General features: G+C 50.7%; 2 protein-coding genes across 3 annotated transcripts; one reads left to right on the plus strand and one right to left on the minus strand.

The window, feature by feature from the left end:
- Positions 1-668: 668 nt before the first annotated feature.
- On the plus strand, positions 669-26,271 carry LOC141174561 (protein RD3-like). 2 transcript variants are annotated; one of them, XM_073659499.1, is made up of 3 exons: positions 669-775; positions 23,174-23,487; positions 25,116-26,271. In XM_073659499.1, the coding sequence occupies exons 2-3, from the start codon at positions 23,183-23,185 to the stop codon at positions 25,423-25,425; spliced, it is 615 nt and encodes a 204-aa protein (XP_073515600.1). In that variant the 5' UTR covers positions 669-775; positions 23,174-23,182; the 3' UTR covers positions 25,426-26,271. The 2 variants fall into 2 exon arrangements, with proteins under 2 accessions (XP_073515600.1, XP_073515601.1); XM_073659500.1 differs by lacking the exon at positions 669-775 and adding an exon at positions 20,640-20,847.
- A 3,407-nt stretch (positions 26,272-29,678) lies between these two features.
- Positions 29,679-46,040, minus strand: STX5 (syntaxin 5). The gene is made up of 11 exons (XM_073658482.1): positions 45,900-46,040; positions 37,628-37,842; positions 37,399-37,469; positions 36,421-36,476; positions 34,176-34,246; positions 33,958-34,074; positions 32,335-32,391; positions 32,110-32,191; positions 31,857-31,957; positions 30,489-30,610; positions 29,679-30,393 (listed from the first exon to the last, which is right to left on the minus strand). Exons 2-11 carry the CDS (start codon positions 37,826-37,828, stop codon positions 30,234-30,236), a joined length of 1,038 nt encoding a protein of 345 aa, XP_073514583.1. The 5' UTR covers positions 37,829-37,842; positions 45,900-46,040; the 3' UTR covers positions 29,679-30,233.
- Positions 46,041-71,130: the final 25,090 nt, after the last annotated feature.

Consider the following 71,130-nt stretch of genomic DNA (forward strand, 5'->3'; position numbering starts at 1 on the left):
GAAGAAGGTGGAAGCAATCAAGAGTTGTCCGCAACTGGCCTCCAGAAAACAGGTTTGAGCGTTTCTAGGACTGGTGGGATACTATTGGTGGTTTATCCTGAATTTCGCCATGTTAGCCGCACCCCCTAACCGACCTGCTTAAAGGGACGAAGACAGCAATGGCCAAATGGTCTGAGGAAGTGGAGGGAGTGTTCCAAGAATTGAAACTCTCCCTATGTAAGCAGCTGCTCTTGATTGCTCCTGACTTCAATAAGGAGCTTGTGGTCCAGACGGATGCCTCGGAGGTCGGGTTAGGAGCCGTGTTGTCGCAAGAAGTGAACAGGGAGGAACATCCCATTTTGCATTTGAGCAGAAAACTCTCTGTCTGTGAGAAAAACTACGCCACTGTAGAAAAAGAGTGCCTGGCCGTCAAGTGGGCAGTTGACACACTGAGGTATTACCTTTTTAGGCCGAAAGTTTAGGTTAGTGTCAGACCATGCACCCCTTAGATGGATGAGGGAAAAGATGGAGAAGAACGCCTGAGTTACTAGGTGGTTTCTAGCGCTCCAGGACTTTAGTTTTCATGTAGAGCACAGGCCCAGGAAGCTACATGGTAATGCAGATGTCCTGTCCAGACTTTCCTGTTTAGCAAGTGAAGGTGCCAAAACCCTCAGCTTTGGGCAGAGAGGGGTGATATGTGACAAAGTCACTGGCAGAATACTGGAGGGAAGATATGTTTCACTGAAGCTATTAGCTTCAGTGATGTGAAACATGGAAGTCTTCTCCTGCATAGTAGGTAAAGAGAGGGTTAAGCAGCTATATTTAAAAGGGCATGTTTTATAGGTGTATGACCAGAAGTGCAGGCGGGAGGTCATTCACCATATCTCCGCCCCATGGTGTGGTCTGGGGGCTTTAAATAGCCACCCTTTTCACTCAGGTGGGGGTCAGTATCTGGAGGCTAGCTCCAGAGAGAGGAGCTTGTGTTTGTTTCTGCTAACCTGAACTGTGGGGTTTTTGCTAATCCTGAGTGACCGGACCCCGGCCGGTGGAAGGACTTTGCTGGACATTTTCTTATTTTGTTTTGCTGTTATGCCAAATGGGTTGTGTTTATTTTCATGAACTCTACATTGGTTTATGCCGCTTAATAAACCAACTGAAAATTTAAAGAGACAGTGTTCCGTGTTTACCTCCATGTACAGCCGAGTGAGTAGATCTGCCACAATATATATATATATATATATATATATATATATATATATATATATATATATATATATAAGCAGCACAGAGTCAGGCCTCAACCACGTCTACATTGGGTAATATCCCAAAATGACAGCGCTCCTACAATAAGTGAAAAAATAAGGTGTCTTTGTTAGTGCATAGCCTATTGCAATGTGATCATTTCCTCCAAGGTTTCAGGAAGAATTGAAATGTTGCTATTGGATATGCACTAATAGACACCTTATTTTTTCACTTATTGGAGGAGTGCTGTAGTTTTTCGATATTACATTTGTATAAAGTGGCATGTAAAAGTTTAGGCACCCCTGGTCAAAATTACTGTTATTGTGAACAGTTAAGCAAGTTGAAGATGAAATGATCTCTAAAAGGCCTAAAGTTAAAGATGACACATTTCCTTTGTATTTTAGGCAAAAAATATATATATTGTTTCATCGTTTACATTTTAAAAATTACAAAAAGGAAAATGGGCCTATGCAAAAGTTTGGGCACCCTGCATAGTTAGTACCTAGTAGCACCCGCTTTTGAAAGTATTACAGCTTGTAAACGCTTTATGTAGCCAGACAAGAGTCTTTCAGTTCTTGTTTGAGGGATTTTCATCCATTCTTCCTTGGAAAATTCTTCCAGTTCTGTGATATTCCTGGGTCATCTTGCATGCACTGCTATTTTGATGTCTAGCCACAGATTTTCAATGATGTTCAGATCAGGGGACTGTGAGGGCCATTGTAAAACCTTTTGAGGTCGTCTATTGTGGATTTTGACGTGTGTTTAGGATCATTATCCATTTGTAGAAGTCATTCTATTTTCAACTTCAGCTTTTTTACAGATGCTGTTATGTTTTCATCAAGAATTTGTTGAAATTTCATTGAATCCATTTTTCCCTCTACCCAGGAAATGTTCCCCGTGCTATTGGCTTTGTGACAATCTGAGATAGTGGGTTTTAATAATCACCTAGGCAGGTTAACAATGCAACAATATTTTATTTGTTACATCCATGGTAATACAGCAATTCCAGGTAAATGTCCAAAATACAATTGTCTTAGTCCACAGGATCCCCTCCCCGGGGTGGTAGTTCCATTGACTTTGTGCCAGGCGATACTCACTATCCCCCAACTTTTGGTTGGCCCACAAATTTCGTATCTCCAGCCAGTATAGTCTGTAGTCACAGTCCACAATCCTTCATATGACAGATAAAACGATAGAAGCAAAAGTATCCAGTAGCAACAGTCCTTTTAAGAAAGTTTATCAAATCCAGATGACAGATCTCACTACTGTAGCACTTTTATCCAGCCCAGTCAGCAGCCGATCTGTACTCCATAAACCATTGATCCATCCATGGTCCAGGTCCTTAAACTAGATCCTATCCCTTCGATGACATTCCACCAACTCCCCCTAAACATGTGCCTTTTCTCCTTCACTGGGATCAGCCCCTTGAATCAGCAGAACTGCTGTCACCCTCCCCCCCAAAGCTAAGTGTGTATTAGTGGAAGTATTTTTCTCAGGTCAAACCCATCACCTGGGTCTGCATGTGAGACTTCCTGTGGTGACGGCTCCGCCGGATCTACTTTCAACACACAATGGTCCTAGTTGCTGTTTGAACAATGGTTAATGGCTCCTGAGATACTAATGAAATTACTAGAATGCTGGACACTTAACAAGTGAAATTAGTGCACATACTGACGAGCAAGCAGAACAATAAAACACAGCAAGAAATAACTAATAAAACTCAACAATAAGATCGATGGCAGCGGTCCTCCGTGCTGGAAAAATTCTGGTAGTCTTTACAACAAGGCCAGATCCTCCCAAACTTCAACACAACCCCAAAGCATGATTGATCCACCCCCATGCTTAATGGTTGGCGAGATGTTCTTTTCCTGAAATTCTGTGCTCTTTTTTTTTCTCCACACATACCTTTGATCATTGTGGCCAAAGAGTTCTATTTTAACCTCATCGGTCCACAGGACTTGTTTACAAAATGCATCAGGCTTGTTTAGATGTTGTTTTGTGTACTACTGATGCTGAATTTTATGGTGAGGACACAGGAGAGGTTTTCTTCTGATGACTGTTCCATGAAGGCCATATTTGTGCAGGTGTCTCTGAACAGTAGAACAATGTACCACAACTCCAGAGTCTGCTAAATCTTTCTGAAGGTCTTTTGCAGTCAAGCGGGGGTTCTGATTTGCCTCTCTAGCAATCCTACGAGCAGCTCTCACTGAATTTTTGCTTGGTCTTCCAGACCTTATCTTGACCTCTACTGTTCCTGTTAACTTTTGTGAAAAAAAGAAAATAAACAAACAAAAAAAAATAAAAAAATATATATATATATAGACTGATCAAAAAAATATAGGGAACACATAAACAACAGAATATAACTCCAAGTAAATCAAACTTCTGTGAAATCAAACTGTCCACTTAGGAAGCAACACTGATTCACAATCAATTTCACATGCTGTTGTGCAAATGGAATAGACAATAGATGGAAATTATTGGCAATTATCAAGACTCACTCAATAAAGGAGTGGTTCTGCAGGTGGGGACCACAGACCACATCTCAGTACCAATGCTTTCTGGCTGATGTTTTGGTCACTTTTGAATGTTGGTTGTGCTTTCACACTCGTGGTAGCATGAGACGGACTCTACAACCCACAGAAGTTGCTCAGGTAGTGCAGCTCATCCAGGATGGCACATCAATGCGAGCTTTGGCAAGAAGGTTTGCTGTGTCTGTCAGCGTAGTGTCCAGAGGCTGGAGGCGCTACCAGGAGACAGGCCAGTACACCAGGAGAAGTGGAGGGGGTCGTAGGAGGGCAACAACCAAGCAGCAGGACAGCTACATCCACCTTTGTGCAAGGAAGAACAGGAGGAGCACTGCCAGAGCCCTGCAAAATGACCTCCAGCTGGCCACAAATGTGCATGTGTCTGCACAAACAGTTAGAAACCGACTCCATGAGGGTGGTATGAGGGCCCGACGTCCACAGATGGGGGTTGTGCTCACAGCCCAACACCGTGCAGGACGCTTGGCATTTGCCACAGAACACCAGGATTGGCAAAGCCGCCACTGGCGCCCTGTGCTCTTCACAGATGAAAGCAGGTTCACACTGAGCACATGTGACAGACATGACAGAGTCTGGAGACGCCGTGGAGAGCGATCTGCTGCCTGCAACATCCTTCAGCATGACCAGTTTGGCAGTGGGTCAGTAATAGTGTGGGGTGGTATTTCTTTAGAGGGCCGCACATCCCTCCATGTGCTCTCCAGAGGTAGCCTGACTGCCATTAGGTACCAAGATGAGATCCTCAGACTCCTTCTGAGACCATGTGCTGGTGCGGTTGGCCCTGGGTTCCTCCTAATGCAGGACAATGCCAGACCTCATGTGGCTGGAGTGTGTCAGCAGTTCCTGCAAGGTGAAGGCATTGAAGCTATGGACTGGCCCGCCCGTTCCCCAGACCTGAATCCGATTGAGCACATCTGGGACATCATGTCTCGCTCCATCCACCAACGTCACGTTGCACCACAGACTGTCCAGGAGTTGGCGGATGCTTTACTCCAGGTCTGGGAGGAGATCCCAAAGGAGACCATACGCAACGTCATCAGGAGCATGCCCAGGCATTGTAGGGAGGTCATACAGGCACGTGGAGGCCACACACTATACTGAGCCTCATTTTAACTTGTTTTAAGGACATTACATCAAAGTTGGATCAGCCTGTAGTGTGTTTTTCCACTTTAATTTTGGGGGTGACTCCAAATCCAGGCCTCCATTGGTTAATAAATGTGATTTCCATTGATGATTTTTGTGTGATTTTGTTGTCAGCACATTCAACTTTGTACAGAACGAAGTATTCAATGAGAATATTTCATTCATTCAGATCTAGGATGGGTTATTTGAGTGTTCCCTTTATTTTTTTGAGCGGTGTATATAAATAAGGCAGCAGCACTCCATATGGCCAAGTTACGTCTTAATGAAAATATTAGATCTAAACTGTTTTGCTCAGCAACAAGAACTTACAAAAAATGAAGGTTTTTAGCGCATAAATTGGCCAATTCATGTGTGCCCATCAACCATGACAAGGTAACCTCCCCCTGATGGGTAACTACTCTGCCCTCCATGCCACTTCTGGGCTACAAGCCTTCAGCTAAACGGACAAACATGTCTTCTTCTGGGATAAAAACACCTACATTTAAAGGGCAAGTAGAGCAGTTTATGCATCACCTGCTAGTTAATGGGGGAGTGCAGAATCAGGCAAGAGGTAGTTACACCCCCTTATAGCAATATAAACCAGAAAAACCTGACCAGCACCTCCTAGTGTGAACTGGTGCCAGCTGCCGTAACTATAAAATATATATATGATTCTGTACTCCTCCCATTAACTAGCAAGTAATAAAACATTCTCTCTCTCTCATTATTCTGGCATTTGTCAAATGTTAAAAATTATGATAATCCCAATTGACCTAAAACAGGAAAGGTTTATCCTGATTTCATGTCAGATATTGAGAAAAACATGCATATGTGTCTTTTTATATAGTGTATGTAAACTTCTGGTTTCAATTGTGTGTATACAGTACAGACCAAAAGTTTGGACACACCTTCTCATTTAAAGATTTTTCTGTATTTTCATGACTATGAAAATTGTACATTCACACTGAAGGCATCAAAACTATGAATTAACACATGTGGAATTATATACTTAACAAAAAAGTGTGAAACAACTGAAAATATGTCTTATATTCTAGGTTCTTCAAAGTAGCCACCTTTTGCTTTGATTACTGCTTTGCACACACTTGGCATTCTCTTGATGAGCTTCAAGAGGTAGTCACCGGAAATGGTTTTCACTTCACAGGTGTGCCCTGTCAGGTTTAATAAGTGGGATTTCTTTCCTTATAAATGGGGTTGGGACCATCAGTTGTGTTGTGCAGAAGTCTGGTGGATACACAGCTGATAGTCCTACTGAACAGAATGTTAGAATTTGTATTATGGCAAGAAAAAAGCAGCTAAGTAAAGAAAAACGAGTGGCCATCATTACTTTAAGAAATGAAGGTCAGTCAGTGTGAAAAATTGGGAAAACTTTGAAAGTGTCCCCAAGTGCAGTCGCAAAAACCATCAAGCGCTACAAAGAAACTGGCTCACATGAGGACCGCCCCAGGAAAGGAAGACCAAGAGTCACCTCTGCTTCTGAGGATAAGTTTATCCGAGTCACCAGCCTCAGAAATCGCAGGTTAACAGCAGCTCAGATTAGAGACCAGGTCAATGCCACACAGATTTCTAGCAGCAGACACATCTCTACAACAACTGTTAAGAGGAGACTTTGTGCAGCAGGCCTTCATGGTAAAATAGCTGCTAGGAAACCACAGCTAAGGACAGGCAACAAGCAGAAGAGACTTGTTTGGGCTAAAGAACACAAGGAATGAACATTAGACCAGTGGAAATCTGTGCTTTGGTCTGATGAGTCCAAATTTGAGATCTTTGGTTCCAACCACCGTGTCTTTGTGCGACGCAGAAAAGGTGAACGGATGGACTCTACATGCCTGGTTCCCACCGTGAAGCATGGAGGAGGAGGTGTGATGGTGTGGGGGTGCTTTGCTGGTGACACTGTTGGGGATTTATTCAAAATTGAAGGCATACTGAACCAGCATGACTACCACAGCATCTTGCAGCGGCATGCTATTCCATCCGGTTTGCGCTTAGTTGGGCCATCATTTATTTTTCAACAGGACAATGACCCCAAACACACCTCCAGGCTGTGTAAGGGCTATTTCACCAAGAGGGAGAGTGATGGGGTGCTACGCCAGATGACCTGGCCTCCAAAGTCACCAGACCTGAACCCAATCGTGATGGTTTGGGGTGAGCTGGACCGCAGAGTGAAGGCAAAAGGGCCAACAAGTGCTAAGCATCTCTGGGAACTCCTTCAAGATTGTTGGAAGACCATTTCCGGTGACTACCTCTTGAAGCTCATCAAGAGAATGCCAAGAGTGTGAAAAGCAGTCATCAAAGCAAAACGTGGCTACTTTGAAGAACCTAGAATATAAGACATATTTTCAGTTGTTTCACACTTTTTTGTTAAGTATATAATTCCACATGTGTTAATTCATAGTTTTGATGCCTTCAGTGTGAATGTACAATTTTCATAGTCATGAAAATACAGAAAAATCTTTAAGTGAGAAGGTGTGTCCAAACTTTTGGTCTGTACTGTATATATATATATATATATATATATATATATATATATATATATATGAAGTACACAGTATAGGGGGCTGGACCACCACAGCGCCATATACTGTGTAGTGGCCATTCTTGATTACTGCGGCTCAGCTCCCATTAACTTTAATGGGAGCTGGACAACCCCTTTTACTAAGCGCCTTCATAAAATATTTACATTCACTCCAAATCACATAGGTTAGGAAGGTTAATTATGGGAGACAAATCTAATTACGTGCATATCCCTGATGCTTGGCTTCTACTCCTAGTGTTCATTTCATTTCCTGTATAATAGGATGAGGAGCTGCCCTCCTTCTCACTGGAGCTGCTCACCAGAACGGATTAGACTCCTTAATCGTCATGATAATAGAAAATCCTTGTCTTCGATCACTTCATTAGCAGATTAATGCGGTTCTCAATAGGTCCCTAAGGTCAAGTTAAGTAAACAATCCAGAGTAAGATCTCCTTCCGTTCACCTTATTTGCTATTTATTTTACCAGTGAGTATGTCACTGTATTCACTAATAGAACAATCCTCTTTTTATGTAACTTAATGCTGTTCATAAGACGACTATCCTTTATACATTTTATAAGGCTGCATTTATTTCTTGTTTTTGCAGACTTTGCTCCTGTAGCTGGGTAAACAATGATGTCTGATGTGCTCCCCTATACAGTTGTGCTCAAAAGTTTACATACCCCAGCAGAATTTTTCCTTTCTTGGCCTTTTTTTCAGAGAATATGAATGATAACAAAAAAAAAACTTTTTCTCCACTCATGGTTATTGGTTGGGTGAAGACATTTATTGTCAAACTACTGTGTTTTCTCTTTTTAAATCTTAATGACAACCAAAAACATCCAAATAACCCTGATCAAAAGTTCACATACCCTGGTGATTTTGGCCTGATAACATGCACAGAATTTGACACAAATGGGTTTGAATGGCTACTAAAGGTAACATCCTCACTTGTGACCAGTTTGCTTGTAATCAGTGTGTGTGCATGAAAGCTGAGTGAGTTTCTGGGATTCAGACAGACTCTTGCATCCTTCATCCAGCCACAGACGTTTCTGGATTGTGAGTCATGGGGAAAGCAAAAGAATTGTCACCGGATTTACGGGAAAAGGTAGTTGAACTGTATAACACGGGAAAGGGATACAAAAAGATATCCAAGAAATTGATAATGCCAGTCAGCAGCGTTCAAACTGTGATTAACAAATGGAAAATCAGGGACTCTGTAAAAACCAAACCATGGTCAGGTAGACCAACAAAAATTTCGGCCACAACTGCCAGGAAAATTGTTTGCGATGCAAAGAAAAACCCACAAATAACATCAGTTGAAATTCAAGACTCTCTGAAAACTAGCGGTGTGGCTGTTTCAAGATGCACAATAAGGAGGCACTTGAAGAAAAATGGGCTGCATGGTCGAGTCACCAGAAGAAAGCCATTACTGCGCAAATGCCACAAAGTGTCTCGCCTACAATACACCAAACAGCAGAGACAAACCTCAAAACTTCTGGAACAAGGTAATTTGTGATGAGGCGAAAATTGAACTTTTTGGCCACAACCATAAACGTTACATTTGGAGAGAGGTCCACAAGGCCTATGATGAAAGGAACATCATTCCTACAGTAAAGCACGGAGGAGGATCGCAGATGTTTTTGGGGATGTGTGAGCTACAAAGGCACAGGAAACTTGGTAAAAGTTGAAGGAAAGATGAATATAGCACGTTATCAGCAAATACTGGAGGCAAATTTGCACTCATCAGCGCATGGGACGTACTTGGACGTTCCAACATGACAACGATCCAAAACACAAGGCCAAGTCGACTTGTCATTGGCTACAGCAGAACAAAGGTAAGGTTCTGGAGTGGCCATCTCAGTCTCCTGACCTCAATATCATTGAGCCACTCTGGGGAGATCTCAAGTGCGCAGTTCATGTTAGACAGCCCAGGAATTTACAGGAACTGGAGGCTTTTTTGCAAAGAAGAATGGGCAGCTTTACCATCTGAGAAAATAAAGAACCTCATTCACAACTACCACAAAAGACTTCAAGCTGTCATTGATGTTAGAGGGGGCAATACACGGTATTAAGAACTGGGGTATGTGAACTTTTGATCAGGGTCATTTGGATGTTTTTGGTTGTCATTAAAATTTAAAAAGAGGAGAAAACACAGTAGTTTGACAATAAATGGCTTCACCCAACCAATAACCATGAGTGGAGAAAAAGTTTTTTTGTTATCATTCATATTCTCTGAAACAAGGCCAAGAAAGGAAAAATTATTCAGATTTTCTGCACCTATTATGTAAATTAGGTTATTTGCATTTTTTTAACAAGCGCTTTTATTACATTTTTTACACTACAGTCTCTGTCTTTTGTTGGTGTGTCATCTTTTACATAAAGCTGCTTTGTTTTTGACACTTCCTGGTATGTGGCTTTGACAAAAGTTTATTGCTACGTTCATGTGTGGATTTTTAGTGTGCTTCCACAGTGGAAATGGACCAAGAACGCATAAGTGTTTTTTTACCTGTGGATTTTCAGCACCTAATGGAAGTCTATGGGGAAAATCCATAGATAAAACTCAACGTTCCGGAAGGGAAATTGACATGTATAGCAAAGCTTTTTTTTGCTGTTCTTTCTCATCCGAGAAAAATTAATGAAGCTTGGACCAAACTCTGATAGTAAAAACCGACCAAACTCTGATGGTAAAATGCTACCAAACTCTGATGGTAAAATGCTACCAAACTCTGATGGTAAAATGTTACCAAACTCTGATGGTAAAATGTTACCAAACTCTGATGGTAAAATGTTACCAAACTCTGATGGTAAAATGCTACCAAACTCTGATGGTAAAATGTTACCAAACTCTGATGGTAAAATGTTACCAAACTCTGATGGTAAAATCCGACCACACTCTGATGGTAAAATGCGACCACACTCTGATGAAATGCTGATCAAAAACACTAATTAAATTCAGAATTTTTTTCTCATACGTTAAAATCACTGACACTGGCCCAAGGATTTAGGGCTCAGGCAGACTTCTGATCTCGGATCGTAATGCGCGGACTGGCAGTGGCTCTCCCAACCGGAGCATCACAGCATCATATATTTCTATGGATCTGCCATGCTCGGGTCGGTAGAACCACGGCCAGTCTGTGCACTGTAGTCCGAGATCCACGGATGTGCATCCAAAAACCACATCCAATTAAGTTGCTTATTAAACTATTTTCCGGGGGATCAACTGTTTGACCAGCAAATCTGCTTGGCCATTGCATTCGGTCACATTGTTTTCTGCATGAAACAGCTGCTTGTCTCCAAAGTTTGTTCAACAATCACAAATTTGGCTTTGACTTGGGCGCTCCGTTGGGTTTTTGCTAACAATAATTAATAATATTTACCAATAAACAATTCCTTTAATTTATTTTATATTTATTATTATTCAAAATTAGTTAACAATTAATAATTCCTTTAAATTAATTTCCTACAATCTAATTGACGGCTGCTGTGACTGTCAGCACATGGGCACGTGGCTGATCCTTATGCCAATACTCTGTGTGAATATTGTTGGAGGCAATCTATTGATACAAATCGTCTACATCAGCGTTTTATATAACCAGTGGCGCAGGTAACACATGTTCCTCTCAGGTGTTCTGCATGAGGCTCCCGAGCTCTTGGCAGCTGCTGGTATGATTGTGCACCAATGACACCGGGGATTACATGACTGATCCATATGACTGTCAGTCAATAGACACATGGCGAGGTATATCACTGCTACTTGGCCTGCGAGACGGGGTCATGTAACAGTCACTTGGCTTAGCAGTCAGGACTGTGGACTTTGAAATAATACAATATCACTGTCATTTGTTATATTTCACACTGATATTTTCAATCTGGTTGATCAGTTAGTAACTGGTGGTGTTACAGCCGTATCTAAAAACCCCAACAGCTACTTCTTGCTACCAGTTATAGTTTTTTACTACCCTGGTCTGTTTCTTTGTCAGTCCCTTGTATCATGTTTCTCCTGGTATAGTCTTATGTCTTTCAGTTTAAGGCCAGGTTCAGACTGCCGTATTAAACAGTCCGTTCACAGACCGCAGTTAGTTTTTGGATTAATTGCTGGACTCCTGATCCAAATTTATGGTATCATAAGCACATATGAGTCTCCAAATTCATGGTGACTATTGAAGCAATGGACGTAGAGCAGAGTCCAAGGCTCTAAAGGATTCAGACTTTTTCCAGCACGGAGCACTGGTTCTGTCGATCTTATTGCTGTGTTTTATTAGACATTCGCTTGCTCGTTAGTTCAGCCTTAGGAATCAATGTTTCCATTCAGTGACAGTAAGCAGAGGAAGACGTGCAGGCTGGATCTTATGCATACATAAGGCCACACAAGAGATTGCTAAAGGAAAATGTAAAGCAATCAATCCATTACCAGTATCTCAGGAGCCTCAAGCCATTGTTCTCCCTGCCACTAGACCCATTGTGTGGATGGGGATAGTAGACCCAGGGGAGCCATCACCCCAGAGGGTCTCACATGCAGTTGCAGGTGATGGGCTTCTGGAATAGTCTTCATTCTTTGAGCTAAAAGTAAATGTTTAAAGGGGTAGGGCGTGAACACTTCTGCCCTTTCAGGGGGATTATCCCAGGGTTGGAGGAAGAAATCAAATGTTTTAGTCAGGGAGTGGCGAGAGTGACGTCGAAGGGAGAGGATCTAGGCTGAGGTCCTGGAGGCATGGATGGATGGCCTATGGAATTTGGAGATGAGTTGCTGGTGGGGCTGGACACATGTGCTACAATTGTGGGATCTGTCGTCTGGAGTTGATGAAGTTCTTAAGGACTATTGCTGCTCGATATATATGGGCTTCAGTCATGTTATCTGTTGTTTGAAGGAGCGTGGACTTTGGCTACAGACTATACAGGCTGGAGATACAAAATCTGTGGGCCAACAAAAAGTTCGGAGACAGTGAGTATCACCTGGTACAGGGGAAGTGGAACTACGGATCCCAGGTTGGGAAATTGTATTTTAGTCATTGTACCTGAAATTGTTGTAAAACCATGGATGTAAGGAATAAAATATTGTTGCATTGTTAACCTGCCGAAGTGATTATTACAACCCACAACCTCAGATCTTCACAGGTTTTTACTACCCTGGTCTGTTTCTTTGTCGTTCCCTTGTATACTGTACTGTATCTCCTGGTATAGTCTGATGTCTTTTAGTTTAAAGCCAGGTTCAGACTGACATATTAAACAGTCCATTCACGGACCGCAGTGCTTGGATTAATTGCCTGTCTCTTGATCCAAACTAACGGTATCATAAGCACATACAGTATGAGGATGCAAATTCATGGTGGTGCATTGTGGTCCGTATGCACAGAAGTATTACATTGTATTTTACCCACGACCCATTTTGCTTCCAAGAAAACTGGATAACGACTTGATGGTAAAAATAGACAAAAAAAAAAATGGAAAAAAATTCCCCCCAAAAAAGGCTAAATCCTGCAACAACAAAAAAAACAACAAAACAAGCTCTTAGCCTCTTACACAACAAAAAAAAAAAAAAGAAAAGTCATGGCTTTAAGAATATGGTAACAACCAAAAATTGTTTTTTTTTTGTTTAAAATGGGTTTTATGGTGCAATGTATGGTGTGGGTCTCAAGTGGGCACAAGATGTTGGGCATTTGAAATGGCATATCTGTGAATAAATTGTAATCTTCACTTTGCACCACGTCTGGGCATTAAATTATGGGAAACCGCTGTGGAGTCAAAGTGATTTATGCCTTGAGGGATGTAGTTTACAAAATGGGGTCACTTTTTATTCATTATTTTTTTCCCCCAATGCGGTGTAAGGTGGAATTTCCATCATGAGCATTTGGTATGTTTTTGATACTACAGATTTACTGCACTAATTAACTATTTAACATTAATTGCATCTTTTATTGTGTTTTTAGTGATTTTTTTAAACTTGTTTTTATTGCTTTTTTTTTTCCTGCATGTGTTTTTACGCATATATATTTTCTTGATCTGCGGATTTTCTGCATCTCATTAAACTCAGTGGGAGAAATCTGCAAATAAGAAATTGACATAAAGCAGGTTTCAAAATTGCACAGTTTTGACAGTACAAAAAAAATGCACAATGGACATGAGATTTAACGTATTTTTCGGACTATAAGATGCACCGGACCATAAGACGCACCTAGGTTTTAGAGGAGGAAAATAGGAAAAAAAATATTTAAGCAAAAAATGTGGTCATGATGCCCTGTTATAGGGGAAGGGGTCTGCTGCTGACACTGGTATTGGGGTAATGTCCCCCAATTCTGTTAATATTCTCCATCCTGGTATGTATGGCCCCTCCTTCCTGGTATACGTGGCCCCCATCCCCATCCTGGAATGCATGGCACCCCTTGATCCCCCATCCTGGTATGCATGGCACCTCTTGATCCCCCATTCTGGTATGTATGGCACCCCTTGAGCCCCCATCCAGGTATGCATGGCACCCCTTGAGCCCCCATCCAGGTATGCATGGCACCCCTTGATCACACATCCTTGTATGTATGGCTCCCCTCATCCCCATCCTGGTATGCATGGCACCCCTTGATTCCCCCATCCTGGTATGCATGGCACCCCTTGATACCCCATCATGGTATGTGTAGCACCTCGAGGACTCGGCTGCTACAGGGGTATTGCACCTCGAACCAGAGGTGTGGTATTCCACTCCCGGGTAAGGATGAAGTGTGGGACTGAGCTCAGATAGCTGCATGCACTACACTCATCCCATTTCCGGGGGACAGAACTACGGTACTCCCACCAGTTAGATGTGCAGGTACGACAGCGTCTGTCCCTGGCTGGAGTGGGAGGGGGGGAGGAACATCCCAGTAGTGTAGGGGCAGATAGGGGAGGGACTCTGGGCATAGAGGTAGGAGCCCATTGGGTGCTAGTCACCTGGGCTCACACATAGAGGGAGTATATAAGGTGGGCACAATCTAGGAACAGGGTCAGTTCAGGGAGTGAGTTCAGAGAGGAGCTCAGCCAGAGAGGGCTGACAGGGAGCTGTGGCTCCGGCTGGGCCCAGCTCCAGGGCCAGGCCTGTAGTGAAGAGACGGAGGAAGAGAGGCCCAGGGACACAAGACAAGAGGGAACCCTGAGATCCCAGAAGTAAACCAGAAGGGTGAAGGGTTGGCAGAAAAGGGTACCGGATCCCAAACTGGCAGAGGCAAAATATCCTTAGCCAGGAACCGGAGGTCGTGGTCAAGTTTTGGGCACGACCCTCACCACATCCACCAGGAAGGCATACCACGAATAGGGTCAGGAAAGCCAGGAAAGGTTTTGCCACCAAGAGGCCCGAGGGAGCCGGACAAAGGTGGGTCCCTGGTGGGGACGGCCAGTAGGAAGAAAGAGAGGGGAGCTCAGGACCACGCTCTGGAACTGCCCGGGAGTTGACCGAGTCCCGCACCTGGTGGACGCAGCACGGCCCGGGTGGTCACCCTTGGCCGAAGTGACCGGAGCAACACCTGTGAGTAAAAACCCTGAAACTGCATCACACGTCTCTGAGCTTCCTTGCCGCACCATCACTACCACCATCATTTACGTCTGCTGCCCTGAGGCCATACCCCTCCCGTTGGGGGTTATACCATCTACGCTGCACAACCATATCACCGGCCTCAACGGACTGTCCTGCAGCGGCAGCTCCATAGCTGCATTCAACGGGTGGCGTAGTCGTCCAACATCTACCGTTCAAAACACTGCCGTCCAGCTTGACTCCCTGGGCACGGACCGGGTCACCGCCACGAGACTACTACTCCCATCGGATCCGGCTCCGGGTAAGCCCCCGTGCGCGCGATGCCGCGCGACGAAGGCCCAGGGGCGCGTCAACTTTGGCGTAGTCGGCAGGATTTCGTGCCCGCAACTACCGGGTACTGCGTGCCTGAAGAAAAGTTTATATGTACCGTAAGAAGAAGTCTCCCGCCAATTCCAGAGGGTCCCCGCCATCGGACGCCATCTCGGGTCGTTTCCTGCCGTTTGCCTGCCATCTGCAGCCTTTTCCCGCCATCCACGGAGTTTCCTGCCATTGGGAGACGATTCCCGCCATCTGAGACGATTTCCCGCCCTGGCAGAGCGGACGCCATTATGGGCGTGCCAGAGGGTGGCAAGAGACCACCTCCCATCGTGGGCCTGGTCCCAGAAGAGCGCCAAAAGCGGAGACCGCCCCCACCAGCAGAGACTGCAATGATAGAGATGTCCATCAGAGCGAGGGGTCTGCCCCTGGAACTGACAATCACCAAGTGGCCCCGGGACCACCCTCAGTATGGGCGGATCAAGAACAAAAGAGAGAGGATGGGTGCAGCCTGGAGGAGTCTGGAAAGATCGCACCCGGAGATGGAGGGAGAGTCAGGCAGCACCGACCCTCTGGTCAGGAGCCTGTTGCAGGCCGCCACCCCAGAAGGCCTGGTGGAGATCCTGGCACAGCTCCCCAAAGATCGGGAGCATGCACAGACCGCGCTGGAGGGCTTGGCTCAGAAGATGGCCCGAGTGCAGCAAGAAGTGCTGGCCGAGTGGAGCAGAGAAATGGCCCTGCAGGCTGGAACCCGCCAGCAAAGGACGCCACCCGGGACGAGGAGTCTGTCTGCCTCTGAGGATGGTGCAGGAGGGACGAAGGCCGGAGACGATGCCGTGGAAGGAGCTGAAGAGATGGAAGCAGGTAAAGGGGACGTCACCACCCCAGGCCTAGAAGCCGTGAGCCTGCCCCAGCTCCCCGTCGCAGAGCCCAAAATCCCCCTTACCGTGCCCGTTGCTGCACCGCCACCGCTCCAAACTAGGCCTCAAGCGGCAGGAGCCGCGGCCGCGCCCCCTGTGACGTCACGCGCCTCAATCCAGAGCGCGGCCAAGCAGGAAACGCCACCGGCCTGGTCGCAAGGCCGAGTACCCCCGGGCGCCGCCGTTTCCACAGTGCCCTTCACCTTCAGAGTGCCACCGGCCTGGTCGCAAGGCTTGGTGAATCCTGGCGCAGCTATCACCACCGCGCCCTCAACCTCCACCGTGCTGCCCTTAGGTGAAGACCTGTTCGCACAGCATACTTGCCCGGATGGGCAGCCCTTTGAGTAGCCACCGGAGTACCTCAGTCCCCGACTCCGGAAGGAAAGGCCCCTGTGTGAGCCCCTGATCCCGGCTCCGGCGCCCGCCAAGATCACCCCACTCCCGTTGGAGGAGGCGCAGTTCGCATGGGACCCCACCGGTGAAAACCTCATGGGGTTCACCCAAGAGACCCGGGCGGCCGCAGCCCAGCGTGCGGAGTGCTGCCGACAACAACTAGAGGTCTTCAACAAAGAACGGCGAGAGAGGCGGGTCCGCGAGGAGCGGCTGCAGGTCCAAAGTGCGGAGCAGAAAAGCCGGACCCGACGAAACCGCCGTGCGGCCCACGGTCCCCGCGCCACCGGGACTGTAATAAAATTTCAAATGGAGCACGGCTGGGGCTTTATCAGGGATCACAGAACCCCCGGCGACGTCTTTGTTACCCGCAGGGATGTCGAGTCCCACCTGCCAGAGGGACACCGTGGACGTGACCTTTACCTGGGTGACGAGGTCACCTTCACCCGGCATCAGTGTGCAAAAGGACCATACGCCCTTCATGTGCACCGGCTGACGGAGGAAGAGCTGCGGTATGAGGAGGAACAAGAGGACCCGGACGGGTCTGAAGATTACCCTCAGGAGGAGACAAGGAGAGGACACCGCTGCTGAAGGGAAGTAGCATAAACTGAAACTGTATATAGTTACCCGTAGGGGTACTTGTCATGCTGCCAATTTAAGTGTGTTCCCCGTTGGGACTAGTGTGAATTGTTCCCTGTGTGTCCCTATCCCTAACCAGGCTGAGGACTGTGAGCAGCCATTCCTTATCCCCACAGGCTGAGGACTGTGAGCAGCCATTCCTAATCCCCACTGGCCGAGGACTGAGAGCGGCTATACCCTGTAAATAGTTGCGCTTCCTAAAGCGCCCCCTTCTGGTTTTATAAGGAACTGTTTTTCTTCTAGTGACTGTGGCACTTTACCTGGTCACAAGTTGCACCGTGGCCAGAAGATCAAGAACATTTTATATGAAAAAGTTTTATATCAAAAGTTTATAATGCTAGAATAATATATAAGAAGTTACCTGTCATGTTATATCTGCTGATAATGTTTATGATGTCTTACCTGTTAGTGTATGTTTTAAAAAGTTTGTATGTTTTGGTATGTTTTACTCTTTTCCAGCCCGAGGACGTGCTGTGGTTTACCAGGGGGGAATGTAGCACCCCGAGGACTCGGCTGCTACAGGGGTATTGCACCTCGAACCAGAGGTGTGGTATTCCACTCCCGGGTAAGGATGGAGTGTGGGACTGAGCTCAGATAGCTGCATGCACTACACTCATCCCATTTCCGGGGGACAGAACTACGGTACTCCCACCAGTTAGATGTGCAGGTACGACAGCGTCTGTCCCTGGCTGGAGTGGGAGGGGGGGAGGAACATCCCAGTAGTGTAGGGGCAGATAGGGGAGGGACTCTGGGCATAGAGGTAGAAGCCCATTGGGTGCTAGTCACCTGGGCTCACACATAGAGGGAGTATATAAGGTGGGCACAATCTAGGAACAGGGTCAGTTCAGGGAGTGAGTTCAGAGAGGAGCTCAGCCAGAGAGGGCTGACAGGGAGCTGTGGCTCCGGCTGGGCCCAGCTCCAGGGCCAGGCCTGTAGTGAAGAGACGGAGGAAGAGAGGCCCAGGGACACAAGACAAGAGGGAACCCTGAGATCCCAGAAGTAAACCAGAAGGGTGAAGGGTTGGCAGAAAAGGGTACCGGATCCCAAACTGGCAGAGGCAAAATATCCTTAGCCAGGAACCGGAGGTCGTGGTCAAGTTTTGGGCACGACCCTCACCACATCCACCAGGAAGGCATACCACGAATAGGGTCAGGAAAGCCAGGAAAGGTTTTGCCACCAAGAGGCCCGAGGGAGCCGGACAAAGGTGGGTCCCTGGTGGGGACGGCCAGTAGGAAGAAAGAGAGGGGAGCTCAGGACCACGCTCTGGAACTGCCCGGGAGTTGACCGAGTCCCGCACCTGGTGGACGCAGCACGGCCCGGGTGGTCACCCTTGGCCGAAGTGACCGGAGCAACACCTGTGAGTAAAAACCCTGAAACTGCATCACACGTCTCTGAGCTTCCTTGCCGCACCATCACTACCACCATCATTTACGTCTGCTGCCCTGAGGCCATACCCCTCCCGTTGGGGGTTATACCATCTACGCTGCACAACCATATCACCGGCCTCAGCGGACTGTCCTGCAGCGGCAGCTCCATAGCTGCATTCAACGGGTGGCGTAGTCGTCCAACATCTACCGTTCAAAACACTGCCGTCCAGCTTGACTCCCTGGGCACGGACCGGGTCACCGCCACGAGACTACTACTCCCATCGGATCCGGCTCCGGGTAAGCCCCCGTGCGCGCGATGCCGCGCGACGAAGGCCCAGGGGCGCGTCATATGCATGGCACCCCCTTATCCCCATCCTGGTATGTATGGCACCCCTTGAGCTCCCATCCTGGTATGTATGGCACCCCTTGAGCTCCCATCCTGGTATGCATGGCACCCCTTCATCCCCCATCCTGGTATTCATGGCACCCCTTGAGCCCCCATCCTGGTATGCAATGCACCCCTTGATCACCCATCCTGGTATGCATGGCACCCCTTGAGCCCCCATCCTGGTATGCATGGCACCCCTTCATTCCCCATCCTGGTATGCATAGCACCCCTTGATCACCCATCCTGCTGCCCACAAAAAAAACTAAAACACTCATACTCACCTCCTCTCTCCTCCAGCGCTGTCCCGCTCTGCTGCTGACACTCTCACTGTGTGAGCCGCGCATGGCGTCCCTGCCATGCGCCCTCACACAGTGTGAGAGCGCGCACACTGTACCGCATCGCGATTCCTGCTGCCGGTCTGTGTGCCAGCTATTAAAGACCATGGATATTCACTACAACCCATGGAAGTGGGTTGTAGTGAATATTCATGAGCTTTAATAGTGGGCACACAGACCGCAGAGTGCAGCAGGAGCCACGCTGCGGTACAGTGTACCGGCTATTAGGGAAGTAGTCTTTAGTAGCGGGCATAGCGCAGGCTGCAGCAGTCGGCTGCTGCCTCCTGTGCCCCGCTGATCCCCCACTGCTGCTTGGAGGAAAAAAGTGCGTCTTATAGTCCGAAAAATACGGTATGTAAATCCCTTACACGTTGCTGGAACTGTAATACGCTGCATTTTTTTGTACCAGCGTGTGTAAAGAAAACAGGGAGGATGAGAACAAGTCATCCCTCTGCTAATTCTCTCTGTTCTCTCTGCCAGCAAAATGCAGAGATGAGTGACAGCGCTGTCAGACTATTTTGGATACAGGAGCCCCAATATTAAATTTAAAGGGAACTTACTTTCTCAAATGCTATAAATCTGCAGATACACGATCAAACTGAAGGATAATAGCATTACAATGCTGCTCGATCGCCTTACTGAAAGTGCAGCTACCAGGAGAAAATGATCTTCATTCCTCTCGGGAGCCACCGGCTTTCAGTCATAGAGGTGGGCCGGAAGTGGCTACAGTCACCACCAATCAGTACACAGTGCCCGCCCCGGCATCTTGATTGACAGCTTGTTCGGCAGCACATCTGTGCAGAGAGAACTGGGCTTACAACCGCCGCTCATAGTGCTGTGAGCGGTGACTGCAGCTGCACCTCTATGACTGAAAGCCGGCAGCTCACAGGAGCAATAAAGATCATACCCATGCTTTCAGTAAGGCAGACAGACAGAATTGGAACAATATTAATTTGCAGATTAGCCTTATATCTGAAGATTAATAGCTTTTGGGGACATGACAGGATCCCTGTAAGTTTTGCAGCAAATACATAGATATATTTATAATAAAAACATTGTTACAAACGTCATTAGGAAGGGGATACATCACTCCTACCACTTTATTGAAGTAAATCCTGTTGTCAGGTTCCCTTTAAATGTAACGATCATAAATGAAACATCATAAAGTCTCTATTTTTTTTTAGTTATAATGTCTCAAATTGTGCAAATATTTAGAGAGGTGGGCTACTATTGGGATATGTGCCCCAATGTGTATGGTTATATAAGACTTTCAGTGTCTCGCGGTGCGGATTATGCTGACTGGGTGGAATTCCCAGATTACAAAGTATTAAATGAAGCTTTAAAAGTAGAGCTGGTGAAAAGACCGTAGTGTGGGAGATAGAAGAGGAGGAGGGGGGACCAGAGATTACCGGGAACAGAAGACCTCTAACAGGAGACAGAGAAAATGGGAATGTAGAACACCTGAATCTACCAGGAATTTGGTAGAACCCGAAGATAAAAACTTAATAAGGAGCTGTAACACCTGAAGGAGAAAGAAGGCGCCAGAAGGAAGAGAACTTGGCTGTGGCACATTTCAGGTAGGGATCTGTATACACCTTGATTGTATAGTGTCAAGGTAAGGGTTCGTGCAGACGACTGTAAAAATTGGACGAGTGATTATCCGTTTTTAATCTACAAGGCCGGGCACATCTAAATTTGAAGACCATCTTAAGGAACTGAGAGCTGGTTGAAGACATCAGAGTTTTCTTAATTCATAGCATTGTCAAGCATTTAGCAAAAAAAGAAAAGTTCAAATAGTCTTTTATTTAGATTAATAACCTGGAATTATGAAAAGAACGAACACCGTCCATGCAATATTTAAAGTCAGGAAGGTTCATTGTAGAACAGTTTTTATGATGTTGTTCCAGAAAGTATATACAGGTGCATCTCACAAAATTAGAATATCAACAAAAAGTTAATTTATTTCAGTTCTTCAATACAAAAAGTGAAACTCATATATTATATAGAGTCATTACAAACAGAGTGATCTATTTCAAGTGTTTATTTCTGTTAATGTTGATGGTTATGGCTTACAGCCAATGACAACGCAAAAGTCATTATCTCAGTAAATTAAAATAATTAACAAAAAAAAAACACCTGCAAAGGCTTCCTAAGCGTTTTAAAACGTCCCTTAGTCTGTTTCAGTAGGCTCAACAATCATGGAGAAGTCTGCTGACTTGACAGATGTCCAGAAGGCAATCATTGACACTCTCCACAAGGTCCCAGAGTCAGGAGGAAGAATGGAGAGGCCACAATCCAAGCTGCTTGAGGTCTAGTGTGAAGTTCCCACAATCAGTGATGGTTTGGGGAGCCATGTCATCTGCTGGTGTAGGTCCACTGTGTTTTATCAAGACCAAAGTCAGCGCAGCCGTCTAACAGGAAATTTTAGACCACTTCATGCTTCCCTCTACCGACAAGCTTTCTCGAGATGGAAATTTCATTCTCCAGCAGGACTTGGCCCCTGTCCACACTGCCAAAAGTACGAATACCTGGTTTACACACAACAGTATCACTGTATTAGATTGGCCAGCAAACTCACCTGACCTTAACCCCATAGAGAATCTATAGAGTATTGTCAAGAGGAAGATGAGAGACACCAGACCCAACAATGCAGACGAGCTGAAGGCTGCTATCAAAGCAACTGGACTTCCACAACACCTCAGCAGTGCCACAGGCTGTTCGCCTCCATGCCACGCCACATTGATGCAGTAATTGATGCAAAAGGAGCCCCGACCAAGTATTGAGGACATTTACTGAATATACATTTCAGGAAGACAACATTTCAGATTTTAAAAACATTTTTCAAGCTGTTGTTATAAAGTATTCTAATTTACTGAGATAATGACTTTTGTGTTTTTATTGGCCGTAAGCCATAATGCCATAATCATCACCATTAACAGAAATAAACACTTGAAATAGATCACTCTGTTTGTAATGACTCTATATAATATACGAGTTTCACTTTTTGTATTGAAGAACTGAAATAAATTAACTTTTTGATGATATTCTAATTTAGTGAGATGCACCTGTATATAGAATATCGATTTGGTGTAGTATCTATATCTACTATTAAACCAAGTACAGTCCAGTAAGACATTCTCATGCACCATTGTAGCTCTGTGCTGACTCGGTACGACCCCCCCTCCCCCACACACAAGGTCCAAAGCAGTAGATAATCCAAAAATTCCAAGGCCCCAGAAAGCAATAGGGATAAGACATAGCCTAGACTTCATCCTGAAAATTGCATAATGAAATAAAAAAACGAGGTAGACGATGCAACGTTTCGGCACTAACGAGCCTTTTTCAGGCCAAAAATACAATAAAAATTACAACCATAAAGTATATCTGTAATTATTATTGTATTTCTGGCTTGAAAAAGGTCATTTAGGGCCGAAATGTTGCATCGTCTAAGGATGGAATAAAGGCTACGTCTTATCCTTATTACTCTCTGGTGCCTGGAATTTTTGGGTTATCTATTAAACCAAGTGCAGTCAGGTAAGTTTATGTTCATATTTATGTTTTTTATGTTTTTTTGGGTGTATTTTTTATAAATCAATCCCAAGATGAAAATATTTTTACACAATTTACTTTGATATTTTCATTAGTTGAGGACAAACAAATACTGCAAAAAAAAGAAAATGTGAACATAGCTTAACTTTGTATATGAGGCATTGAGAAGCGATGAGATCTGTTCTAGCTTGAGATTATTTTAGTCTTGGCTTTGCAGTTTGGGCAAGTGAAAATTTTATTAAAATTCAATCTGGCCTTTCTTTCCACCAACTGTGTAGACTTTGGGAGATGTCTGTCTCTGTTTTGAGGAAAATCATAAAAGTTATATAATTTTATTACATGTGGCTTTACCAGGTATCAAGAATGTTCCTGGCATCTCTTTTTGGCTGGAATGACCCAGATGGGTCTACGGTGAAGCTGGCTCCCAGGAGCAGCGCAGAGCTGGTTACAGAGACTCTAATGTTAGAGCTGGGATCCCACCTAAAACGAGCTGAAAAGCAGCAGCGAGAGCGCCTCATTGAATACCGACGAGTGAAGAATGGAGTAGACTACACATGGCTAGCATCTGTCCCACGCCAAGGTTACGAAGTCAGCCCAGGGGACCAGCTGGAGCTCAGAGACATTTGTTCCAAAATAAGTCCTTCTCAATGTGGCCCTGTCATTCTAAGGTAATGTACATATTGGGTTACTGAATAGTATAAGATGCACTCCCCATAGACCTCCATATAGTATAGTGCAACCCCATAGTATAATGTACTCCCCATAGTCCTCCATATAGTATAATGCACCCCAATAGTCCTCCACATAGTATAATGTACTTCCCATAGTCCTCCATATAGTATAATGCACCCCAATAGTCCTCCACATAGTATAATGTACTCCCCATAGTCCTCCATATAGTATAATGCACCCCAATAGTCCTCCACATCGTATAATGTACTCCCCATAGTCCTCCATATAGTATAGTGCGCCTCTATAGTCCTCCACATAGTAGAATGCACTCCATAGTCCTCCATATAGTATAATGCACTCCCCATAGTCCTCCACATAGTACAATGCACTCCCCATAGTCCTCCATATAGTATAGTGCGCCTCCATAGTCCTCTACATAGTAGAATGCACTCCATAGTCCTCCATATAGTATAATGCACTCCCCATAGTACTCCATATAGTATAATGCACTCCCCATAGTCCTCCACATAGTACAATGCACTCCCCATAGTCCTCCATATAGTATAGTGCACCCCCATAGTCCTCCACATAGAATAATGCACTCCCCATAGTCCTCCATATAGTATAGCGCAGTCCCCACATTCCTCCATATAGTATAATGCACTCCCCATAGTCCTCCATATAGTATAAGGAGTTTTTATGTTCTCCCCATGTTAACGCGGGTTTCCTCAGGGCTCTCCTGTTTCCTCCCACACTCGAAAGACATACGGATAGGGAATTTAGATTGTGAGCCCAATGGTGACAGTGATGATGTCTGTAAAGCGCTGCGGAATATGATGGTGCTAGATAAGCGAGTAAAATGTAGGGATTTTATGAAAATGGCTAAAAAAAAAACAAACAACTAAGTATAATACAGAACTAGAATTAGGATCCCTGATAATATTTCTGATGACCTTCGATTGGACAGTATAAATCTGGTCATAGATCCACTTCGATTTTTAGGTAAACGTTATAAAGAGTATTCCTTTAATATTGTGGCAGTAGGCTTCATCTCTTTACACTACACGGGGGGGAATAAACATTATCAAATATCTCTGGGGTCGATCAAGGACACGTGGCATTGGTGTTTATATCGTAGGTTGAAGAAACACCATTTTTAAAGAACTGCATCCAACTTTGACAATGTAGAAGTTGGGGAGGTATGGCCCAACACCCTAACATTAAATCATTTTGAGTTTGGCAAGAAGGGTCAATTGTATCCAGAAAGAAAGCATCTTTAACAATATTAAGAAAAGCGGATTTGTAAAGTATATGGAGAAAGTAGCTCACCAATGCCAAAACTTTTGGCTAACACAAAATACTTTTAAGAACACAAAAATGTACAAAACTATAAACAAATATGAACGAACTGAAATATTGTTTTTAAATAGTGACTCGGGTATATAAATAAAAAAAATAAAATAATAAAAATGTGGAATATTTGGAATTTATACTTTTTGAATCTTTAGTTTGTAGGATAGGGCTCAACAGCATTGGCCTTTACTTGTATTTTAGCCTGATCAGGTATTGTGTAAGTGATGGAAATGAATGCATCACGCATATAACAGTTTATCTTCCTGTCCAGGTTTCGTAGGCTGATGTTGGAGTTTGAGCCCGAGGGAACGGAGATCCTAAGGCTTTTTCGGTCAGTGCTTCAGGATTTTTTGACTCAGGAAGAGGAACAACGAAAAACGCAGGAAGGTCACTGGGAGAAGCGCAGAAGAGCCAAAAGCCTGGCCACGTTCAGCTTCAAGCCTCCTCGTCTGCGCGTCAATCCTTTCCAACTGGAAGACGCACATAACTCAGATACTGAGAGCGAGCTGATAACTGCTGGGAGAGCAAGAAGCAAAAGTATGCCGGAGTTCAGCATCACCAGGGAAGTGCATTGTGACTGATCTCTATATACACCAGCATCTACTGCAAACAGAATTGTACCCAATGGCCAGAGTAAGGGCACAATCACAAGCGTCTCCGCTCATGTTAGATCCAAAGATGGCTGGGCAATGTTTTTTTATTTTTGGACAGAAAGATGAAATAAGGTCACCTTAGACATCCCCTCATCAATATCCTTAAAACCGCCACCCTGAAAATGTCCTTTTAGTATGTGACGTGACGGACACCTTCCAGCACCGTACTAACTGCCTTGAATAAACTTCACCTTTTTATTATAATTCTGCCTAGCCCCAACATTAGGTTAATGAGGGAGCAATTTTATATTTTATTTTCTCATTTCTAGATCACCATCATATTCCGCAGCGCTTTACAGAAATCACTGTCCCCATTGGGGCTCACAATCTACATTCCCTATCAGTATGCCCCTTTTGTGTTTTGTCAAATCTTTCTCCTATGAATCAGGACGACCTCTGTAAATATACCGACTCCATTCTATGTTTTTACATAAATAGCATTGTATAAAGAAAAATCTCTTAAGGGTTGTGATTTGTTTTATTTTTTTATTTGTAATTTTTTCTTTTTTTCTTTTTCAGTGGCTGAAAAAAAATATTATTGGCCGAGCGTGCAACTGTTCTCAATAGGAAAAAGCAAATAAGTACATAAAAAAAAATTAAGGCATTTTGAAATCCAACATCCAATCCTTCTTTCCTCCCAAAACCTACAGGCAGAGGAGAGTTAGGATATACCCATTAATGATAAATAAAATAAGTTTGTCAAGCTGAAATCAGGTCCCATAAATACTGTACATGAGTCTGGATAAAGACATACAGAGTACTTGCAGAAGTCTACGGGGGGGGGGGGGGGGGGGGGGGGGGGGCAAATTACAACTTTGGACGACGTGAAGCTAGTACAGAACCTAACGGTTCATGCATACGAGCGTATACATCGGACATGTGCTATACGATTTTTAATCACTGGCCCATGTTAGTCAATAGAGCTGTTCAGATGAATGATTTTTATTCTTGGTCCGAGAAAAAAAAAAAAATACATAATCGGAGCATGCACTACTTTCATCCGAATCTCGGATGAGACTAAAGCATTAAAGTCTATAGCGGTGACCAAAAAAAAAAATAAAACTGATTCCACATTGATCATCAGAGTAGCATCCGATTTTTACAGATACATTTCCTAGATTTATAATAGAAATCTATGTATGTGATCATGTACAGGTTTTAATGTAGTTGTATCAAAACGGATCGCACACGGATGTAAAAAATTGACATGGATGGCACAAGGATAAAAATTTGAAAAAAAAAAAAAAAAAATTGGTCAGAGTTTCCTGGCTGAGACGCGGACGAGTTTTCATACGCTCTTCTGCAGGCGTCCTTAAAGTTTCAGCGTAATATGACTGTTCATACCAAGCCTAGACCCTCAGTACCCCCTTCTCATAACCGAGCAGTTCAGTGCCGCGTCCCACCTACTTGTTTTCCATCCATCTCCGCCAGCAGCTCGCTCCTGTAAAGCCAGAGCAGTCAATAAAAGACAAGCACACACTTAGGCCTCATTCACACACCAGTATTTGTATGTCAAAACCAGGAGCGTCTCCAAAACAAAGAACAGGTGTCAATCTTTCAATTATAGTTTTTCTCTGTATGTTCCACTCCTGGCTTTGGAATACAAGCACAAATACAGACGTGTGAATGAGGCCTTAGTCTGTCATATGGAAATACCCCTCCTGTATGTACATATTATATATATCAGTGTATATATATTATGTTAATCTATTTTGCACAATAGGACCCATTTATGCAGCAAAACAGTGTTTATATTTTCTTTTCGGATGTCAAAAGTGGGTATGAAAGCCAGCAAGAAAGGAAATGTCATCTCAACCATCCCTGTCCCTTTTAGGGTACATAGCCATGATCACTGGGGTCCTACTGCTTGTGAATGCCTCTATGGGCCTAAGCGATGGCTGTAGGTCTGGTGGTCGTGATCCATCCACGTATGACATTACTAGTCGTATTGTCCGTGGACAATCAACAACTTCATCTGGCAAAATCGTCCGTTTTCTCTGTGATCTTGTGGGCCAAACCTATGGCTCTTTAACTGGGGAAATGAATGAAAGCATGTCCCTTATTGGGATCCAGGTTTTTTTTTTTTTTTAATAAAAAGTATAGAAACTAAAATTTATGCTTGTGTAAACTTTCCATTTCTATACAAGGGATTCAATACATATCCACTTTTCTAGAATTATTGGTGCTGGCAAGTCTAACGCATAGTACTGGTAATAACACTGCTCTATAAAAAAAAAAATAAAAGACAGAAATATCAAGTGACAATATTAATTTCTAAATGTACATTTTTTTTTTTAAATAAAATGTGATATATTTACAAAAATTTCTCCTATGTAGTCTATTTGTACATGTATGATGGGGATGTACATTTATTAAACCTGTATGTTTAGGTTAATAACCTAAATGGAGCCATATAATGAAAACATTTTTAAGAACAGACTTTGGAAGCTGGGAGAACCCATCTCATCTTAAAAAGAATATGTTCTGTTCTACGTGTAAATGGAGATCTGTCCCAATACTAGAACGGGTAATGAAATACAACAGTTACTGAATGCGTCCTGCTAGGTCTAAAAAAAAAAAAAAAAAGTTTACAGTAACTTAAATGTTTTTTTTTTTGAACCATAGGGGACAGGTCACTTCTCCACTTTACAGAGGCTTTCTAGAATGACATTGATGGCTTATTTCAAGTATAAACCTTGAATGCATGATTAATAGGGGTTCTACCTTTTCGAACCCAAGAATGAAGCAGCATTGCTTGCCAAGATCCACACAGCCCCAGTGAAGCCTATACGAGTTTGGCCGTGCCTGGTACAGCAGATCACTGCACTTTAAGGGATTTTATTATCAAAAGTAGGTAAAATTGCAAAGCGCTTGTAAAAAGCAGCAACTTTGCAATTTGCCTCGTATTAAAAATCTTCTCTGTTCTCAAGAACTGACTTTTTTTAAATTTTTTATTGTGTACTTCTAATTTCCTAGGTTACCGGCCACCACTGCAGTCTATCAGAGGTGGTTGGTTTCTTAGACAAGGAGAGCAGCTCTTACAAGCTCTTTGCTGTATAGACTGTAAGCACTGTTATTAAGCTGGACACACAATACAGTGCCTGGCCAGTTTCAGTACCCATGTCCCTCTGATGCTGCAGAGGTAAAGCTGCCTTTACTTGCAGCATAGGAGAGCACGCCGGTTGGGAGAGCACGCCGGTTGGACCAGTGGCTCAGTCATGTTGTTGGTCAAAATTGTCAAACAGCTGGAGCACACCGACCTCCCCCTGGCAAGCAGGAAGCCAGGAGGCAAGGGAGCGGTATCCTCCTGAAGAACGATCATGAGAATATTCATTTAAAAAAAAAAAAAAAAAAAAAAAAAAGATTGTCCAGACACTTTTAAATTCACCAAATGCTTAGGATGTTATAAAATAACATTAACATTAATTGAGGCACAACAGGCGGGCGACTCGGGAAGCGACATAACAGGTTCAGGAAAGCAAGTACTGTGTTACTCAATTTTATATATTAAATCATTAAAAGCTATTAACAAAAAATTCAACGAGCAGGACAACCATTTTCACCTCATTCACTTGAAAATGCCGAAATGCAGTACCAGCTACAGTCACACTCAGGAGGACATTGCTGTGCCGGGCCGGCACTTCTGTAGAGGGGAGCTTCCATTCCCCTTGATCCTGCTGATCTGTGGAAGTCCTTTAGTCTCCAGACGTTGAACATTGATGACCTGTCCTACATACACACCCAATGAGAATTAGAAAAAAATATATAGATATAGAAAATAAAGTCAAACACAAGTTTCTGAGCTGAAATGTTTTGTATTTTTCGTGCATTCCAAGTTATATACAATCTGTACATCGTGTGAAGGTCATAGCATTGACCCTGAATTTGACAGGGGAGAGGGGTTAAAGTCATCCGTGTTTTATGGAATGTTAAAAATAACCTCTTCTCTAGGTCATTCAATCCATGTCTGCTGGATCGTCCCCTGCAAGAGGGTAAATCTATGCCCGGTGTAGTATGCATTTTTTTTCAGTTTTTTTATATATTTTTTTTTTTAATATTAATGGACAATGAATAATTTAAAAACAAACAAGTCAATATGGAGATTAAAATAATGATGAAATCTGTGTACAGAGACGTGGCCGGTCCTTGTCAATGCCTCAGATTGATTTTTTTTGGGGGAAGGGGGGGGGGGGGGGTAGTTCCAGTAAGACACTTCAGATTAGTCAGCCACTCAGTCTTTTGTCACACTCGCTCATACGCAATTTTACAAATATTGGCAAATGTCACAGCATGTAGATGCACACGTCACCCACATCTGCACATCGTACAGGCACGCATACATTCACTCTACACGACTATATACCTATGACTCTGTGTGCATATATATTTACATAGGCTAAAATATGTATATAATGCTTGTAATAAACCTATAAATGCACACACAGCCATCAACCGTTCATCCTTCTTTATGACACTATCAAATATGTGCACGGTCTCTTCTGGGCATGAGCATCCTACGGCGGTAATAAGACCTTAGGATGCCCAAGCAAGAAGTCATAACACACCTCCGCCATCCTTCACACATGTACCCAGTCCTCTTACAAACACAAGCAGTGACAATTTCGGATATTCCTTCCTTTTTCTTTTTTTTGCAAGACTGGGCGGTCTGGAGGTAGCATGAAGTGTGCCAATAGTTTTAATTTTTTTTTTTTTTTTTTTTGTGGGGTGCAATAGTCTCAGGCCAAGAAAACTACAAAGATGATAAAGAAAACAATAAGTATAAGAAAGATCTTTATCATGAGCCAGCGGTTTGATGTGACCGATTGGAAATATTTCAGGATTTCCGAATGTGCCGCTTCCACGTTCAAATGTGTTTCTTCCACATTTCCATCAATTCTGGGGAAAAAAAAAAATAGGAAAATGTATAAGTAATCAGGACGGCGTTACTGAGATCAAGATTTAGTTATATGTTTGGTTCTGAAGAGCTTTACCTCTGTATAGTTTCCTCCTGCTCCTTTACCATGTGAGCTAATTGTTGGAAGATGGAGCCCAGTTCAACGATGGTGGATTCTATGTTCTGCATAGTGTCTGCTCGGCTCTGAATATATGAATCCTGAAAGAGAATAAAATGGAATTTGTGCTGTACCATAATATAATATAATATATATATATTACACAATGTTTTTCTTTTCTTTTATTAAAGTTAACCCCTTTCCCTCCCATGCGCATATGTAAAGTCGTAACTTGAAATTTAGAATTTAATTAAATTCCATAGAAAAGCCCAGAATCTTTTCAAATGATACCCGGATCAAAGCTCTTGAGTGCAGAAGCTTTTACTTTCTGCAGGTATGGGATGCAAGAAATTGCAGGGAAAAATGAGAGATTGCTACTGCCATCCCTGCACACGTACAAAAGGATGTACCTACAGGAACCTTTCTTCATGGTACTATCCTCTAGAATTGGAGATTGTGGACATGTGCTTTCTAAATGTCAAACTGATGGAAAGCATTTTTTTTTCCTAAAGGGATGCAAGGAGTTGCACACCCTTTTACAATTGCATCTAATTATGCCAGTTGTCAACTTTATGATGCAAAAGTTACTGGTATCCGTATTGCAGAGATTTATGGCCTTTTCAGATTTAATGATTTTGTGAACATCTATGCCAGTAGACATAGGCATGTGTGAACTCTACATATTTTGACCTGTCGGTTTTACAAAGTGCTGGGTGGATTCTGCTTGGCTTAGACGTGGAGTGATTCACACCTCCGTGCAAAATCGGACCGCAGGTCTCTTGACCAGAGTATGACGGCTTCATATATCTCTATGAAGCGGTCATGCTTGGGTCAGGAGATCCAAGGACATACTGTGTATTGTGGTCCGTTCACAGACATCTGAATACGCCCTTATAGTCATGTTTTTTTTAATTTACATGTTATGACTTTCTTCATGCAATTCTGCTTCAAAACGTAACATGTAAATTAAAAAAAACAAAAAAACATGACTATAAAGATTGCATTCAGACGTAAAGTACCGGGTGGACATAGAGTCACAGGACCCGGTTCAGCAGTCTGGACAAATGCCCTGGGAACCGACGACATCTTCGACTCCTCTTTTGATTAGCCGTCCATGATGCACATCTGACATCGTGCAAGACCAGCTAGTCAAAAGAAGATCTGCAAATCAGGTAAGAGGCACCTGTCCAGTGGCACCGGCTTAGCGACTTGGCTGCTGAACCGGGTTCTGAGAATCAATTTGCACCAACCCTATCAGAAGAAAAAATAATTGCAAAAATTCTAAAATCCACCTAGCTGTAAAAAGTATTAATATTCTTAGGGTTCGCTAAGCGATATCGCCTTTACCTGCTCATCTATGAGCTGCAATTGTTGACTAACTTTAGAATCCATCTCTATTGTCACATCACCATGTCTTCGGGAGTCGTCTTGAAATAGAACCGATGGCCCTAAAAAATCAAGATGAGACCGTATGGAGAATAACGTTTCATTACATAGATGTCAAGGTGAAATCGATATCATTACTCACATATGTTTCATGCCATCAGAGAAGTAAAAAAAAAAAAGACAGTGGCTATAAAAGACATTCTGGCAGACTTACCCATGCTATTGTGATGAAGAGGAAGAGTGGAGACCTGGCCCTGCGAGAACTGCTCTCTGCGACTTTTTTGCTGTTTTAGATTCTGAAAAAGAATAAAAAACACAAAACAAAAACCAGTTAAAACTAATAAAACTTCAGAAGAAACCCCATAAAATAAATGGGTTTTCTCTCCATCGCAAAGAATGAAAGAAAAAAAAATCCAGCCACCAAAAAAATCTAACTCACCTCTGTTCTTACTTCCAATACAGACTTGAAATCATTGGACATGGACGCCAGTTTTGACTAGAAAGAAAAAGTTATGGTGTTAAATATGAACTTCTAAAAAGGTCATAGACACGTTTCACAAGGAAGAATGTTTTTATATAAAAGTTAGACCAAGTTTCAGTCTGCAATCTTCATTCTCAGACCACTTGATATGCAGTGTGTAACTTAGCTTCAGACTTTTCTTGTGTCATTGTGTCCCTGATAATACATGCTAAATGCAGAGTCTGTGTGTTCAGAAAGCTGCTGCCTTTGCTAGCTCTCCTGTACGAGCACGGCTTCATTCCTTGACTGTATTCGCTTCTACAGCCATGGGGGATAACTTTTTTCTTGTATATACAGACAGTGATGCTGAGGAGTGTGCCATTACCCCTTCACTTTCCTCCTGCAGATTCTCTCATGAGTGTGTGCTTAGTTCTCTCTATACCAGGGATGTCAAACTCAAATACAGAGAGATCCAAAATAAAAAACTTGGACAAAGTTGCAGGTCAACCTTGATATCTATTAACAGCCCTCCATACAGAATAATGGGCCCCACACAGTCCTCCATACAGAATAATGGGCCCCACACAGCCCTCCATACAGAATAATGGGCCCCACACAGCCCTCCATACAGAATAATGGGCCCCACATAGTCCTTCATACAGAATAATGGGCCCCACACAGCCCTCCATACAGAATAATGGGCCCCACACAGCCCTCCATACAGAATAATGGGCCCCACACAGTCCTCCATACAGAATAATGGGCCCCACACAGTCCTCCATACAGAATAACGGGCCCCACACAGTCCTCCATACAGAATAACGGGCCCCACACAGTCCTCCATACAGAATAACGGGCCCCACACAGTCCTCCATACAGAATAACGGGCCCCACACAGTCCTCCATACAGAATAACGGGCCCCACACAGTCCTCCATACAGAATAACGGGCCCCACATAGTCCTCCATACAGAATAACGGGCCCCACATAGTCCTCCATACAGAATAACGGGCCCCACATAATCCTCCATACAGAATAACGGGCCCCACATAGTCCTCCATACAGAATAACGGGCCCCACATAGTCCTCCATACAGAATAATGGGCCCCACATAGTCCTCCATACAGAATAATGGGCCCACATCAGTTATCTGCTGTAGATCTAGCAGTTCTCTGAATGCTGAGCTGTATAACCCCGCCCACACCACTGATTGGCAGCTTTCTCTGTACACAGAGAGAAAACCGCCAATGAGTGGTGTGGGTGGAGTTATGCAGAGCTCATGAATATGGAGGACTACCTGGCAGCAGGTTTACTAGTCCTCTATCGATAAAAATCACTGTTTGATCAGCAGAAGATTATCAAAACTACAACAAGCAGCCTAGTAAGTGATACGTCACTGGAATCAGGGTCTCTGTCTCTACATTATGCTGTTCTCAGATTAGGTGGCAAAAACCTGATGACAGAATCCCTTTAAACACAGAAGAGCGAGGGAGAGCTTAGTTGTTCACATAAGATGTAAAAAAAATAAAATGTACATCTCCTGGTGGAGAGTAGTATTAGTACTGTGGCATTTGGTCAAATGCTAATACATGACCACCTCACCTGAAGGGAGACCACCACAGTATTAGAATGAGTCTGGAGATGCCGTCCGCTCTGGCTGCCCCTGGCTCTCACAAAGGACTGTAACTGGGCAATTTGTTGATTTAAACTATTAATATCCTGGAGACATAAAGAAATAATCCATGCATTAAACATAAGAAACAAATGCATGTGTAGTTATGTAGAATAACTAAAGATATATTGTATATACAGACACTTACTTGCTTAATGATATATGTTAGTTCCTCAATTTCTACAGCTTTGTCATCAAAAAGAGACTTCCTTTTAGCCACTATGGAGAAAATAAAAACGTTTAAGTTCTCTGCAACCAAAAAAGCAACTTCGTGTAGATAATATTTTTATTTTTTCACTTAAAATGGGAATAAAGATTGTGGTATGGAAACGAAAAAAAAAAACAAAAAAATACTTTTTTTTAACAGTCCACACCTTTAGGCTATGTGCCCACGATGCAGAAATGAAGCAGAAAATTTCTGCAGCATTTCTGCATCTCCCTGGCAGAAAAAAACGCATGCAGATTGTACATGTGTTTTTCCTGCGGAATACATGCGGATTCACATGCGTTTCCGCATGCGGATTGACAAGCGCTTTCAAAGCGATTTTAGCATCACTTGGAAAGTGCTTGACAACTTGTTCACACTGTATAAATCCATGCAAATGACATGGATTTATATAGTGTGACCCGAGAGAATGGTTAAAAATAAAAAAATAAACCTATATTTACGTTCCGATGGCCCGGCGTGTGTTGCTGCGCTCATTCCTGGCTGCCAGCTGATCACGGGACACTGCACTGAAAGACCTGCCGTCACATGACTGACGTCACCGCAGGTCCTTCAGTCCTGCCCGCAAGCACAGGGAAGGACACCGGGGGCCGTCGGAAGGTGAATATAATCTTTATTTTATTCTTGTTTTTACAGTTTCTATGGTACCTGGGTGTGGAGGAGAGTCTCCTGTCCTCCACACCCGGGTACCATCCGCACATAAGAATGCGCCAATTACGCAAGTACAGATGCAGTCTTGCGGAATTGGCGCGTTCTAATGCAAGTCAATGGCGGCGAAAACGCAGCGCTTCCGCAAAATAATTGGTAGTGCTGCGTTTTTTTCCCGCAATGATAATCCGCAGCGGAAATTTCCGCAGCATGTGCACAGCACATGCGGATTATCATTGGGGAACATGGCAGGCCTTCTACCATGCGTTTTTAATGCGTTTCCGCAGCTGCAAAAACGCTGCGGAAACCCCATTAAAAACGCATCGTGGGCACACAGCCTTACAGACAATGCCAAATATGTATATTTTGTAGATTGTTTTACTTTTATATATAACCTACATGTACGACACAGGAACTGGGGCATTATAAAATATAACATTTATTGATAAATAAATAAAATAAAAAATATGTGTACGGGAAAAGTGACAACAAAATAGTCAAAAAGGGGTAATAACTATTGCATTATGTTCATACATTCATAAATGAAAAGGATATCAACAAATCATATACCAGACCAAGACATATAAATATTTAGAGGCATGCATGAAATGTGTAACAGGGTCCCTAAATAAAATTACAAAATAAAGTGCATAGTGCTAAATGTAAAATGTATAGAGACCAATAGATGGATACACTGTCATTAGTAACATGATTAGTGATGCATTCACTTGGTAAATATAAAAGAGAGCTAACAGTCGTGTATTGAAGGAATGGTATATTGCAAACATATATATGAAAGAAGATAGCCAATACTAACCCCCAAGTGACTGGATCCAACGCGCGTTTCGCCAGAGGCTTTGAATTTTAAATAGTTTAAAAATGTTTGCAAATTAAAAAAAACAACTTTATTTTAATTTGTGAACATTTTTAAAACAATTTTTTTTTTTTTTTTAAAAAAGGACAATATATTGTCCATTTGGGGGATCTCAGAAACACAGGAAAGGCATATGGGGGAACGTCAGTCAGCCCCCTCAGCACCAAGGGCTCCGAGTCTAACCGCTAGCCAATGGGTTTATTGCGGATATCAGCAATAGCTCCGATCGTAGCAGTTCCAGGTGGGTGCCAGCTGTATAACACAGTCAGCACGCACACTGTACTGAGTCGGCTCCGAAGCCCACTTTATACAACTGTACCTGAAGTGGAAAGGGGTTAATGATAAGTATACTTTAAAAAAAAAAAAAAAAAAATCCACTAGGGAAGGGATAAGGGAATTACACTTCTAAATGGTTGCCCTTGGAACTCAAAAGAACATTGCAGAGTATGGTTTTCCTTATTCTTGCTTTGGACCTCTCTAGCGAGGAGCTGGAGCAATTCTGCTAGGAAAGGTTTTGCAGAAAGTACAGTACCCCTTACATTACTCGGCTTTGTGCCACCAAACTGAAAGATACCTTTTAACCTCCCAACATTAATAAAAATCAAAAGCTTATACGAGATCTATATATGAACGGCCGGTACTTACGTATCGTCAACTTTTCCAGTTTAGTAAATGTGTTGCTGAGGTCCTTCCCGATGCGTCTGCAAAACAGAAACAAGGTGAACTAAGTTCTATCCTAAAGCTTTACCCTATGTAAATCTGACAACACAATCCTCATGTATTTTTTTTTTTTTTTTACATCAATGCATCAAACAATATCTCTGCTCCATAATTGACAAAGAAAGGGAGCAATTCTGCTCCAAAGGAGTAAAGAAAAGATCAGACTTTCCACTTATAAATTGTAAAGGCACCCATAATCTTAAAGGGAACCTGACAGCAGATTACATGCTGCCCAATCCATGCATCAAGTGCGGACAGGTATGTATGACTGTGAAACGCTAAAGGTGTTTCAGAGAGAAACGTATTTTAAAAGCCGCTAGGGACCAAACTGCACAGGAGAATACTCAAGCAGACAGGTACCTGGCAGCTGCCCTTTGCCTGCTATCCTGGAGTGACCGGTCTGTCCCTGCGTGCATAGGGAGAAACCCGGCAGGTGGGGGGGCAGCCATCAGCTATCCCCGGTGGCTTTTAAAGTATGTTTTTTCTCTGACACACCGCGGAGTTTCAGAGTCAAACATACATTACTGAGATCCTACAGCCGGTGCCCGATACATACTAGCTGTGGTTCGAGCAGCATGTGTCAGCTGTCAGGGTCCCTTTAACTGAACATAGATGTAGCTTACTTATTAAAGTATAACACGTCAACATCCTAGCATCCAAGACTGGATTCACACATGCAGTTTTTTTTCTTCTTTGAAGACATGTAGATTTTTTTTGTAAGATCCACAAAAAAAAACGCAAATGCAATTCCAGTAAAACATTGAATGGTTATAAATTTTCCCCAAAAAGCGTCTCCTCAAGTACTGAACTCTCTAATAATAGTTTAGTGTGTTCACAGAGGACACTTCACTGTGTTTTCGTAGGACATAAGGTGACACATAGAAAGGTTCTTCAGCTTCTTACTTGGCCATAAGAGTGAATTCACTTCTCTGTTTTACAGCATTGAGAGAGGGGTTGGAGAGCGGCACACTATTCTGTAAATGAAAGGAAAGGAAGGAAGTTGAGTGACATAGACTTAGCAGAGGTCACTTAGAGCAAATTCATCACTGCCTTTTAAAAGAAAAAGAATAGGAGTTGGATCATCCCATTGAATACCCCCAACTATTGTTGTCCCTTTTATTCCAGCACTAACCTGACGTCCACGCAATGACTTGCAGGCAGACATGAACTCAGCTGTGCGGTCCCGGCAAGACATGTTATCAGCTGGTGGGACGAGAGTAGGGGGAGGCAAAACTTCAGGGGCAGCTTGGGAGGGCAGGACCTGGGTTTGTGGGGGTCCTACGTATACTCCGTTCTCAGTGTTTCGGGAACCGTGACGTTTACGAGCGTTCATGGGTCCTGGGCCAGCTGTAAAAAAAAAAAAAAAAAAAAAAAAAACTTGCGCAAATAATAATGCATCATGTTTTCCATAGAAAAAAAAAAAAACTAAAAAATAGCATTACAAAGCTTAGGAGAATGAAAATAAAAAGGAAGGACTTTGGTATATTTTTCAACCATTTTTCTGTGTTAAGCATTCATTTGGAAGGATCATGCCAAAGAATAACCATCAGAGCGGCAAAAGTTCTTAAAAAGTTTGTAAGTTATCCCTTTCCCACGCAGGAAGTAACTTCCTGATTTCTGCAGCTCCTTCAGCCGAGACCCCTAATTCATCATCTATGGGACTCTCAATTCAGATGGGGCACAGCAGAGCCCATTTCTTCGGATCAGTGGTCGATCAATAAATTATCCCATCCTATAAGTTGCGGAAAACATACAAACTTTGGTCATTTTAACCATGACCAGGCCAAGTTTTTGAAATCTGACCAGTGTCCCTTTATGTAGTAATAACTCTGGAACGCTTCAACATATCGCACCGATTTTGAGACTATTTTTTCGTGATACATTATACTTTATGATCATGCTAAATTTAGTTTGATATGTTTTGTATTTATTTATAAACATATCAGAAATTTGACAAAAACTATTTAAAAATTGCAATTTTTAAACTTTGAATGACTCTCCCTTTAATCCAGCTAGTCATACCACACAAAAACATCAATGAATAACTTTTCCCTCATGTCTGCTTTACATCAGCACCATTTGTAAAATGTTGTTTTATTTTTTTAACATTTTAGCAGGTTTAAAAATGTAGCAGTAGTTTTTCATTTTTTTCAAGGAAATTTACAAAAATTATTTTTATAGGGACTTGTTCAGTTTTGAAGTGACTTTGGGGGTCCTATATATTGGAAACCACCCAAAAGTCATACCATTTTAAAAACGGCACCCCTTAACGTATTCAAAATTGCTTTCAAATAGTTTATTAACCCTTGAAGTGCTTTTCAGGAATTAATGCAAAGTGACATGACAGGAAAGAAAAAAAAAAAAATTTTTTTACCACCTAAATGTTTCTATAACAGGCAGACGCTAAGGCCGTTATATGGCCATGAATAGCCAAGGCAAACATCTGGACCACGCGATCAAGATCTCAGGGTGCCAATGGGGTTAAAGAGGAAGACCCCCATCTAGATGCTGTAGTCATTATTGAAAGCAAGGGGTTAAAAGGCCATGGTCGGTGCCGACACTGATCGTGGCTGATGCAGCAAGTTGTCAGCTATAGTGTACAGCTGACAGCGGCTGGATTGTCATCCATCAGAGGATACTAGTCTCTTATGTCTCAGGTCAGTTTTAAGTTGTATTGGCGGTCATTTAAGGGGTTAAGTATTTTGTTAACCCTTATGAGAGCACCAAATGCTCTCGTTCTTTCATCAGAGGGTTGTATATACCCATGAACTCCCAAATGGGGCCGTATAAACAAACCTCATATGCATTTGTGTGGGTCTTGCCCTGGTAGGATTGGGGAAAAAAAAAAAATTCAGAGTGTCCCCAAAACCAGTCAGTAATAGAAGGACAGTAACCTTCCATATTCCTGTGATGTCACTCCTGTTGTAGCGGAAAGTTAGTCTCCCACAATGGAGCAATAGAAAGGCGGCTCCAAGGAAAGGGCTCTTCTACAGGGAGGGGACCGGTAGGTCCGTACATTGCCATATAGCCATTCCACAAAGCACAAGAAGCAGCAATGGGCAGGAAAATGCAAGTCCTCAATATACAATAGGACTTACTAAAAGCTTAATAATTCAGACATTAGAAGATAAGAGGAAATAATGCCTCTTTCAGATGATGACACCACTTTCACTCCAAGCCTCTGTAGGTCCAAGCTGAAATTCACGGTCCCATCCATTACGATCACTTTGTCCGCTTGTGCTTTGTATTCTAAGATGTATGGAAGATAGATTGAGTTATTGTCCGGGTGTTGCCGTGGATGTAGGAGACCACAGAGGGAGGAAGAACTTTTAATGAACTATGCGTTTCGGGAACGTTCCGTCTCCTTCATCAAGTCGGTGTTGCGCCTGCCTGCCCAGCACAACCAAAGTATGTGAGCAGCACTCGCTCATTGACACACGCCTGGCCCCATCGATTCACACGTGGAGGGCTTTTCTTTGTTCAGTTACATTGTTTTCTGGCTGGAGATAAATTAAGACAGTAGCTCCGGTGGTGGTGAGGAGGCAGCTCCGGTGATGGTGAGGAGGCAGCTCCGGTGGTGGTGAGGAGGCAGCTCCGGTGGTGGTGAGGAGGCAGCTCCGGTGGTGGTGAGGAGGCAGCTCCGGCATTGCAGGCAGTAGCTTTCCTGAAGAAATGGGTTTTCAAGTTTTGTCTGAAAGGTCCAAATGTGGTGAATAATCGGACGTGTTGGAGCACAGAAGTCCAGAGGATGTGGGACACTTGGGAGAAGTCTTGGAGCGATTTGGTGAGGAACGTAAAAGTGTGGAAGAGAGAAGGAGGTCTTAAGAGGACCAGAGGTTACATGTTGGAAAATATCAGGAGTTGCAGCAAAATCACAGCTCAAACTCTTTTTGATGGTTGCCCATGACTGAAATTGCAACTTGAGAGCATGCAACAATTGCTCTGCAGCCCCGGCTATATTTCACACTTTTTCCCCCTTTATTGTAGGGATTTGGCAAATTGTTCTGCCACATGTGGGAACCACTGTGTAAATGAGATGTCCATAAAAATCATTAAAGGTCATCAATATCAGATTGGTGGCCGTCAAGAGAATAGCAGCTGCTGTGCAGAATATGCAAGAAAATAAGGGCTGATCTGCAGTACCTGGTAGCGGCCGCTACACATCAAATAGAGCTACACATTGCAGCTCCTATCAAGGTGTACAACTGGACAGAGATAATAGCAGCCAAATGGGGAGGATGCCAGATATCAGGCCCCCACAGATCGAATATGGATGACCCAATCCTGAGGATAAGTCATCGCTATCTTTTGTCTGGTGAACCCCTTCTAGTAGCCATTGATTTAAATGGACACTGAATTGAGGAGGGTACAAAAAACTCGGAATAGGTTTAGGTCTACACAAGACATGTATCTTATCGGTAAGGACCAAGTAACCTATTCTAAGAGCCGAGATCCACCAGAAGACAATCAACTGGAAGGGTTTTTCTACAGAAGAAATTTATGCTCAGCTGGTGACGCAAATCATGTAGTCTGGAATGGATTCAGACACATGTATAAACCTCAATCTCTGCAGTATCTGCCAGGGGTCAATGCATCTTCCTTCTCACCATAGGCGAGTCTCATTCTGTGGATATGCTAGAAATATTTTTGCAAAATCTGCATACCCTTTTTCCCCCAATTGCAAAAAAAAAATATGAATGGATGCATCTCTGCCAACAGTGCATTATGCAAACATTCAGGCAAGAAGAATAGATCCTCTGTTCGGTTTACGTTGCTTAACTAGGAAAAATGTTCTCCGCAAGTAAATCCGGAAAGTTCATGAGACCTTAACCCATGCCGTTCAAACACTGAAACCTAATGGAAGCTGTAACATATTCACAGGTTGTTTTTTTTCTTCATGAAGATGTGAAAAATACCAGAAAAAAAAACAAACATTTAATAACCACATCCCATACTTAAAGATGCTAAGGGGCTGCAGAAACATAAAAACCAAAGTGCTGCAGAATAACAGTTTCAAAAAGCAAAAAGAATCACAAAGCCGAAAGGCGGGTGCCTGGACGGGTATCCAGAAATAAGGGCAGAATTAATGTCAGTCCTTAAGGTACACAGCATTCAGTAAGTACAGGGCAAACAGCAAAGGAAATGGATCCTGAGATAGCAGTCATGGCACAGAACTTTTGGGTCTAACTAGACCAAATACAGGATTGTGACTCCCATTATTGGGGCAGTTTGCACTATTGCAGGTCCAGTTTTTTGGGAGAGATGCAATTCTCTTTCTTACTTTCTGTTAAAATAAAAAAAAAATGTTGAAACAGACCAAATTTAAAAAAAGGAAATACTAAAACTAAGAAAACCCCTACAGTACGCATCGCATTGAGAGCCTTGAACTCAGCTGAGAAGAATTGTGAATGCAGCTCTAGATTATAAGGCTGAGTTCGCACAACAAGGTTTTGGAGCTGCGTATTTTCACTGTGCAAAAAAACGCAGTGTCTTAAAGTTTCAGCAAAGTGGATGTGATTTATGCAATCTCATGCCCACTGGGGTTTTTTTTACGCCGCGTAACTTGACCTGTGGTGTGTGTATATGATATCCGCAACATGTCAATTTCTCTTGCGGGTACACTGAGTTTTATGTGCAGATTTTCCCCGTAGAATTAAATTAGATGTGGAAAATCCGCAGGTAAAAAAACGCATATAATCCGTACATGACTAGATCAATAAAGTTTTGTCAAAGTCAAATACCAGACGTTTCAACAGCAGCAGCTAAGCTTATGATGGTTTACCTCTGATTTTCATCTATTTTCGTAAGTCCCCCTACAATACTTGAGCAAATATCTTGTTGGGGAGAAGATGCTGATCTTCCCTAATAGGATCATTAATCTTGAGGATAGTGGGTTGGAAGGCTTTCAATCTTTTTTGTCATTGGTGCTGGTCAAAATCCATGTGGTGTTATTTGACGCGCCACATATGGAGGGTTTAAGGCCTTATTCTTATTGGCGTGGTGACACTTAGAGAGCATTTTCGGTATTTTTTTTTCTTTTCTGCCAAACAATAACTGTATAGTGTTAAAAAAATAAAAAATAAAATAAAGTACATAATTAACTCAAAACTATAGCCTTGTTTGGCCACTGGCTTTGTCTACAGATCCTTCAAACACATGCTCAGTTAGGCCTAATATACAAGCATTTTTCATGGGGGTTAGTGGGAGGACATCTTGGTGTCAGCTTCTTAAAGCACCACAACGGTGTTTTTTTTTTTTTTTTATATTAGCACCACTAATACTCGTTCCCTACCTGTAGTAAAATACTTACCGTTACCAGCCACCATCTTCTTCTGTTCTCAGTACCACTCCAGTCACCTTCTGTTATTTGCGACCTGCCGCATCGTTCCAGCGTTGCTGGACAGACCGGAAGTCACTTCTCAATGCAGGCCTATGAGAGCCAGAACGAGGTCCTCAGACTTACGTTGAGAGCTTCTGACCGTTACCTCTGACATTTGGTCAGTCAGGTGCTGCGGTCAAAATATGGCAGAACGGGACTGGAGTGGCACTGGGAAGAGCAGAAGGCTGCGAGACTGGGAAGAGCAGAAGACAGCAGCTGGTAAGTATATTACTAGGGGCAAGGAACAGACATTAGAGATACCACTCTGGCGGTAAAATAATTAAAAAAAAAACGCTGGAGTTCTGCTTTAAAGTGAAGATAAGTTATGATACAATTGACGTTTCATTCATTCTCTAAAGAATGGACAGCTGGAAAAAGCCAAGTAAAGAGCTCGCCAACCTCACAGAACAGTGATCAGGCACGTGCAATGCTGTTCCAATCTAACATAGGTAAAAGTACACTGTTTTGCTGATCGATGCAGGTCTCAGTGGTTGGACAGCAACTGATATATAATTTATATATGGACAACCCCTTAAAATTCTCCTTGGTGCCTCTTTTGGAGGGAGAGTCTAGAGGCCCCTCTTTTTGGAAGAGATCCAACTTTCCAGTAGTGCTAAATCTAATGTAGAAGCCATATGCAAATCAGGTTGGAAGTGCATTAGGGTAGTGTCAATGCACTTGGAAACAGCAGTTTAAATGCACCAACACTCCCCCATTGCACTTCTACATTAAATTTCTCCAGACTAGCACATCTAAGCTCTATCAACACAGGTATAAATTTTTAATGGGGGCACAAGCACATACACAGTTATACCTCTATTCTAAACATTCAAAAACGTTCCCATACGTTCCTTGTAAAGCTGTCAAGGGGCATTGGCATTGTAAAAACAAGGAGCTGCAGAATAACTGCAAAAAAAAAAATCACATAGCCAGTGGTCAGATGTCTGGTGAGATAGTGAAAAGAGAATGCATAGTTCATCTTTTGGTATTCTCCATATCCAGCGGTCAGCAAGCACTGTGTACACAACGGACGAAGACGTCCAACGAGGCAGCTGTCGTGTCACAAAACTGTCTGATTGTGACTCCTATTATCTGCTCCATTTCACCCATAATGGCCCCACCGCAAGGTCAGTCACAGAGAGATAAGCAAGGTAAAAAGAATTAACTAAAGGAACCTTTAAAAATAAGTTTTCAAGTGTTTAAATAGGGAATGATGAATGTGATCGCATCAGATTCAGCAGTGCAATATTATCACTTGTACACCTGCAACTATGAGATTAACATTTATTAAAATCACATTAAACATTTCCTCCCTTAAAGGTTTTTTCTCATTTTCTTCAGGACAGTAGTCCTCGCTTGCCTCCTAGCTTCCCAGAGAGAATTGACAGGGGGACGATGACATGGCCCAACTGTGCGCTCTCCCTTGATGTGAGCAGAGGCAGCTTTGTCTCTGCAGCATTTGAGAAGGGCAGGGACACTGAATCTAGTCACTTCAGAGCAGACTTGCTGCCTAAGAAACCAACCACCTCTAACAAACACAGACGGTTTCCGGTAACCTAGACAATGAGCAGTACACTATAAAATTAGAAGCCAAATTACAAATTTGCTTGATTTTACCCAAATTATGAAAAAAAAAAAACATTTAAAAAAAGAGAATGAAAAGGGAGCAATCAGCTCACCTGTCCAGGTGCACAGGAAAATACTCCAGTAAGAGCAACAGTCCAAACGATAGCACTCACATCTTCTTAAAAGAATTGCTTTATTGATCCAATAGTATAAAAAGCACAAAAAAATTGTTGAACACAACAGCACAAAAGTTAAAAAGGCAGAAAAGAAATATTCGCTGCGCTCCCAGCCAACACGTTTCAGACCTACAGTACATGTCAAGCCTTGACAAAGGACCATGTAGGTGTGAAACACGTTTCCTGGGAGCGCAGCGGATATTTCTTTTCTGACTTTTTAATTTTTGTGCTGCTGTGTTCAACCATTTTTTGCACCTTTTATACTACTGGATCAATAAAATTATTATTTTAAGATGTGAGTGCCGGACTGTTCCCTTTAAAAGGGGTTCTATATGTCCAAAGGCCGTCAGATTTATAATATACACTGAGCTTTTACTCATCTCCCCTGGGTCCGGTGATGAGCTCTGCCCCTGCTCCCGTCACCAGTGCTCATAACCACTGCAGCCAATCACTGGGCTCCGAAGAGTATGCAGTCTACATTTGCAGTTAGACAAGGCATCACCGCTACTGCCAATCAATAATGAGGGGAGCAGCGGTGAAGAAACATCACTGGAGCTGGGTAGGGTTTTATTAACAGCTCTAAATCTGACAGCCTATGTACAAAACAGGAACACCACTTTAAGCTCCTATCACCGTGGAGTCTTTACGGGTCACCACAACATAATCGTCCGATACCACATCCAATGCCTCAGCCTCTTGGCACCAGGTCCCCCGGTGTCCGGTCCCCCATACCTCAGCCTCTTGGCACCAGGTCCCCCATACCTCAGCCTCTTGGCACCAGGTCCCCCATACCTCAGCCTCTTGGCACCAGGTCCCCCATACCTCAGCCTCTTGGCACCAGGTCCCCCATACCTCAGCCTCTTGGCACCATGTCCCCAGGTGTCCGGTCCCCCATACCTCAGCCTCTTGGCAACAGGTCCCCTGGTGTCCAGTACCCAATACCTCAGCACCAGCCCCTGAGATAACACAATTGTGGGCTCCTGAGGGGATTCTTTAACAACGCAAACCACAATCTCAGATTTCGCTTCTCATCGGCTTCTGATACAAGAGCGGTCGCCCCACACCAGTCACAGGAACAGAAGTGTGACCAGACATCCACTGCCCACTAGGACCACCACTGACGCCATCACAGGCACCTTGGTAACTCCGGCCTGACGACCCCTTCTAATGACGTCATCAAAATAAACTACGATAACTGCCGGCGCCTGTGAGCAGAGTGATGGCGCCATTCTTACAGCAGAGCTCTGTGTACGGCTCACCCCGCCCGCACCGGCAGCACTTACGTTTCTTTTCTCCGTCTGTTTCACCGGTCACCGCCGCTTACAGGCTCTGTCTGTGCCGGGGGTTTCGTTGACGTCAGCGCCACGTACTCACACGTCACTGGTTCCTGTGCAACTCACGGCGCAAGCTGATGACGTAGTGGGAAAAGAGGCGGGGACATGTGTGAACCCGGAAGTGGAGGGAGTGAGGCGTCCAAGCGCAGCTGATAGCTGATAGCGGAATGCTGCTCACTGGTGGGTGACCATGGCGGTCAGGGAGTTCGGAGGCTTCAGGACGGCGCTTATAAACAGCCTGTATAATGGAGGCCCTGCTGCTGGCTTCTCTGACTTCAACTAGGACTATAGTAAAATGTATCACCAGAGATGTAGGTCGGGCTCACACGTGACCCATGAATAAGGACTAGTGTCAATCCCAAACGCGTCAGCGTCATACACACCTTCAGTTTTTATGACTTTTTTTTTATTTAATAAATTTGTTTTTTTGACTTACTGAGGATTTTCTGTTAGGTGCTGGACTTTGGTTTTTCCGGTTTCTCTGTTGCCTCCGTCGGGGGTCACACATTTCGCGGTCCGTGTACAGATCGCACAGCCTTCTAGACGTATATGAGGCGTTACGTTCGGATCGGGAGACCTGCGCTTAGTATACAGACCGGGAAATGCGATCCTGGCCTTAGACTGGTTTCAGATGTCCGTGTTTCATAGCCGAGTACCCAGGCAATGATGCATGGACCGACCGCTGGTGTCCTGACCCAGGCTCGGCAGTCTCATGGCCTTGGGTCTCCTGACCCAGGCTCTGCAATCTCATGGCCTGGGTCTCCTGACCCAGGATCGGCAGTCTCATGGCCGTGGGTCTCCTGACCCAGGCTCGGCAGTCTCATGGCCGCGGGTCTCCTGACCCAGGCACAGCAGTCTCATGGCCGTGGGTCTCCTGACCCAGTCTCGGCAGTCTCATGACCGCGGGTCTCCTGAGCCAGGCTCGGCAGTCTCATGACCGCGGGTCTCCTGAGCCAGGCTCGGCAATCTCATGGCCCTGGGTCTCCTGACCCAGGCTCTGCAATCTCATGGCCGTGGGTCTCCTGACCCAGGCTCTGCAGTCTCATGACCGCGGGTCTCCTGACCCAGGCTCAGCAGTCCCATCGCCGCGGGTCTCCTGACCCAGGCTCGGCAGCCCCATGGCCGCGGGTCTCCTGACACAAGCTCTGCATTCCCATGGCCACGGGTCTGCTGACCCAAGCCCTGAAGTCCCATGGTCGCGGGTCTCCTGACCCAGGCTTGGCAGTCTCATGGCCGTGGGTCTCCTGACCCAGGCTCGGCAGTCTCATGGCCGTGGGTCTCCTGACCCATGCTCGGCAGTCTCATGGCCGCGGGTCTCCTGACCCAGGCTCGGCAGTCCCATGGCCGCGGGTCTCCTGACCCAGGCTCGGCAGTTCCATGGCCGCGGGTCTCCTGACCCAGGCTCGGCAGTCCCATGACCGCGGGTCTCCTGACCCAAACTCGGCAGTCCCATGGCCGCGGGTCTCGTGACCCATGCTCGGCAGTCTCATGGCCCCGGGTCTCCTGACCCAGGCTCGGCAGTCTCGTGGCCGCGGGTCTCCTGACCCAGGCTCAGCAGTCTCATGGCCGCGGGTCTCCTGACCCAGGCTCAGCAGTCTCATGGCCGCTGGTCTCCTGACCTAGGCTTGGCAATCCAATTGCCGCAGGTCTCCTGACCCAGGCTCGGCAGTCCCATGGTCGCGGGTCTCCTGACACAAGCTCTACATTCCCATGGCCACGGGTCTGCTGACCCAAGCTCTGAAGTCCCATGGTCGCTGGTCTTCTGACCCATGCTCGGCAATCTCATGGTCGCGGGATTCCTGACCTTTGCTTGGCAATCCCATGGCCACGGGTCTGCTGACCCAAGCTCTGAAGTCCCATGGTCGCGGGTGTTCTGACCCAAGCTTGGCAGTCCCATGGCCACGGATCTCCTGACCCAGGCTCGGCAATCCCATGGTCGTGGGACTCCTGACCCATGCTCGGCAGGCCCATGGTCGCAGGTCTTCTGACCCAGGCTTGGCAGTCCTATGGTCGCGGGTCTCCTGACCCAGGCTCGGCAGTCCCATGGTCGCGAGTCTTCTGACCCAGGCTCGGCAGTCTCATGGCCGTGGGTCTCCTGACCCAGGCTCGGCAGTCTCATGGCCGTGGGTCTCCTGACTCAGGCTCGGCAGTCTCATGGCCGCGGGTCTCCTGACCCAAGCTCGGCAGTCTCATGGCCCCGGGTCTCCTGACCCAGGCTCGGCAGTCTCATGGCCGCGGGTCTCCTGACCCAGGCTCAGCAGTCTCATGGCTGCTGGTCTCCTGACCCAGGCTCGGCAATCCAATTGCCGCAGGTCTCCTGACCCAGGCTCGGCAGTCCCATGGTCGTGGGTCTCCTGACACAAGCTCTGCATTCCCATGGCCACGGGTCTGCTGACCCAAGCTCTGAAGTCCCATGGTCGCGGGTCTCCTGACCCAGGCTCAGCAGTCTCATGGCCGCGGGTCTCCTGACCCAAGCTCGGCAGTCTCATGGCCCCGGGTCTCCTGACCCAGGCTCGGCAGTCTCATGGCCGCGGGTCTCCTGACCCAGGCTCAGCAGTCTCATGGCCGCTGGTCTCCTGACCTAGGCTTGGCAATCCAATTGCCGCAGGTCTCCTGACCCAGGCTCGGCAGTCCCATGGTCGCGGGTCTCCTGACACAAGCTCTACATTCCCATGGCCACGGGTCTGCTGACCCAAGCTCTGAAGTCCCATGGTCGCTGGTCTTCTGACCCATGCTCGGCAATCTCATGGTCGCGGGATTCCTGACCTTTGCTTGGCAGTCCCATGGCCACGGGTCTGCTGACCCAAGCTCTGAAGTCCCATGGTCGCGGGTGTTCTGACCCAAGCTTGGCAGTCCCATGGCCACGGATCTCCTGACCCAGGCTCGGCAATCCCATGGTCGTGGGACTCCTGACCCATGCTCGGCAGGCCCATGGTCGCAGGTCTTCTGACCCAGGCTTGGCAGTCCTATGGTCGCGGGTCTCCTGACCCAGGCTCGGCAGTCCCATGGTCGCGAGTCTTCTGACCCAGGCTCGGCAGTCTCATGGCCGTGGGTCTCCTGACCCAGGCTCGGCAGTCTCATGGCCCCGGGTCTCCTGACCCAGGCTCGGCAGTCTCATGGCCGCGGGTCTCCTGACCCAAGCTCGGCAGTCTCATGGCCGCGGGTCTCCTGACCCAGGCTCAGCAGTCTCATGGCCGCTGGTCTCCTGACCCAGGCTCGGCAATCCAATTGCCGCAGGTCTCCTGACCCAGGCTCGGCAATCCAATTGCCGCAGGTCTCCTGACCCAGGCTCGGCAGTCCCATGGTCGTGGGTCTCCTGACACAAGCTCTGCATTCCCATGGCCACGGGTCTGCTGACCCAAGCTCTGAAGTCCCATGGTCGCGGGTCTCCTGACCCAGGCTTGGCAGTCTCATGGCCCCGGGTCTCCTGACCCAGGCTCGGCAGTCTCATGGCCGCGAGTCTCCTGACCCAGGCTCAGCAGTCTCATGGCCGCGGGTCTCCTGACCCAAGCTCGGCAGTCTCATGGCCCTGGGTCTCCTGACCCAGGCTCGGCAGTCTCTTGGCCGCGGGTCTCCTGACCCAGGCTCAGCAGTCTCATGGCCGCTGGTCTCCTGAGCCAGGCTCGGCAATCCAATTGCCGCAGGTCTCCTGACCCAGGCTCGGCAGTCCCATGGTCGTGGGTCTCCTGACACAAGCTCTGCATTCCCATGGCCACGGGTCTGCTGACCCAAGCTCTGAAGTCCCATGGTCGCAGGTCTCCTGACCCAGGCTTGGCAGTCTCATGGCCATGGGTCTCCTGACCCAGGCTCGGCAGTCTCATGGCCGTGGGTCTCCTGACCCAGGCTCGGCAGTCTCATGGCCGCGGGTCTCCTGACCCAGGCTCAGCAGTCTCATGGCCGCAGGTCTCCTGACCCAGGCTCAGCAGTCTCATGGCCGCTGGTCTCCTGACCCAGGCTTGGCAATCCAATTGCCGCAGGTCTCCTGACCCAGGCTCGGCAGTCCCATGGTCGCGGGTCTCCTGACACAAGCTCTGCATTCCCATGGCCACGTGTCTGCTGACCCAAGCTCTGAAGTCCCATGGTCGCGGGTCTTCTGACCCAGGCTCGGCAATCTCATGGTCGCTGGATTCCTGACCTATGCTTGGCAGTCCCATGGCCACGGGTCTGCTGATCCAAGCTCTGAAGTCCCATGGTCGCGGGTGTTCTGACCCAAGCTTGGCAGTCCCATGGCCACGGATCTCCTGACCCAGGCTCGGCAATCCCATGGTCGTGGGACTCCTGACCCATGCTCGGCAGGCCCATGGTTGCAGGTCTTCTGACCCAGGCTTGGCAGTCCTATGGTCACGGGTCTCCTGACCCAGGCTCGGCAGTCCCATGGTCGCGGGTCTTCTGACCCAGGCTCGGCAGTCTCATGGCCGTGGGTCTCCTGACCCAGGCTCGGCAGTCTCATGGCCCCGGGTCTCCTGACCCAGGCTCGGCAGTCTCATGGCCGCGGGTCTCCTGACCCAGGCTCAGCAGTCTCATGGCCGCGGGTCTCCTGACCCAGGCTCAGCAGTCTCATGGCCGCTGGTCTCCTGACCCAGGCTCGGCAATCCAATTGCCGCAGGTCTCCTGACCCAGGCTCGGCAATCCAATTGCCGCAGGTCTCCTGACCCAGGCTCGGCAGTCCCATGGTCGTGGGTCTCCTGACACAAGCTCTGCATTCCCATGGCCACGGGTCTGCTGACCCAAGCTCTGAAGTCCCATGGTCGCGGGTCTCCTGACCCAGGCTCTGCAGTCTCATGGCCGCTGGTCTCCTGACCCAGGCTCGGCAATCCAATTGCCGCAGGTCTCCTGACCCAGGCTCGGCAGTCCCATGGTCGTGGGTCTCCTGACACAAGCTCTGCATTCCCATGGCCACGGGTCTGCTGACCCAAGCTCTGAAGTCCCATGGTCGCAGGTCTCCTGACCCAGGCTTGGCAGTCTCATGGCCATGGGTCTCCTGACCCAGGCTCGGCAGTCTCATGGCCGTGGGTCTCCTGACCCAGGCTCGGCAGTCTCATGGCCGCGGGTCTCCTGACCCAGGCTCAGCAGTCTCATGGCCGCGGGTCTCCTGACCCAGGCTCAGCAGTCTCATGGCCGCTGGTCTCCTGACCCAGGCTTGGCAATCCAATTGCCGCAGGTCTCCTGACCCAGGCTCGGCAGTCCCATGGTCGCGGGTCTCCTGACACAAGCTCTGCATTCCCATGGCCACGTGTCTGCTGACCCAAGCTCTGAAGTCCCATGGTCGCGGGTCTTCTGACCCAGGCTCGGCAATCTCATGGTCGCGGGATTCCTGACCTATGCTTGGCAGTCCCATGGCCACGGGTCTGCTGACCCAAGCTCTGAAGTCCCATGGTCGCGGGTGTTCTGACCCAAGCTTGGCAGTCCCATGGCCACGGATCTCCTGACCCAGGCTCGGCAATCCCATGGTCGTGGGACTCCTGACCCATGCTCGGCAGGCCCATGGTTGCAGGTCTTCTGACCCAGGCTTGGCAGTCCTATGGTCACGGGTCTTCTGACCCAGGCTCGGCAGTCCCATGGCCGTGGGTCTCCTGACCCAGGCTCGGCAGTCTCATGGCCCCGGGTCTCCTGACCCAGGCTCGGCAGTCTCATGGCCGCGGGTCTCCTGACCCAGGCTCAGCAGTCTCATGGCCGCGGGTCTCCTGACCCAGGCTCAGCAGTCTCATGGCCGCTGGTCTCCTGACCCAGGCTCGGCAATCCAATTGCCGCAGGTCTCCTGACCCAGGCTCGGCAATCCAATTGCCGCAGGTCTCCTGACCCAGGCTCGGCAGTCCCATGGTCGTGGGTCTCCTGACACAAGCTCTGCATTCCCATGGCCACGGGTCTGCTGACCCAAGCTCTGAAGTCCCATGGTCGCGGGTCTCCTGACCCAGGCTCTGCAGTCTCATGGCCGCTGGTCTCCTGACCCAGGCTCGGCAATCCAATTGCCGCAGGTCTCCTGACCCAGGCTCGGCAGTCCCATGGTCGTGGGTCTCCTGACACAAGCTCTGCATTCCCATGGCCACGGGTCTGCTGACCCAAGCTCTGAAGTCCCATGGTCGCAGGTCTCCTGACCCAGGCTTGGCAGTCTCATGGCCATGGGTCTCCTGACCCAGGCTCGGCAGTCTCATGGCCGTGGGTCTCCTGACCCAGGCTCGGCAGTCTCATGGCCGCGGGTCTCCTGACCCAGGCTCAGCAGTCTCATGGCCGCGGGTCTCCTGACCCAGGCTCAGCAGTCTCATGGCCGCTGGTCTCCTGACCCAGGCTTGGCAATCCAATTGCCGCAGGTCTCCTGACCCAGGCTCGGCAGTCCCATGGTCGCGGGTCTCCTGACACAAGCTCTGCATTCCCATGGCCACGTGTCTGCTGACCCAAGCTCTGAAGTCCCATGGTCGCGGGTCTTCTGACCCAGGCTCGGCAATCTCATGGTCGCGGGATTCCTGACCTATGCTTGGCAGTCCCATGGCCACGGGTCTGCTGACCCAAGCTCTGAAGTCCCATGGTCGTGGGTGTTCTGACCCAAGCTTGGCAGTCCCATGGCCACGGATCTCCTGACCCAGGCTCGGCAATCCCATGGTCGTGGGACTCCTGACCCATGCTCGGCAGGCCCATGGTTGCAGGTCTTCTGACCCAGGCTTGGCAGTCCTATGGTCACGGGTCTCCTGACCCAGGCTCGGCAGTCCCATGGTCGCGGGTCTTCTGACCCAGGCTCGGCAGTCTCATGGCCGTGGGTCTCCTGACCCAGGCTCGGCAGTCTCATGGCCCCGGGTCTCCTGACCCAGGCTCGGCAGTCTCATGGCCGCGGGTCTCCTGACCCAGGCTCAGCAGTCTCATGGCCGCGGGTCTCCTGACCCAGGCTCAGCAGTCTCATGGCCGCTGGTCTCCTGACCCAGGCTCGGCAATCCAATTGCCGCAGGTCTCCTGACCCAGGCTCGGCAATCCAATTGCCGCAGGTCTCCTGACCCAGGCTCGGCAGTCCCATGGTCGTGGGTCTCCTGACACAAGCTCTGCATTCCCATGGCCACGGGTCTGCTGACCCAAGCTCTGAAGTCCCATGGTCGCGGGTCTCCTGACCCAGGCTCTGCAGTCTCATGGCCGCTGGTCTCCTGACCCAGGCTCGGCAATCCAATTGCCGCAGGTCTCCTGACCCAGGCTCGGCAGTCCCATGGTCGTGGGTCTCCTGACACAAGCTCTGCATTCCCATGGCCACGGGTCTGCTGACCCAAGCTCTGAAGTCCCATGGTCGCAGGTCTCCTGACCCAGGCTTGGCAGTCTCATGGCCATGGGTCTCCTGACCCAGGCTCGGCAGTCTCATGGCCGTGGGTCTCCTGACCCAGGCTCGGCAGTCTCATGGCCGCGGGTCTCCTGACCCAGGCTCAGCAGTCTCATGGCCGCGGGTCTCCTGACCCAGGCTCAGCAGTCTCATGGCCGCTGGTCTCCTGACCCAGGCTTGGCAATCCAATTGCCGCAGGTCTCCTGACCCAGGCTCGGCAGTCCCATGGTCGCGGGTCTCCTGACACAAGCTCTGCATTCCCATGGCCACTTGTCTGCTGACCCAAGCTCTGAAGTCCCATGGTCGCGGGTCTTCTGACCCAGGCTCGGCAATCTCATGGTCGCGGGATTCCTGACCTATGCTTGGCAGTCCCATGGCCACGGGTCTGCTGACCCAAGCTCTGAAGTCCCATGGTCGTGGGTGTTCTGACCCAAGCTTGGCAGTCCCATGGCCACGGATCTCCTGACCCAGGCTCGGCAATCCCATGGTCGTGGGACTCCTGACCCATGCTCGGCAGGCCCATGGTTGCAGGTCTTCTGACCCAGGCTTGGCAGTCCTATGGTCACGGGTCTCCTGACCCAGGCTCGGCAGTCCCATGGTCGCGGGTCTTCTGACCCAGGCTCGGCAGTCTCATGGCCGTGGGTCTCCTGACCCAGGCTCGGCAGTCTCATGGCCCCGGGTCTCCTGACCCAGGCTCGGCAGTCTCATGGCCGCGGGTCTCCTGACCCAGGCTCAGCAGTCTCATGGCCGCGGGTCTCCTGACCCAGGCTCAGCAGTCTCATGGCCGCTGGTCTCCTGACCCAGGCTCGGCAATCCAATTGCCGCAGGTCTCCTGACCCAGGCTCGGCAGTCCCATGGTCGTGGGTCTCCTGACACAAGCTCTGCATTCCCATGGCCACGGGTCTGCTGACCCAAGCTCTGAAGTCCCATGGTCGCGGGTCTCCTGACCCAGGCTTGGCAGTCTCATGGCCATGGGTCTCCTGACCCAGGCTCGACAGTCTCATGGCCGTGGGTCTCCTGACCCAGGCTCGGCAGTCTCATGGCCGTTGGTCTCCTGACCCAGGCTCGGCAGTCTCATTGCCGCGGGTCTCCTGACCCAGGCTCGGCAGTCCCATGGCCGCGGGTCTCCTGACCCAGGCTCGGCAGTCCCATGGCCGCGGGTCTCCTGACTCAAGCTCGGCAGTCCCATGGCCGCGGGTCTCCTGACCCAAGCTCGGCAGTCTCATGGCCCCGGGTCTCCTGACCCAGGCTCGGCAGTCTCATGGCCGCGGGTCTCCTGACCCAGGCTCGGCAGTCTCATGGCCGCGGGTCTCCTGACCCAGGCTCAGCAGTCACATGGCCGCTGGTCTCCTGACCCAGGCTCGGCAATCCAATTGCCGCAGGTCTCCTGACCCAGGCTCGGCAGTCCCATGGTCGCGGGTCTCCTGACACAAGCTCTGCATTCCCATGGCCACGGGTCTGCTGACCCAAGCTCTGAAGTCCCATGGTCGCGGGTCTTCTGACCCAGGCTCGGCAATCTCATGGTCGCAGGATTCCTGACCAATGCTTGGCAGTCCAATGGCCACGGGTCTGCTGACCCAAGCTCTGAAGTCCCATGGTCGCGGGTGTTCTGACCCAAGCTTGGCAGTCCCATGGCCACGGATCTCCTGACCCAGGCTCGGCAATCCCATGGTCGTGGGACTCCTGACCCATGCTCGGCAGGCCCATGGTCGCAGGTCTTCTGACCCAGGCTTGGCAGTCCTATGGTCACGGGTCTCCTGACCCAGGCTTGGCAGTCCCATGGTCACGGGTCTTCTGACCCAGGCTCGGCAGTCTCATGACCGTGGGTCTCCTGACCCAGGCTCGGCAGTCCCATGGCCGCGGGTCTCCTGACCCAAGCTCGGCAGTCCCATGGCCGCGGGTCTCGTGACCCATGCTCGGCAGTCTCATGGCCCCGGGTCTCCTGACCCAGGCTCGGCAGTCTCATGGCCGCGGGTCTCCTGACCCAGGCTCAGCAGTCTCATGGCCGCGGGTCTCCTGACCCAGGCTCAGCAGTCTCATGGCCGCTGGTCTCCTGACCCAGGCTTGGCAATCCAATTGCCGCAGGTCTCCTGACCCAGGCTCGGCAGTCCCATGGTCGCGGGTCTCCTGACACAAGCTCTGCATTCCCATGGCCACGGGTCTGCTGACCCAAGCTCTGAAGTCCCATGGTCGCGGGTCTTCTGACCCATGCTCGGCAATCTCATGGTCGCGGGATTCCTGACCTTTGCTTGGCAGTCCCATGGCCACGGGTCTGCTGACCCAAGCTCTGAAGTCCCATGGTCGCGGGTGTTCTGACCCAAGCTTGGCAGTCCCATGGCCACGGATCTCCTGACCCAGGCTCGGCAATCCCATGGTCGTGGGACTCCTGACCCATGCTCGGCAGGCCCATGGTCGCAGGTCTTCTGACCCAGGCTTGGCAGTCCTATGGTCGCGGGTCTCCTGACCCAGGCTCGGCAGTCCCATGGTCGCGGGTCTTCTGACCCAGGCTCGGCAGTCTCATGGCCGTGGGTCTCCTGAACCAGGCTCGGCAGTCTCATGGCCGTGGGTCTCCTGACCCAGGCTCGGCAGTCTCATGGCCGCGGGTCTCCTGACCCAAGCTCGGCAGTCTCATGGCCCCGGGTCTCCTGACCCAGGCTCGGCAGTCTCATGGCCGCGGGTCTCCTGACCCAGGCTCAGCAGTCTCATGGCCGCGGGTCTCCTGACCCAGGCTCAGCAGTCTCATGGCCGCTGGTCTCCTGACACAGGCTCGGCAATCCAATTGCCGCAGGTCTCCTGACCCAGGCTCAGCAGTCCCATGGTCGTGGGTCTCCTGACACAAGCTCTGCATTCGCATGGCCACGGGTCTGCTGACCCAAGCTCTGAAGTCCCATGGTCGTGGGTCTCCTGACCCAGGCTTGGCAGTCTCATGGCCATGGGTCTCCTGACCCAGGCTCGGCAGTCTCATGGCCGTGGGTCTCCTGACCCAGGCTCGGCAGTCTCATGGCCGCGGGTCTCCTGACCGAGGCTCAGCAGTCTCATGGCCGCGGGTCTCCTGACCCAGGCTCAGCAGTCTCATGGCCGCTGGTCTCCTGACCCAGGCTTGGCAATCAAATTACCGCAGGTCTCCTGACCCAGGCTCGGCAGTCCCATGGTCGTGGGTCTCCTGACACAAGCTCTGCATTCCCATGGCCATGGGTCTGCTGACCCAAGCTCTGAAGTCCCATGGTCGCGGGTCTCCTGACCCAGGCTCAGCAGTCTCATGGCCGCTGGTCTCCTGACTCAGGCTCGGCAATCCAATTGCCGCAGGTCTCCTGACCCAGGCTCGGCAGTCCCATGGTCGTGGGTCTCCTGACACAAGCTCTGCATTCCCATGGCCACGGGTCTGCTGACCCAAGCTCTGAAGTCCCATGGTCGCAGGTCTCCTGAACCAGGCTTGGCAGTCTCATGGCCATGGGTCTCCTGACCCAGGCTCGGCAGTCTCATGGCCGCGGGTCTCCTGACCCAGGCTCAGCAGTCTCATGGCCGCGGGTCTCCTGACCCAGGCTCAGCAGTCTCATGGCCGCTGGTCTCCTGACCCAGGCTCGGCAATCCAATTGCCGCAGGTCTCCTGACCCAGGCTCGGCAATCCAATTGCCGCAGGTCTCCTGACCCAGGCTCGGCAGTCCCATGGTCGTGGGTCTCCTGACACAAGCTCTGCATTCCCATGGCCACGGGTCTGCTGACCCAAGCTCTGAAGTCCCATGGTCGCGGGTCTCCTGACCCAGGCTCTGCAGTCTCATGGCCGCTGGTCTCCTGACCCAGGCTCGGCAATCCAATTGCCGCAGGTCTCCTGACCCAGGCTCGGCAGTCCCATGGTCGTGGGTCTCCTGACACAAGCTCTGCATTCCCATGGCCACGGGTCTGCTGACCCAAGCTCTGAAGTCCCATGGTCGCAGGTCTCCTGACCCAGGCTTGGCAGTCTCATGGCCATGGGTCTCCTGACCCAGGCTCGGCAGTCTCATGGCCGTGGGTCTCCTGACCCAGGCTCGGCAGTCTCATGGCCGCGGGTCTCCTGACCCAGGCTCAGCAGTCTCATGGCCGCGGGTCTCCTGACCCAGGCTCAGCAGTCTCATGGCCGCGGGTCTCCTGACCCAGGCTCAGCAGTCTCATGGCCGCGGGTCTCCTGACCCAGGCTTGGCAATCCAATTGCCGCAGGTCTCCTGACCCAGGCTCGGCAGTCCCATGGTCGCGGGTCTCCTGACACAAGCTCTGCATTCCCATGGCCACGTGTCTGCTGACCCAAGCTCTGAAGTCCCATGGTCGCGGGTCTTCTGACCCAGGCTCGGCAATCTCATGGTCGCGGGATTCCTGACCTATGCTTGGCAGTCCCATGGCCACGGGTCTGCTGACCCAAGCTCTGAAGTCCCATGGTCGCGGGTGTTCTGACCCAAGCTTGGCAGTCCCATGGCCACGGATCTCCTGACCCAGGCTCGGCAATCCCATGGTCGTGGGACTCCTGACCCATGCTCGGCAGGCCCATGGTTGCAGGTCTTCTGACCCAGGCTTGGCAGTCCTATGGTCACGGGTCTCCTGACCCAGGCTCGGCAGTCCCATGGTCGCGGGTCTTCTGACCCAGGCTCGGCAGTCTCATGGCCGTGGGTCTCCTGACCCAGGCTCGGCAGTCTCATGGCCCCGGGTCTCCTGACCCAGGCTCGGCAGTCTCATGGCCGCGGGTCTCCTGACCCAGGCTCAGCAGTCTCATGGCCGCGGGTCTCCTGACCCAGGCTCAGCAGTCTCATGGCCGCTGGTCTCCTGACCCAGGCTCGGCAATCCAATTGCCGCAGGTCTCCTGACCCAGGCTCGGCAATCCAATTGCCGCAGGTCTCCTGACCCAGGCTTGGCAGTCCCATGGTCGTGGGTCTCCTGACACAAGCTCTGCATTCCCATGGCCACGGGTCTGCTGACCCAAGCTCTGAAGTCCCATGGTCGCGGGTCTCCTGACCCAGGCTCTGCAGTCTCATGGCCGCTGGTCTCCTGACCCAGGCTCGGCAATCCAATTGCCGCAGGTCTCCTGACCCAGGCTCGGCAGTCCCATGGTCGTGGGTCTCCTGACACAAGCTCTGCATTCCCATGGCCACGGGTCTGCTGACCCAAGCTCTGAAGTCCCATGGTCGCAGGTCTCCTGACCCAGGCTTGGCAGTCTCATGGCCATGGGTCTCCTGACCCAGGCTCGGCAGTCTCATGGCCGTGGGTCTCCTGACCCAGGCTCGGCAGTCTCATGGCCGCGGGTCTCCTGACCCAGGCTCAGCAGTCTCATGGCCGCGGGTCTCCTGACCCAGGCTCAGCAGTCTCATGGCCGCTGGTCTCCTGACCCAGGCTTGGCAATCCAATTGCCGCAGGTCTCCTGACCCAGGCTCGGCAGTCCCATGGTCGCGGGTCTCCTGACACAAGCTCTGCATTCCCATGGCCACGTGTCTGCTGACCCAAGCTCTGAAGTCCCATGGTCGCGGGTCTTCTGACCCAGGCTCGGCAATCTCATGGTCGCGGGATTCCTGACCTATGCTTGGCAGTCCCATGGCCACGGGTCTGCTGACCCAAGCTCTGAAGTCCCATGGTCGTGGGTGTTCTGACCCAAGCTTGGCAGTCCCATGGCCACGGATCTCCTGACCCAGGCTCGGCAATCCCATGGTCGTGGGACTCCTGACCCATGCTCGGCAGGCCCATGGTTGCAGGTCTTCTGACCCAGGCTTGGCAGTCCTATGGTCACGGGTCTCCTGACCCAGGCTCGGCAGTCCCATGGTCGCGGGTCTTCTGACCCAGACTCGGCAGTCTCATGGCCGTGGGTCTCCTGACCCAGGCTCGGCAGTCTCATGGCCCCGGGTCTCCTGACCCAGGCTCGGCAGTCTCATGGCCGCGGGTCTCCTGACCCAGGCTCAGCAGTCTCATGGCCGCGGGTCTCCTGACCCAGGCTCAGCAGTCTCATGGCCGCTGGTCTCCTGACCCAGGCTCGGCAATCCAATTGCCGCAGGTCTCCTGACCCAGGCTCGGCAATCCAATTGCCGCAGGTCTCCTGACCCAGGCTCGGCAGTCCCATGGTCGTGGGTCTCCTGACACAAGCTCTGCATTTCCATGGCCACGGGTCTGCTGACCCAAGCTCTGAAGTCCCATGGTCGCGGGTCTCCTGACCCAGGCTTGGCAGTCTCATGGCCATGGGTCTCCTGACCCAGGCTCGACAGTCTCATGGCCGTGGGTCTCCTGACCCAGGCTCGGCAGTCTCATGGCCGTGGGTCTCCTGACCCAGGCTCGGCAGTCTCATTGCCGCGGGTCTCCTGACCCAGGCTCGGCAGTCCCATGGCCGCGGGTCTCCTGACCCAGGCTCGGCAGTCCCATGGCCGCGGGTCTCCTGACTCAAGCTCGGCAGTCCCATGGCCGCGGGTCTCCTGACCCAAGCTCGGCAGTCTCATGGCCCCGGGTCTCCTGACCCAGGCTCGGCAGTCTCATGGCCGCGGGTCTCCTGACCCAGGCTCGGCAGTCTCATGGCCGCGGGTCTCCTGACCCAGGCTCAGCAGTCACATGGCCGCTGGTCTCCTGACCCAGGCTTGGCAATCCAATTGCCGCAGGTCTCCTGACCCAGGCTCGGCAGTCCCATGGTCGCGGGTCTCCTGACACAAGCTCTGCATTCCCATGGCCACGGGTCTGCTGACCCAAGCTCTGAAGTCCCATGGTCGCGGGTCTTCTGACCCATGCTCGGCAATCTCATGGTCGCAGGATTCCTGACCTTTGCTTGGCAGTCCCATGGCCACGGGTCTGCTGACCCAAGCTCTGAAGTCCCATGGTCGCGGGTGTTCTGACCCAAGCTTGGCAGTCCCATGGCCACGGATCTCCTGACCCAGGCTCGGCAATCCCATGGTCGTGGGACTCCTGACCCATGCTCGGCAGGCCCATGGTCGCAGGTCTTCTGACCCAGGCTTGGCAGTCCTATGGTCGCGGGTCTCCTGACCCAGGCTCGGCAGTCCCATGGTCGCGGGTCTTCTGACCCAGGCTCGGCAGTCTCATGGCCGTGGGTCTCCTGAACCAGGCTCGGCAGTCTCATGGCCGTGGGTCTCCTGACCCAGGCTCGGCAGTCTCATGGCCGCGGGTCTCCTGACCCAAGCTCGGCAGTCTCATGGCCCCGGGTCTCCTGACCCAGGCTCGGCAGTCTCATGGCCGCGGGTCTCCTGACCCAGGCTCAGCAGTCTCATGGCCGCGGGTCTCCTGACCCAGGCTCAGCAGTCTCATGGCCGCGGGTCTCCTGACCCAGGCTCAGCAGTCTCATGGCCGCTGGTCTCCTGACCCAGGCTCGGCAATCCAATTGCCGCAGGTCTCCTGACCCAGGCTCAGCAGTCCCATGGTCGTGGGTCTCCTGACACAAGCTCTGCATTCGCATGGCCACGGGTCTGCTGACCCAAGCTCTGAAGTCCCATGGTCGTGGGTCTCCTGACCCAGGCTTGGCAGTCTCATGGCCATGGGTCTCCTGACCCAGGCTCGGCAGTCTCATGGCCGTGGGTCTCCTGACCCAGGCTCGGCAGTCTCATGGCCGCGGGTCTCCTGACCCAGGCTCAGCAGTCTCATGGCCGCGGGTCTCCTGACCCAGGCTCAGCAGTCTCATGGCCGCTGGTCTCCTGACCCAGGCTTGGCAATCAAATTACCGCAGGTCTCCTGACCCAGGCTCGGCAGTCCCATGGTCGTGGGTCTCCTGACACAAGCTCTGCATTCCCATGGCCACGGGTCTGCTGACCCAAGCTCTGAAGTCCCATGGTCGCGGGTCTCCTGACCCAGGCTCAGCAGTCTCATGGCCGCTGGTCTCCTGACTCAGGCTCGGCAATCCAATTGCCGCAGGTCTCCTGACCCAGGCTCGGCAGTCCCATGGTCGTGGGTCTCCTGACACAAGCTCTGCATTCCCATGGCCACGGGTCTGCTGACCCAAGCTCTGAAGTCCCATGGTCGCAGGTCTCCTGACCCAGGCTTGGCAGTCTCATGGCCATGGGTCTCCTGACCCAGGCTCGGCAGTCTCATGGCCGTGGGTCTCCTGACCCAGGCTCGGCAGCCTCATGGCCGCGGGTCTCCTGACCCAGGCTCAGCAGTCTCATGGCCGCGGGTCTCCTGACCCAGGCTCAGCAGTCTCATGGCCGCTGGTCTCCTGACCCAGGCTTGGCAATCCAATTGCCGCAGGTCTCCTGACCCAGGCTCGGCAGTCCCATGGTCGCGGGTCTCCTGACACAAGCTCTGCATTTCCATGGCCACGGGTCTGCTGACCCAAGCTCTGAAGTCCCATGGTCGCGGGTCTTCTGACCCAGGCTCGGCAATCTCATGGTCGCGGGATTCCTGACCTATGCTTGGCAGTCCCATGGCCACGGGTCTGCTGACCCAAGCTCTGAAGTCCCATGGTCGCGGGTGTTCTGACCCAAGCTTGGCAGTCCCATGGCCACGGATCTCCTGACCCAGGCTCGGCAATCCCATGGTCGTGGGACTCCTGACCCATGCTTGGCAGGCCCATGGTTGCAGGTCTTCTGACCCAGGCTTGGCAGTCCTATGGTCACGGGTCTCCTGACCCAGGCTCGGCAGTCCCATGGTCGCGGGTCTTCTGACCCAGGCTCGGCAGTCTCATGGCCGTGGGTCTCCTGACCCAGGCTCGGCAGTCTCATGGCCCCGGGTCTCCTGACCCAGGCTCGGCAGTCTCATGGCCGCGGGTCTCCTGACCCAGGCTCAGCAGTCTCATGGCCGCGGGTCTCCTGACCCAGGCTCAGCAGTCTCATGGCCGCTGGTCTCCTGACCCAGGCTCGGCAATCCAATTGCCGCAGGTCTCCTGACCCAGGCTCGGCAATCCAATTGCCGCAGGTCTCCTGACCCAGGCTCGGCAGTCCCATGGTCGTGGGTCTCCTGACACAAGCTCTGCATTCCCATGGCCACGGGTCTGCTGACCCAAGCTCTGAAGTCCCATGGTCGCGGGTCTCCTGACCCAGGCTTGGCAGTCTCATGGCCATGGGTCTCCTGACCCAGGCTCGACAGTCTCATGGCCGTGGGTCTCCTGACCCAGGCTCGGCAGTCTCATGGCCGTGGGTCTCCTGACCCAGGCTCGGCAGTCTCATTGCCGCGGGTCTCCTGACCCAGGCTCGGCAGTCCCATGGCCGCGGGTCTCCTGACCCAGGCTCGGCAGTCCCATGGCCGCGGGTCTCCTGACTCAAGCTCGGCAGTCCCATGGCCGCGGGTCTCCTGACCCAAGCTCGGCAGTCTCATGGCCCCGGGTCTCCTGACCCAGGCTCGGCAGTCTCATGGCCGCGGGTCTCCTGACCCAGGCTCGGCAGTCTCATGGCCGCGGGTCTCCTGACCCAGGCTCAGCAGTCACATGGCCGCTGGTCTCCTGACCCAGGCTCGGCAATCCAATTGCCGCAGGTCTCCTGACCCAGGCTCGGCAGTCCCATGGTCGCGGGTCTCCTGACACAAGCTCTGCATTCCCATGGCCACGGGTCTGCTGACCCAAGCTCTGAAGTCCCATGGTCGCGGGTCTTCTGACCCAGGCTCGGCAATCTCATGGTCGCAGGATTCCTGACCAATGCTTGGCAGTCCAATGGCCACGGGTCTGCTGACCCAAGCTCTGAAGTCCCATGGTCGCGGGTGTTCTGACCCAAGCTTGGCAGTCCCATGGCCACGGATCTCCTGACCCAGGCTCGGCAATCCCATGGTCGTGGGACTCCTGACCCATGCTCGGCAGGCCCATGGTCGCAGGTCTTCTGACCCAGGCTTGGCAGTCCTATGGTCACGGGTCTCCTGACCCAGGCTCGGCAGTCCCATGGTCACGGGTCTTCTGACCCAGGCTCGGCAGTCTCATGACCGTGGGTCTCCTGACCCAGGCTCGGCAGTCCCATGGCCGCGGGTCTCCTGACCCAAGCTCGGCAGTCCCATGGCCGCGGGTCTCGTGACCCATGCTCGGCAGTCTCATGGCCCCGGGTCTCCTGACCCAGGCTCGGCAGTCTCATGGCCGCGGGTCTCCTGACCCAGGCTCAGCAGTCTCATGGCCGCGGGTCTCCTGACCCAGGCTCAGCAGTCTCATGGCCGCTGGTCTCCTGACCCAGGCTTGGCAATCCAATTGCCGCAGGTCTCCTGACCCAGGCTCGGCAGTCCCATGGTCGCGGGTCTCCTGACACAAGCTCTGCATTCCCATGGCCACGGGTCTGCTGACCCAAGCTCTGAAGTCCCATGGTCGCGGGTCTTCTGACCCATGCTCGGCAATCTCATGGTCGCGGGATTCCTGACCTTTGCTTGGCAGTCCCATGGCCACGGGTCTGCTGACCCAAGCTCTGAAGTCCCATGGTCGCGGGTGTTCTGACCCAAGCTTGGCAGTCCCATGGCCACGGATCTCCTGACCCAGGCTCGGCAATCCCATGGTCGTGGGACTCCTGACCCATGCTCGGCAGGCCCATGGTCGCAGGTCTTCTGACCCAGGCTTGGCAGTCCTATGGTCGCGGGTCTCCTGACCCAGGCTCGGCAGTCCCATGGTCGCGGGTCTTCTGACCCAGGCTCGGCAGTCTCATGGCCGTGGGTCTCCTGAACCAGGCTCGGCAGTCTCATGGCCGTGGGTCTCCTGACCCAGGCTCGGCAGTCTCATGGCCGCGGGTCTCCTGACCCAAGCTCGGCAGTCTCATGGCCCCGGGTCTCCTGACCCAGGCTCGGCAGTCTCATGGCCGCGGGTCTCCTGACCCAGGCTCAGCAGTCTCATGGCCGCGGGTCTCCTGACCCAGGCTCAGCAGTCTCATGGCCGCGGGTCTCCTGACCCAGGCTCAGCAGTCTCATGGCCGCTGGTCTCCTGACCCAGGCTCGGCAATCCAATTGCCGCAGGTCTCCTGACCCAGGCTCAGCAGTCCCATGGTCGTGGGTCTCCTGACACAAGCTCTGCATTCGCATGGCCACGGGTCTGCTGACCCAAGCTCTGAAGTCCCATGGTCGTGGGTGTCCTGACCCAGGCTTGGCAGTCTCATGGCCATGGGTCTCCTGACCCAGGCTCGGCAGTCTCATGGCCGTGGGTCTCCTGACCCAGGCTCGGCAGTCTCATGGCCGCGGGTCTCCTGACCCAGGCTCAGCAGTCTCATGGCCGCGGGTCTCCTGACCCAGGCTCAGCAGTCTCATGGCCGCTGGTCTCCTGACCCAGGCTTGGCAATCAAATTACCGCAGGTCTCCTGACCCAGGCTCGGCAGTCCCATGGTCGTGGGTCTCCTGACACAAGCTCTGCATTCCCATGGCCACGGGTCTGCTGACCCAAGCTCTGAAGTCCCATGGTCGCGGGTCTCCTGACCCAGGCTCAGCAGTCTCATGGCCGCTGGTCTCCTGACTCAGGCTCGGCAATCCAATTGCCGCAGGTCTCCTGACCCAGGCTCGGCAGTCCCATGGTCGTGGGTCTCCTGACACAAGCTCTGCATTCCCATGGCCACGGGTCTGCTGACCCAAGCTCTGAAGTCCCATGGTCGCATGTCTCCTGACCCAGGCTTGGCAGTCTCATGGCCATGGGTCTCCTGACCCAGGCTCGGCAGTCTCATGGCCGTGGGTCTCCTGACCCAGGCTCGGCAGTCTCATGGCCGCGGGTCTCCTGACCCAGGCTCAGCAGTCTCATGGCCGCGGGTCTCCTGACCCAGGCTCAGCAGTCTCATGGCCGCTGGTCTCCTGACCCAGGCTTGGCAATCCAATTGCCGCAGGTCTCCTGACCCAGGCTCGGCAGTCCCATGGTCGCGGGTCTCCTGACACAAGCTCTGCATTCCCATGGCCACGTGTCTGCTGACCCAAGCTCTGAAGTCCCATGGTCGCGGGTCTTCTGACCCAGGCTCGGCAATCTCATGGTCGCGGGATTCCTGACCTATGCTTGGCAGTCCCATGGCCACGGGTCTGCTGACCCAAGCTCTGAAGTCCCATGGTCGCGGGTGTTCTGACCCAAGCTTGGCAGTCCCATAGCCACGGATCTCCTGACCCAGGCTCGGCAATCCCATGGTCGTGGGACTCCTGACCCATGCTTGGCAGGCCCATGGTTGCAGGTCTTCTGACCCAGGCTTGGCAGTCCTATGGTCACGGGTCTCCTGACCCAGGCTCGGCAGTCCCATGGTCGCGGGTCTTCTGACCCAGGCTCGGCAGTCTCATGGCCGTGGGTCTCCTGACCCAGGCTCGGCAGTCTCATGGCCCCGGGTCTCCTGACCCAGGCTCGGCAGTCTCATGGCCGCGGGTCTCCTGCCCCAGGCTCAGCAGTCTCATGGCCGCGGGTCTCCTGACCCAGGCTCAGCAGTCTCATGGCCGCTGGTCTCCTGACCCAGGCTCGGCAATCCAATTGCCGCAGGTCTCCTGACCCAGGCTCGGCAATCCAATTGCCGCAGGTCTCCTGACCCAGGCTCGGCAGTCCCATGGTCGTGGGTCTCCTGACACAAGCTCTGCATTCCCATGGCCACGGGTCTGCTGACCCAAGCTCTGAAGTCCCATGGTCGCGGGTCTCCTGACCCAGGCTTGGCAGTCTCATGGCCATGGGTCTCCTGACCCAGGCTCGACAGTCTCATGGCCGTGGGTCTCCTGACCCAGGCTCGGCAGTCTCATGGCCGTGGGTCTCCTGACCCAGGCTCGGCAGTCTCATGGCCGCGGGTCTCCTGACCCAGGCTCGGCAGTCCCATGGCCGCGGGTCTCCTGACCCAGGCTCGGCAGTCCCATGGCCGCGGGTCTCCTGACTCAAGCTCGGCAGTCCCATGGCCGCGGGTCTCCTGACCCAAGCTCGGCAGTCTCATGGCCCCGGGTCTCCTGACCCAGGCTCGGCAGTCTCATGGCCGCGGGTCTCCTGACCCAGGCTCGGCAGTCTCATGGCCGCGGGTCTCCTGACCAAGGCTCAGCAGTCACATGGCCGCTGGTCTCCTGACCCAGGCTCGGCAATCCAATTGCCGCAGGTCTCCTGACCCAGTCTCGGCAGTCCCATGGTCGCGGGTCTCCTGACACAAGCTCTGCATTCCCATGGCCACGGGTCTGCTGACCCAAGCTCTGAAGTCCCATGGTCGCGGGTCTTCTGACCCAGGCTCGGCAATCTCATGGTCGCAGGATTCCTGACCAATGCTTGGCAGTCCAATGGCCACGGGTCTGCTGACCCAAGCTCTGAAGTCCCATGGTCGCGGGTGTTCTGACCCAAGCTTGGCAGTCCCATGGCCACGGATCTCCTGACCCAGGCTCGGCAATCCTATGGTCGTGGGACTCCTGACCCATGCTCGGCAGGCCCATGGTCGCAGGTTTTCTGACCCAGGCTTGGCAGTCCTATGGTCACGGGTCTCCTGACCCAGGCTCGGCAGTCCCATGGTCACGGGTCTTCTGACCCAGGCTCGGCAGTCTCATGACCGTGGGTCTCCTGACCCAGGCTCGGCAGTCCCATGGCCGCGGGTCTCCTGACCCAAGCTCGGCAGTCCCATGGCCGCGGGTCTCGTGACCCATGCTCGGCAGTCTCATGGCCCCGGGTCTCCTGACCCAGGCTCGGCAGTCTCATGGCCGCGGGTCTCCTGACCCAGGCTCAGCAGTCTCATGGCCGCGGGTCTCCTGACCCAGGCTCAGCAGTCTCATGGCCGCTGGTCTCCTGACCCAGGCTTGGCAATCCAATTGCCTCAGGTCTCCTGACCCAGGCTCGGCAGTCCCATGGTCGCGGGTCTCCTGACACAAGCTCTGCATTCCCATGGCCACGGGTCTGCTGACCCAAGCTCTGAAGTCCCATGGTCGCGGGTCTTCTGACCCATGCTCGGCAATCTCATGGTCGCGGGATTCCTGACCTTTGCTTGGCAGTCCCATGGCCACGGGTCTGCTGACCCAAGCTCTGAAGTCCCATGGTCGCGGGTGTTCTGACCCAAGCTTGGCAGTCCCATGGCCACGGATCTCCTGACCCAGGCTCGGCAATCCCATGGTCGTGGGACTCCTGACCCATGCTCGGCAGGCCCATGGTCGCAGGTCTTCTGACCCAGGCTTGGCAGTCCTATGGTCGCGGGTCTCCTGACCCAGGCTCGGCAGTCCCATGGTCGCGGGTCTTCTGACCCAGGCTTGGCAGTCTCATGGCCGTGGGTCTCCTGAACCAGGCTCGGCAGTCTCATGGCCGTGGGTCTCCTGACCCAGGCTCTGCAGTCTCATGGCCGCGGGTCTCCTGACCCAAGCTCGGCAGTCTCATGGCCCCGGGTCTCCTGACCCAGGCTCGGCAGTCTCATGGCCGCGGGTCTCCTGACCCAGGCTCAGCAGTCTCATGGCCGCGGGTCTCCTGACCCAGGCTCAGCAGTCTCATGGCCGCTGGTCTCCTGACCCAGGCTCGGCAATCCAATTGCCGCAGGTCTCCTGACCCAGGCTCAGCAGTCCCATGGTCGTGGGTCTCCTGACACAAGCTCTGCATTCGCATGGCCACGGGTCTGCTGACCCAAGCTCTGAAGTCCCATGATCGTGGGTCTCCTGACCCAGGCTTGGCAGTCTCATGGCCATGGGTCTCCTGACCCAGGCTCGGCAGTCTCATGGCCGTGGGTCTCCTGACCCAGGCTCGGCAGTCTCATGGCCGCGGGTCTCCTGACCCAGGCTCAGCAGTCTCATGGCCGCGGGTCTCCTGACCCAGGCTCAGCAGTCTCATGGCCGCTGGTCTCCTGACCCAGGCTTGGCAATCAAATTACCGCAGGTCTCCTGACCCAGGCTCGGCAGTCCCATGGTCGCGGGTCTCCTGACACAAGCTCTGCATTCCCATGGCCACGTGTCTGCTGACCCAAGCTCTGAAGTCCCATGGTCGCAGGTCTTCTGACCCAGGCTCGGCAATCTCATGGTCGCGGGATTCCTGACCTATGCTTGGCAGTCCCATGGCCACGGGTCTGCTGACCCAAGCTCTGAAGTCCCATAGTCGCGGGTGTTCTGACCCAAGCTTGGCAGTCCCATGGCCACGGATCTCCTGACCCAGGCTCGGCAATCCCATGGTCGTGGGACTCCTGACCCATGCTCGGCAGGCCCATGGTCGCAGGTCTTCTGACCCAGGCTTGGCAGTCCTATGGTCACGGGTCTCCTGACCCAGGCTCGGCAGTCTCATGGCCGTGGGTCTCCTGACCCAGGCTCGGCAGTCTCATGGCCCCGGGTCTCCTGACCCAGGCTCGGCAGTCTCATGGCCGCGGGTCTCCTGACCCAGGCTCAGCAGTCTCATGGCCGCGGGTCTCCTGACCCAGGCTCAGCAGTCTCATGGCCGCTGGTCTCCTGACCCAGGCTCGGCAATCCAATTGCCGCAGGTCTCCTGACCCAGGCTCGGCAATCCAATTGCCGCAGGTCTCCTGACCCAGGCTCGGCAGTCCCATGGTCGTGGGTCTCCTGACACAAGCTCTGCATTCCCATGGCCACGGGTCTGCTGACCCAAGCTCTGAAGTCCCATGGTCGCGGGTCTCCTGACCCAGGCTTGGCAGTCTCATGGCCATGGGTCTCCTGACCCAGGCTCGGCAGTCTCATGGCCGTGGGTCTCCTGACCCAGGTTCGGCAGTCTCATGGCCGTGGGTCTCCTGACCCAGGCTCGGCAGTCTCTTGGCCGCGGGTCTCCTGACCCAGGCTCGGCAGTCCCATGGCCGCGGGTCTCCTGACCCAGGCTCGGCAGTCCCATGGCCGCGGGTCTCCTGACCCAAGCTCGGCAGTCTCATGGCCCCGGGTCTCCTGACCCAGGCTCGGCAGTCTCATGGCCGCGGGTCTCCTGACCCAGGCTCGGCAGTCTCATGGCCGCGGGTCTCCTGACCCAGGCTCAGCAGTCACATGGCCGCTGGTCTCCTGACCCAGGCTCGGCAATCCAATTGCCGCAGGTCTCCTGACCCAGGCTTGGCAGTCCCATGGTCGCGGGTCTCCTGACACAAGCTCTGCATTCCCATGGCCACGGATCTGCTGACCCAAGCTCTGAAGTCCCATGGTCGCGGGTCTTCTGACCCAGGCTCGGCAATCTCATGGTCGCAGGATTCCTGACCAATGCTTGGCAGTCCAATGGCCACGGGTCTGCTAACCCAAGCTCTGAAGTCCCATGGTCGCGGGTGTTCTGACCTAAGCTTGGCAGTCCCATGGCCACGGATCTCCTGACCCAGGCTCGGCAATCCCATGGTCGTGGGACTCCTGACCCATGCTCGGCAGGCCCATGGTCGCAGGTCTTCTGACCCAGGCTTGGCAGTCCTATGGTCACGGGTCTCCTGACCCAGGCTCGGCAGTCCCATGACCGTGGGTCTCCTGACCCAGTCTCGGCAGTCTCATGGCCGTGGGTCTCCTGACCCAGGCTTGGCAGTCTCATGGCCGCGGGTCTCCTGACCCAGGCTCGGCAGTCCCATGGCCTCGGGTCTCCTGACCCAGGCTCGGCAGTCCCATGGCCGCGGGTCTCCTGACCCAAGCTCGGCAGTCCCATGGCCACGGGTTTCCTGACCCAAGCTCGGCAGTCTCATGGCCCCGGGTCTCCTGACCCAGGCTCGGCAGTCTCATGGCCCCGGGTCTCTTGACCCAGGCTCAGCAGTCCCATGGTCGCGGGTCTCCTGACACAAGCTCAGCATTCCCATGGCCACGGGTCTGCTGACCCAAGCTCTGAAGTCCCATGGTCGCGGGTCTTCTGACCCAGGCTCGGCAGTCCCATGGTCGCGGGTCTTCTGACCCAGGCTCGGCAGTCTCATGGCCGTGGGTCTCCTGACCCAGGCTCGGCAGTCTCATGGCCGTGGGTCTCCTGACCCAGGCTCGGCAGTCTCATGGCCGTGGGTCTCCTGACCGCGGGTCTCATGGCCGCGGGTCTCCTGACCCAAGCTCGGCAGTCTCATGGCCCCGGGTCTCCTGACCCAGGCTCGGCAGTCTCATGGCCGCGGGTCTCCTGACCCAGGCTCAGCAGTCTCATGGCCGCGGGTCTCCTGACTCAGGCTCGGCAATCCAATTGCCGCAGGTCTCCTGACCCAAGCTCGGCAGTCCCATGGTCGCGGGTCTCCTGACACAAGCTCTGCATTCCCATGGCCACGGGTCTGCTGACCCAAGCTCTGAAGTCCCATGGTCGCGGGTCTTCTGACCCAGGCTCGGCAGTCCCATGGCCGCGGGTCTCCTGACCCAGGCTCGGCAGTCTCATGGCCGCGGGTCTCCTGACCCAGGCTCGGCAATCCAATTGCCGCAGGTCTCCTGACCCAGGCTCGGCAGTCCCATGGCTGCGGGTCTCCTGACCCAAGCTCGGCAGTCTCATGGCCCCGGGTCTCCTGACCCAGGCTTGGCAGTCTCATGGTCGCGGGTCTCCTGACCCAGGCTCAGCAGTCTCATGGCCGCGGGTCTCCTGACCCAGGCTCAGCAGTCTCATGGCCGCTGGTCTCCTGACCCAGGCTCTGCAATCCAATTGCCGCAGGTCTCCTGACCCAGGCTCGGCAGTCCCATGGTCGCGGGTCTCCTGACCCAGGCTCAGCAGTTCCATGGCCGCAGGTCTCCTGACCCAGGCTCAGCAGTCTCATGGCCGCTGGTCTCCTGACCCAGGCTCGGCAATCCAATTGCCGCAGGTCTTCTGACCCAGGCTTGGCAGTCCTATGGTCACGGGTCTCCTGACCCAGGCTCGGCAGTCACATGGTCGCGGGTCTTCTGACCCAAGCTCGGCCGTCCCACGGCCACGGGTCTCCTGACCCAGGCTTGGCAGTCTTATGACCGCGGGTCAGCTCACCCAAGCTCTGCATTTCCATGGTCGCGGGTCTCCTGACCCAAGCTCTGCATTCCCATGGTCGCGGGTCTCCTGACACAAGCTCTGCATTCCCATGGTCGCAGGTCTCCTGACACAAGCTCTGCATCCCCATGGCCGCGGGTCTGCTGACCCAAGCTCTGAAGTCCCATGGTCGCGGGTCTTCTGACCCAGGCTCGGCAGTCCCATGGTCGCGGGTCTTCTGA

This window comes from Phyllobates terribilis, unplaced genomic scaffold, assembly GCF_046119375.1.
Source record: "Phyllobates terribilis strain yellow unplaced genomic scaffold, ASM4611937v1 Scaffold_13__5_contigs__length_258822181, whole genome shotgun sequence".
Classification (NCBI taxonomy): domain Eukaryota; kingdom Metazoa; phylum Chordata; class Amphibia; order Anura; family Dendrobatidae; genus Phyllobates; species Phyllobates terribilis.

Bases quoted from the DNA above. Each gene is read 5' to 3' on its own strand.
- LOC141174561 (XM_073659499.1), top strand. From the start codon at position 23,183: ATGTTCCTGGCATCTCTTTTTGGCTGGAATGACCCAGATGGGTCTACG. The intron at 23,488-25,115 runs GTAATGTACATA...CTTCCTGTCCAG, and splicing joins TGTGGCCCTGTCATTCTAAG to GTTTCGTAGGCTGATGTTGG.
- STX5 (XM_073658482.1), bottom strand. From the start codon at position 37,828: ATGAACGCTCGTAAACGTCACGGTTCCCGAAACACTGAGAACGGAGTA. The intron at 34,247-36,420 runs GTAAGTACCGGC...TTTTCTCCATAG, and splicing joins ACTGGAAAAGTTGACGATAC to TGGCTAAAAGGAAGTCTCTT. The intron at 31,958-32,109 runs GTAAGTCTGCCA...TTGATTTTTTAG, and splicing joins TCTTCATCACAATAGCATGG to GGCCATCGGTTCTATTTCAA.